At 35.1% G+C, this 72,089-nt stretch overlaps 1 protein-coding gene across 3 annotated transcripts; it reads left to right on the top strand.

Moving 5' to 3' along the window:
* Positions 1-6,497: 6,497 nt before the first annotated feature.
* On the top strand, positions 6,498-27,437 carry LOC131943567 (uncharacterized). Of its 3 annotated transcripts, none has more exons than XM_059303773.1 (3): positions 6,498-6,570; positions 11,516-11,626; positions 11,782-13,037. In XM_059303773.1, exons 2-3 carry the CDS (start codon positions 11,596-11,598, stop codon positions 12,684-12,686), a joined length of 936 nt encoding a protein of 311 aa, XP_059159756.1. In that variant the 5' UTR covers positions 6,498-6,570; positions 11,516-11,595; the 3' UTR covers positions 12,687-13,037. The 3 variants fall into 3 exon arrangements, 2 of the variants coding, with proteins under 2 accessions (XP_059159756.1, XP_059159757.1); XM_059303774.1 differs by lacking the exon at positions 6,498-6,570 and adding an exon at positions 8,605-8,644; XR_009386905.1 differs by lacking the exons at positions 6,498-6,570; positions 11,782-13,037 and adding an exon at positions 27,125-27,437 and having other exon boundaries at positions 11,555-11,626.
* The last annotated feature ends 44,652 nt before the right edge of the window (positions 27,438-72,089 follow it).

Below are 72,089 nucleotides of genomic sequence, written 5' to 3' on the forward strand. Positions count from 1 at the left end.
ATCTTAGGTCCCCTCTAGTATGGTCTTTTTTATCTAGATGGGTGACGAAAACTTTGAATAGCCGTTGCGTTGCTTCTACCCCTTAAGTAGGTAGGAAAGTGAGATGTCTGTTTCTTGCCTGCCAGTGAAGCAAATTGTTTCTTGAATTCTGCATTGCTGATGGTAGTGAGCCTTGTATAATAGTAATTTTAACTATTCTGTTGTAGGGGCCTTTGTGCACATCCATTTTTACTTTGAAAAAAAAGTTTGCCATGGCTCAGCCAAAGGAAAACAAACCTAGTATTACAATAGGCTAAAAGTACTTACATATTATGAAAAGTTCCCTCAGGAAGATCTTGGGGGTTAAATATAGACCTTCAATAAATGAATTTAAACACATGGGTTCACAAACATGAAGAAATCCAATTTAAATAAACAATGCACATATAGAAAAATTCACAGAAAGTCAAATGAAATGAAAGGTAGCTCTAAAAAATACTTAAAAAAAACTTTTAAAAAAACCACGTTTTTCTTGTGGACTAAAAAGTAGAAAATAACTATTTACATACATTTGATGACAAAAAACGTGGGTACGTTCACCATCAAATTTCCCGACCCATCTGCCCGACCCACGTTTTTTGTCATCAAATGTATGTAAATAGTTATTTTCTACTTTTTAGTCCACAAGAAAAACGTGTTTTTTTTAAAAGTTTTTTTTAAGTATTTTATTTTCTCCTTTTTAGTCCGTTGCTACACATGAAAAACGTGGTTTTTAAAAAAGTTTTTTATATAGTTCATTTTCTACTTTATCTAATGACTTGATTAAGTATGAATTGACTAAGTGTTTATAAATACACGGACTAAAAATATTGAGCGACCAGGATTCGAACCTGGGTTGTCGCGGCCACAACGCGAAGTACTAACCACTATACGATCACAGCCAGCGCGCTCACAGCGATTGGGGCCGAAGTAACTGTTTCAATAGGCCTCCAGTCTTGTCGGTATCTTTAGAAATCATGTCCTCAAATTTATGGTCCTTGGGGCGTAATTAAATTAAGCTAATTACGGTCTCTAATTGCTAGTTTTTATGATTGCATCTGAAATTGTTAGGCGAAAGTAGCGTGTATGCCAAATTTCAGATCTCTAGAGCAATCAGAAGTGGGCTAATTTTCGATGTCGATTTTAACAACAAACAAACAAATCCACAAACGCGAAGCTAAGTTAAGAAAAACGTGTTAAAAAGTGCCTTGAAATTACATTTGGAAAACATACAAGAAATATACACACAGAGATCTAATCACATTCCAGAAAAACACACTCATCACATGCAAACTTAACTAATGATTTTTAAAAAATATTTTATTCGACTTGAATTTTTAAGTCTTTAGATAATTAGAATAAATAATACAAATAACATCAAATTAAATATTCTATATATGTAGTAAAAAATATTTAAGGAATTTATAGTTCGCCATTATAGAATATAATGTCATAATTTAATAAAAAGACTGTATAATAATTTAAAATATTTATTTTTAATAAAAAATAAATTTAAAAATTACATGTTTTATTTACAGTACGTTGTGTTAATAACAACACTATATTTTGGGGGAAAAATGTTTTTAATTTAAAACATTGTTACCTGAATGCTAATTACGTGAATTAACTTCAAAAACGTTGAGAGCTAGTACATTCGCACGAGAATAAAAATAGTGCGTGTGATGGTGTGAAATTCTTGCTGAAATGTAAAGTAGTAACAAAATATGCAGTCGGGATTTTACTTGAGCACTATGGTAGGTAGCTACCTTCGTGTCAGAGACGGTCATGCATTAAGGACACGGTGAGGCACTACATTCGATAACTGAATCAGGCGCGTCTAACGGTGGTATGACCTGGAGCGTCCCGTGCTCTCTAACGAGCACTAAGGTTCATACATTTGTTTTAAAGAACACGCTACATCAAGGACACGGCGGGACACTACATGTGATGACTTATCCGAACCAGGGGATGGACACGGCACCCATGTGGCAGTATGAACGAAGGCTCATGAGAGTGCCCACTGACGTACTTATACCGGAGTTGTCGTCAAGATAATCTAACTCACTAAAACGTTTTGGTCTTATATATTCTGGTCATCGAGATGTTCTACCTCACTATTACACACGTGTATTGCAGATGATATACCTCACTTTTACATGTGTCTTTTCGAGATGATCTAACTCACTAAAACATTTTGGTCGTCGAGTTGATCTACCTCACTGTTACGATGATCTAAGGTACGGAGTGGCCTAGCTGTAGAGAGCTGGACTGGTAACCCGTAAGTCTTGAGTTCTAATCCGGGATCAGTACACCGTCCCGTAGTCCACCCAGATCTGATGGGTACCTAACTCACGTTAGGGTAAGTAAAGGTGGCTGGGCATAGTGCCGAGGTCACAAAAACATGTGAACTCTACTTTACTTGTCCCATAAACCATCTGACTTGAAAGGGAACTTCACTTTACTTTACGTAGAGATGATCTATCTCACTATTATGTGCTGACGGTAGTATGATCAACCCCCGCACCCTATAACTTCGATCTAAGACGTATAGCATCGCATTTGTTTACATTTACACAAATCAGTTCTAACCCCTCGGGCAGATGAGGTTTGTAAACTAGGAACAGCAACCTATCTAGGTGAGATAACTTCAAAATGAAACAGGAGTGTAGTCCCCTAGGCGATATAATTTCCAATTAGTTTTCCTTTAGGCCAGGGGTCGGCAACCTTTTGAAGCGAAAGAGCCATAAGTTACAATTTTTTTAATTTCCCAGGGTTTAAAGAGCCACTAACATTTTTTTTTTATTTCAAATATTTTTATTTAATTAAGATTATTAGTATTTGTGCTAGGAGCTGGAGAGCCGCATCTTGATATCAAAAGAGCCGCATGCGGCTCGCGAGCCGCAGGTTGCCGACCCCTGCTTTAGGCTACTCCTGCAACTTTTCTGATTCCAAGCTATAGATAACATCCTGTCCTTTAGGTGCTTAAATTTTCATTGAGCTATCAACCAATGATCTAGAAGACGTTGGTCATATTTATTTTATTGACCTATTGCCATCTGTTTATTTAAGTAATTGTTGAATCTAAGATGAGCATCTAAACTATATTTGTGACATGTATATGTGATAATATTGTGCTCTGTTCTCCATCAACGTAAATATTGTATTTACAATCTACTATTTATAAAACTTTTGGTTCAGTGTAATAATTACGTTAAAATTTCAAGTCGAATACTCACTATATAAATATAACCTGAGCGTTTTATTTGTGTTTTATCTCCCCAAGTCTGGAAATTGTGAGTGGAAAGCTGGGATGTAGTATCTCGAGATACACATCTATTCTATATATATATATAAAACGCAATGTATGTGTGTGTGTGTCTTTTATGCATTACCACACCTCTTATCACATCGCCGTGAAACTTTGGGAAGTTGTTGAGAATATTCCTGGGGAGGTTTCTGCGAAAAAAAAATTCAAATTCGCAGGGGTGGCGCCCAGGCAGGGCGCGATTTGTTTTTCTCAATATACGGTTTATAAAAATATAAAGTCGATTTTGGTTTGACATCGTTCATCCGATCGCCATCAAACTTTGGTGAGTTCATTAGAACTTTTTGGGGAAGGGTTCTGTAAAAAATAATTTTTAATTTCACAAGGGCGGCGCCACGGGAGGGTGCGATTTTTCTCTATATACTGTTTATAAGAATAATAAAAGTGAATTGCCGTGACAACGTTCACACGATCGCCATTAAATTTTGGGAAGAAGTTGAAGTTATTCCTGGTGAGGTTTGTGCGCTTAAAGCATTTTCAAATTCGCAGGGGTGGCGCCCGGCAGGGCGCGATTTGTTTTTTCTCTATATACGATATATAAAAATAAAAGTCGATTGCGGTCTCACAACGTTCATCCGATAGCCATCAAACTTTAGGGACTTGATTAGAACACTCCAGGGAAAGGGTTCTAAAAAAATCATTTTTAAAATTTGCAAGGATGGCGCCAAGGTATGGTGGGATTTTTCTCAATATACGGTATATAAAAATAAAAGACTATTGAGGTTCGACGCAATTTATCCCGGTGCCATAAATCTTTAGGGAGTTGATGAATACTCCCGAGAAGGTTTCTGGAGTTAGAGGGGGTAATAGGGGTATGTGGGTGGTTGTGGCGGGGGATTTAATTTTGCATGCCCCCCCCCACCCGACAGGATGCGATTTGGCGCCCTGGTCTTTCCCGTGAGCGCTATGGTGAATACGTTCGGTCTAAACAGTGTGATAGACAATGGATAGGATGGGGCGTTACAAACGCTTACTAAATTGAATCAGGCGTGTCCTCTGGCGCCCTGGTAGGGTGCGATTAGGCTGCAAATAAAAATGTCTGTTTCGGCCCCAAAGGCTCACATGGGCCACTGAGGGCCATGTAATACGTTTTATTTTGATAATCAGAAAAATTAACCAAGGTTAGATTATTAACTGGGATGTTTCTTTTTGTCCGTAAAAAATCTAAACAGTTTCGTCACTTTGCGAATGATGCAATTAGCATCTAATCTTAGATAATCAAAACAGAAATTGAGATCGAGCATCTAAGATTAGACCATTACTAACGCTAACATATTGCATCAGTCTCACTGATGTTTAAAACACGTCACCTTTTTTTTTACTTGTTAAATAACAAATCCTGTTCATTTGTGTCACTTTAGAGAATGACGCAATCTGCATCATTATTAACAAGATGCTATTTAAGGAGCCAGGGGTCGTACACTATGCTGTAGTGTAATAGAGGGGAAGGGGGGGGGGGCTCCTGAGAATGGGCCTCTACGTCTCTGACACATGGGCGGTCACCGAAGTGTGTTCTACCATATTATTTCGGTGAGTGATTAATGTACTCTCAAGGTTTTCATGCGGTAGTGTAGGTAAACCCGTGTCCTGATATTTATGATCCAAGCGCATGCATTATTACATTTAAATAACTGATTTTTATAAAAGAAGGTCACGCGTCTAAGAACATATGATTGGTAACACGTTTGTGAAATACTTCTAATATATTTCGTCAACATTTCTTCTATCCCCGCGGCAACGGCCGGGGGTCGGGTACGCTAGTATTTTATACAATCGTCGAGATGCCACTTATCTATTTGTATAATTTAGCCCTTATTCGGTATCTTACTTCTTCATTAGGTTTTTAGTTAGTAGATGGATACAATTTTATCTAAATTGTATTTATATGTTGTTAACTTAATGATTTTTTTTATATTTTATTCGACTAAATTTTCAAGTCTCTATATGTAGTAAACATGTTTTAAGAAATGTATAGTTTTCAACAATAAATTATTATGTAATAAAATAAATTGTAAAATAATTGTAATGATTGGAATATAAAGGCTATTATTACTGAGTAGAATTTCGTATTTATTACAACTACTACTACTTGACTTGCCTATTTTTATTTTATTCGCGGAATACATGCTTGGGGAATATAATGACATTAATCATTTGGAAATTGAAGAAAGAAAAAAGCAAAAAAAAAATTATTAGCATGTTTTGTACCATGACAGTAGTCTTCTTTTTTTATGGCCGGGGTTAAAAGTCACTCCAAAGAAAAAGTGTGACTTTTCACCCCATTGCCTGTGACATTTTACCCAAGCAGGGAGTTTGACATACACAATTATCCACAATTTCAAATCAATTTCTCAAAAGTAAAAACAATCAATCCAGACTGACATTTTCCATGAGAAAAGAAACGTTGCACGAAAACACACAAATAATAAAAGATGCAAGCGTATTTACAGGATTCCGTTGATTAAATTTCCCACTTGTCAATGAAAACAAATGCATGAGGTTCTGAACTCAGTTCCGGTTCAAAGAGTTACAACAGGAAGTGAAATACAAACAGGGTAAACGACTTAAAAACCATATTTTTTTTGGATAAGGGAATGAAAAAGTATGTTCTTCAAGGTAAAAACTTGCTGTGACTTTTCGCCCCTGTAACTTTTCGCCCACTCCTCCCCTATACATACACACACACACACATATATATATATATATATATATATATATATATATATATATATATATATATATATATATATATATCGTATATGTTATTTGTATAGGTATATAATTATTTAGAATCAATTTAAAAGTGTTTACAACTACATAAAATAACAATATAATGTCAATAATAATTGCCGTAAAAGCTAATTTAACGACTTGCAGGTGGGAGTTTATTAATAGTAGCCCACATAATATAAAAAAAGTGAATTTTCTTTTCATAATACGAATTGTTATATGTTCTATAAATAAATAAAAAGAATGGAGGTTTAAACTAAATCATAAATGTAATCTTAAAAATTATTTTAAAACTTTATTTATTTTAATAACTTATTTTAGTTATATTGTTTAATCTTTCGCATTTTGTGCGAATGTTCATAAGGTACTAGCCAAACAGAAATGTCAAAGACATATTAAAAAACATCTGCGAAACCTCAGATTACCGGAACTTACGTGTAACAAAAATAACATCGCCATTTCAATTGAACATAGCCCTATGCGAACTGTTGCAGAAGGTACGTACTTTTTATTTCTCTACCTAGTTTTATTAATATAGTTGAATCGATTTTAAATGTATGCTGACTTTAAAATAAATAGGCCATATTCAAATAGATAAACTGAAATTTGATTTGTTTTTAATTATTTAAGTCATACATAAAATGTCAATTATTAAATATGAGGTAAAAAGAATTTGGATTTATTAGCTAAGCAGTTGGCCAAAGTAGGTAGTGTTTTTTGTACTGAATTTTCTTGACGTTTTGTGTGTATTTATTTCGTGGAAAAAATGCTGTTACTATGGGCTGGGTTAAAAGTGTGTTTAGTTGTTAAAATGGAAAGGGAAATTCTAACTCCAATTTAATAATGGTATTTTCTTTAACTAGTAAAAACATTAACATCAAGATATATTACGTCATAGTATGGTTGTATGTGTTATAAGAATATAAGTATGCAACTTATTTAAATAACGTAACAGATATAAAATAAATGCTTGTATAATTTTTCCCATAGAAATAATACGATTCAAACTAATACATTTTATATTGATTAAATAAAGAAAATTAAACGCAAATCATAAACTTCGACCCATCTGGAATTCAACATTGATACATTTTTTTTTACTTTTTAAATCCGCATACAAAAATGTTGATTTAATATTTTGCTTCATAAAAGTGGGTCAAAATACGGGACCAAAGAAAATACTTTGGAAAATTGAACTATATTCAAATTAAGTTTATATACAGCACCCCTCTCACCACACACTCTAAAAGTTTCTCTGGTTGCCTTCCCCTTCTATCTGTGAACCCCCCACCCAGCGCTAAATGCCTCGTTAAAATCTACTTCTATAATATAATCATTTTATTTAGCAAACGAAATTATGTGAATTTGAAATAGTTTGTATGACTAGACTTAGATCTAGAATCTGCTTCAAATTAAACTTTTAAAAGTTTATACAGCATGTAGTTGATATTATTGTAGTAGAAGGCTTTAATAAATTACTTAGGCCTACCTACTTTGTGTTGTTTTATAGTTTATAGTAATATGTATCTTACTGGACTTGGAGCTTAATTAAATTCAGATTCATATCTAGTAATTAGTCTACTAAGTTTATGTAGCCTAGTAGTAGAATCTAGATCATATCAGCCAAAACAACAAATAGCCACATTATTATTATTAGGTTAATCATTAGGCTAATTTTTTTTTTTAAATCCGCTGTTTTAAAAATCAACAAATCGAGCTAGAAACATTATAAGTGAGATGTTTTAGAGTAATAAATTTGATTAGTGCTTTCCCCTGATAAGCCATGTGTGCTATAAATGACATAACATGACATGGAGGTGAGAAATGTTGAGGGGGGATCAGTGGGACTGATTTCCCCTTTGTTCTCCCTCCTGGGCCATGAGGGTCATAAATTATATAAGAGATGCTATCTCTAGTTCGTTGAGGTCTAAGAACAGTAATCCTTGTGGGGGCTGGGCATCATAGAGATTAAGAAATTTTGAGGGTGGAACATCATTATAAATGTGTCTGATCACTTCCCTGCTGGATATTTATATCATCCAGAAAACAACAATATAAGGATCTTAAATTTCCAAAAGTTCAAGTTTTTCATAGTATTGTTTATTTTCCGCGGGTGCTGTTCTTTACATACAGTGAAAACATTTTGAGATACGTCCAGCGCTGACGAACAGCTGATTGTGTTTACTGTTGGTGTACACCACCGTGGCGGCGGAAGTAGATATCACGTGATTTAGGTCACGTGTTTGCAAGGACTCTATAGGCTTGTCAATCGGGAAAACATTACGGGACTTTTACTTATTCTAAATATACCACATGTGTTTGTTTCTCCCTAGACACACATTTTCACATTGACCAAAAAAAAAAAACAAATGAATACGCAAAGAAAAAATAAATACATTGGAACGTATTCGGACACAGACAATATAAGAAGTTATTAATCAAAAGATTTAGAAATAATATATAAATTCGGGAAAACCGCAGATTAACGTACCTTACGTGGTACTAATAATAACCCTCTGTGACCGATCGCCATTTTAAATCATCATAGGCCTAAGCGAACGGTTGCTGGCTGTATGTAATTATTATATATCTTTCAAGTTCTATTAATTTAATTAGTTTTGTTAAAATATTTCCTAACTTTAAAATAAATAGACCATTTTAAATACGTTAAACTTAAACAATATTTCTTTGATTTGTTTTTAATAAATTAAGTCACACAAAAATTATCCATCTATTATTCATTTGTCGTACTAGTTAACATTTTAACATATCGTCTTAATATTTAGCTAGCAGTTGCCCGTACTCAGTTAAACTGCTGTTTGAATCGGGTGGGTGTCGGGTGGCCGTAGTTACTGATTTTTGCGACGATGAAAAATGTAACTCGTTCATTAATGTTTTTTTTTTTTTTTTTGCGAAAAGAAACGTAGTTTACATGGTGTGGATTAAAAGTGTGTGCAGTTTTTTGAGGAGATAAGGACGTTCTGACGCCAATTTATTACAGACGGTTTTTTAACCACTAAAATTACTAAAAATACTAACATCAATATATACATATATAGATCTAAATATTAAACAATTTAACATCGGTTAAAACACATTTTAAAATTAACGGAAATAATCAAATTGAATTTACCAAGAAAAAATGAATATGGTCTATATATGAAACGTTTTCGAAAACAACATTCAGTCACATATTAATAATATTGTAATGTTGAAATTTTCAGGGTGGGGGGGCGGTAAACATTTTTTCTGGGGGGGGGGGGGAGCGGACACTAGTAAAAGGTAAAAGTGTACCTTTATTATATAAAATCCATCTCGTTCGGGGGAGAGGGGGGGGGGGGGGCGGTAGACTTTCCTTGGAGGGGGGGGGAGGCTTCGTCATTGTACAGTGTCATTAGTGGGTCAGGTGATAGTCCTAGATCTAGCAGCAATCTAGCTAAATCAAACTGTCCTTTAGTAAATTCTTTGAACATGTATCTTAGCATGCGTGATAGCAGATTTAATTCTATATTATTTATCATATGTGAACTTAAAAAAACATTTCAATTTGCATTTAGGGTGAGGGGGGGAAGAGAGAAGTAAACACACAGACGATTTTGTGAACTTGTGTTCATTCTATGACATATGCTTTTGGTCTACTGAACTCAAATTGACCTCGCCGACCGTGGGCCGTGGTGGGATTTTCCACTCACAGGATAGTAAACGTAAGCAAGCAATCACGCCAGTAACGATGTTTGGAAATTTAAAGAAACAAGAATCAAACGTCATATTAAAATTTAAAAAAGACAATAGTATCGGCACACTGTAGACTCAACCACACTAGATGTGTTTGAGAAGGAAAAAAGTAAGCCTTTTCAATCAAGATAGCAAATCCAACCTGCGAGACGCATAGTCACTTAGTAATGGGCCACGTTCTGCTAGATGCGTAGTCACTTCAGAATAATAAACAAAAATCAATGGCTGAATATATCAATATAAGCCAGAAATTAACGTTAAACAGCAGCGTTTGCAAGAAATATTTGCTATATATTATATTAACAGCAGTGTTTCTTCCAGACTTTTTTCTGGGGGGGGGGGGGGGGCACTTGAAATTTTCGGGGGGGGGGGGGGGGGCGGTAGACTTTCTTCGGGGAGACGACGACGACACTGTTAAAAGTATATATTTTCTATATAAATTATATAAATTTCGTTTCCTTCGAGGGGGGGGGGGGTGGCGGTAGAATTTCTCCGGGGGGGGGGGGGGACGACGACACTGTTAAAAGTATATATTTTCTATATAAATTATATAAATTTCGTTTCGTTCGAGGGGGGGGGGGGGTGGCGGTAGAATTTTTTTTTTGGGGGGGGGGGGGGGAGGGTTAAAGCCCCCGCCCCCCCCTCCCCCGAAGAGATGCCTGGAAGAAACTCTGAGTAACAGATTTTGATATTTTGAAGTCTAGATCTAGATCTAGACTTTATTCTAGACCCAGACCTAGATCTAGAATCTACTAGTAGTAGATACTATAGGTCTAGATAGAATTAGACTAGATTAGAGATAATCTAGTGGTAGGGATCCTAGAACTAGATCTAGATCTTGTCATAGTGCTCTACTCTACTAGGACTACTAGAATCTAGAATTTACACTTTGAAAGACAATGTAACTAATCTAATTTCTAATTTAGATTAATCGAGATCTGCTTTCTATAAGAGAGTGACTATTAGTAGTTTTACTTCTTTTGTCTTCGATGAGGATTTGAACTCGAGACTTTTGGGTTAGCAGCCTAGTGCTCAGTTTGTGGCTAAATTTCTTTCATTAATTGATATAATGATTAACTACTTACTTGTAAAAGTAAAGGGAGTTATATTTCTTAACACAATCTTAAGTTAATTGCATGTCTTTATTTACTTTATAATACTTTTAAAGAAGTTTAAAGGGTATCTGTGCTTATCTAACCTAATTGTATGCTTTCGGTTGTTGAAGTTATTTTACAGCAACTGTGTGTTCAAATGCCGTGTTTAAGGACAACATTAAAGCGGTTAAGTTATGTTAATATTGTAAGCTATATTTAATTCTTTGAATAAAAAAAATGTTGATATATTTTGTTACACAATTCAATTTTTTTTTAATTTGAGCTCAATTTTGGTGATATAGCTTTTATTTTAAAAAATCAGCAACTCTTGTGATTTTGTTTTATCACCACACTTTTATTAATAATAATGTAAAATGTATTATCATTTTTTCCCTTATATATATAATATATATGTATGTATATATATATATATATATATATATATATATATATATATATATATATATATATATATATATAATTATATATATATATATATATATATATATATATATATATATATATGATGTTAAAATTAGGTGTATTTTTTCAGAGTGTGATTACATGGTTTCATAGCCTTTAGTTTATTCTAACAACATTTTTTTGATAACAGGAAGGCGTGTGTAATGTATTCTAGGTTCAACCTGAGTCTCCACAGATCTTGCATGTTGTGAAAGTCAAAATAAGAATAAAATGAGTGACCAACCAGGTGTGTTTTGTCCAGGTAAGATATACTAAACCAAAGGGGAAATAAAATGTAAGAGAAAATATGTATAACCTAGTTTAAACATCTAGATAACTTCTGTATAACTTATTAAAACACACGTTTTTAAATCTAACATTCTCGTCGCTGGAAAAATGTTTTATTTTTTCCTGTAGGAAACCATGAAGTTGAGATGTGCTATGGAGGAGAAGCTGATCTACACAAACATGTTACTGGCTGTAAGAAGAATCCAGGTCACAAAGGTTTTATACCTCTTAAAGATTTTAACACAAAATGTCTCCCCTCACGTTACCATGACGACGAGCTCATGTCTGAGACAATCAAAACATTGGCAGCCCTAACTGTCCAGGTAAAGACTAAATTCACCAGTCTAGAGAGACCAGCATTTATAAGAGACACTCAATCTCCATATCCATTTTATAACTACAGAGGAAGTCACTTGATCAGGTTAGGGACGGGGAGGGTGAGTTGGGTGAACAAGTACACAGAAAGGGACGAAACTTGTTATTGTGCCAAGTGTCAAGTCTCTGCCACACCCAGCAAAGTGTGGGGGAAGGTTCATGTGTTGACATCAACACACGTGGTGTTTGATGACAGTGAGGCGAGAAAGACCAGGTGTGTTATAGGTTATGATGACAATAAAAGTCCTGGGGTTAGTCTTGATGGCTGGTGGGTGGGGGGTGGGACAGACATTGAAAGGGACAGGTGTGTGTTGAGATATGTGACATGTGACTTAAAGTTGGTTGATGAACTGGACAAGATGTGCCAGCGCTTTGGTGATTTATGTAAGGAAGTAAGGGACAAATACGGGAGATTTGTTCATGTGGACAAATTGACCATTATAGTGTCACATCCTCATGGCTGTCCTAAACAGGTCTCTGTAGGACAATGGACACACAGACAAGAGAGGGATGGCTGGACCAGGTACTGGTACACAACATGTACATGTCCAGGCTCCAGTGGAGCGTGTGTCTACAGGATGGGATATGTCTATTTGTGTGACCATCCCCACAGTGGATGGGACTCTGAAGGAAATCATAGTGGGGAGTTTTGGATGTAAATATTAGTTCTCTCCCCTTGTCTACACAATGTAACAAACAAAATGGCGGAACTTTTCCCGTCGTTAAACTGTTTGTATTAAGACTTGCATGTCTTATCAACATTGTATTACATATAATGACTAAAATAAATATTTTGATTTTTTTTAATAGGCGTAACCGAATTAATTTACATGTACATTGATGGATTTTAGAGTTGTTTTTTTTGTTTCAAATGTTTAAATAAGTTGCTTTTAACTTTTAGCGGCAAATTACTGTCATATACCTATAGGTCAGCTATTACCTGTAAATTACATGTAACCTACCTATCAAATGTCATATTCATACTGTTTCTATTTGTTTACACAATGTCCACACAAAACAACATAAAATGGTAATAGAAAATGTCTTTCTACTGTTGCTATTTAAATCTTTGTCATCTGTTGATGTTTAAGTTGTTGGTAAACAGCGCATGTTGTGATGTTGAAATTCGCGCAAGATTGACATGGGTTGTAAGTTTAAACTTTACAACAAAGTCCATTTGTTTATGCCCAATACACCTGTTAGACTAATTTATATGAGATAATTAGAATAATGTGGAATTCTAATCATTTAAAAAAAATTGACACATCGCATACTATATTTAGATACTTTGTCGCTTCTAGACCTGCTCAAATAGAAAATAAAAAGTAGTTTGATGCTGTCATTGACTGACGTTTATGAAAACATTATTGTCATTATAATTGACTAGGAATCCTTGAGCAAACTGACTGTGATATTATAAAACAACTTTTGTAAAAGTTGATAGATCGGCAGTGATCAACAACTAGTGTGGCTTTAAAACATTGAATCAAAGTTTTCAAACATGAAAACTGTAAAGCAGGGCGTTAATAAGCAACTGGAGAAATGGGAAGACATGGTCGAGTAAAAGAGAAGACGCATTTCATCCCCAAGGACACGAGTTTGATTCCCATGTTCGATTACCTTTCTTGATGCACAGATCTGATGTGTACCTGGACATGTTTGGAGAAAAATAATTCGGCTGGGTGTTCCGTGTGGACTCAATGACGTAATAAGTTATGAGCTCTACTTTCACTGCCGAATTGACCGCATGATAGGCAACTTAAAAGAAGTTTGTCAATCTAAATATAGTATATAACACAATGTTTAACACAAAAGTTACACCAATCCTGCTTATGTTCGAATATTGATACATTTTCCGTTATAGCGTGAAGTTGAATTAGGGACAATATCGGCTTTATGACTTTGCTCGCTGTTAAAAATTTGGTTAAAACGATAAAACAAATGTATGAAATAATTATCCTTCGATAAAGGTAAGCCATAGCCTAAATATTGCGACCTCTAAATTGGAATTAACTACTTTGTGGTCTAAGGGAAGTAACAATGAAATAAAGATTGAATGACAAGTATTGACATAGCTGTTTCCCTGTTTGATTAAATTTAATTGTTTACTTTTTTGTGTTACACAATAAAAAATTATTATCCACCAGCTAGCTGACAAAATACATGTTTAAAATATTTGAATGATAGTCCACACTCTAGGTTCTGATAAAGTCAATTTTAGCATCAAGATCTGTTGGTTGCACTTATTTCTTTAAACTCACTTTCATATGTTTTAGCTTACAGCAGTTCCTGTAATGTAAGCAGTCCTTTTGTTGTTAGGAGAAAAAGGTTTATAGCAGAGCGAATTAAATTGACAACAAGATAAGTACAAGTTACTGTTACAGAGTATACTGTACACGTTCTTCAACAGCGACAGTTGTAGATTTGTTTTATTGAACGTTTACGGCAAAATATTAAAAAATTGAAAAGTTCTTGATGAAACATTTTTGTGAGAATCAAAATGTGCCTGTCTAACTCAGATACAAGTTGGCGTCATCTGTTCAGCAGAATCTGTCATATTGCAGCATCTCCAGCAGTAGATAGAGCGCTCAACTGTTACCCGTGTCATCCTCTACCTAGGTGGTGACTGTGAGCCCCAAACATTAACCATGCGGTGTGTCACCAGCAGTAGATTGGGCCATCCTTGCGGTGAATCATATAAGTGTAAAATTTCGTTTGTCAAAATGAAACGGTACTTACATTATTGTTATTTTAGAAATCTTAAATTGTGTAAATTACCCCATTTGATTATTTTAAAAATTAAAGTAATCCAAGTATAAGATCTTATCCGATAATAAAAAATGTTGTCTACATAAATGAAAAGTAGTCGAGATATAGTATTACCAAGGATATAATGTAAATACTTAAATGTATAAGAAATCGATCAAATGTCATTGCATTAAAGAAACTCTGAAAAATGGTTGTTTATAAAATCAACATTTAAACATTAAACATTTGTATCAAAATTGTGAGTGTTTTTAAGTAAACGATGCCCGAATATATTTAAGGATTAATAATATAATCACCGCAGCTAAAAAAATTAAAGTTAATTTTGAAATTATACTTAAACAACTTTAAAGGATTTCAGATGCTGTGTTTAGTTTAGGTTTTGACTTGTCAGCCGTTTGGCCTTTTCTATGACCTGATTAGTTGTAAAACTGTCATATTAAAGGTTGCACTTGTTTACTTAATGCGTCTATTTTTAACACATCAGTTTATACACGCTTGTTGTGTGTGTGTGTGTTTAAATTATTACGCCCACTGCGATTGGACCCGTAAAATATCTGTATGTCTTGAGAATAGAACACAAAATCCATGTGCCAGCTCTAGCAGCTCGAGTATATCACGGTCGCCTGAGCTGTTGTCCATCTCTGGTTCTCCATCTAGTCGATACTCGACTTTTATGTTAACCAATCACATCCAGCTAGCAATTAATTGATTCTCTTAATGATTTATCTAAATAAGTCATACTAAATCATTATACATCTATTAAAAGGAATTTAAAAAAAATAATATCAACACATAAAATCATAAAAATAAACATAAACGAGAAACCTTTGCAGAAATGAAGCTTACGTGGTTATATACTTTTGACCAGCTTGCCTGTTAATAAATATTTCTTTGTGTCTGTCTTTTATCTTTTATCTTTTTCTTCACAATTACACCGTTCATCCAATCGCCATGAAACTTTTTGAGAATTCTCCTGGGAAGGTTTCTGCAATAAAATAAAACTTTTGGATGGCCACACCCATGTAGCAGGGTGCCAGTAGTTGCCAGAGTTACCCAGTGGCTATCTCAGCACTTGTGATATGTTGATTGGGCGTCCTGCATGGGTGGACAGGGGTACTACTTGACTCAAGGGTCCTACAACACCAGGCGCATTCGCTGTAATCACAGTGGTCGGGTTACTAGGAGCACCGTCACAGGTGAGCACTATGGCACTGTCACACGTAAGCACTATGGCACATTCATACGTGAGCACTATGGCATCCTCACACGTGAGAACTATGGCACCTTCATACGTGAGCACTATGGCACCCTCACACTTGAGCAGTATATCACCCTCACACGTGAGCACTATGGAAGCTACGTTCGTGTCACAGAAGGGCGTGCATTAGAGAAACTGAAGCCAACTAGTCTTTTTATTAACCAAAAATTCACACGTTTAACATTATCCAATTATTCTGATTCTTAAAATTTTAAGACCAGACAAATAAATAAACAGTAAACATCTGAGTTGATCACATTTAAATACGTTGTTAATATCTATCTCATTGAAGAGAAAAAAAGATAAAATGGTAATGTATAGCCTACATATTGTGTTGAAAAGAAAGGTATTATACATTAGGTACTATTTCTCGTTAATTCAATTATTTATAGCCTGTCATAACTAATTGTTTTATAAGTATTTTGTTTTTATGCACAACATTATTTATTACTAAATAAGACAACTTTATGAAACGATATGCAATTGAGCAGGAAGTTCTATTGTATGTGTTAATCATAAGTAATTAAATAAAACACAATGTGGTGATAATGCTAATTAAATGGAACAACGCTTGATTAAAACAAAAGACACAACTATGTACCCGAATGTTTTATTTGTATTTTACATTTATTATGCTTAAAGTTTTCACGCCATCACACGCAATCTTTTCTTGTCGCACGATTTTATGGTTTCCTTGGTTTCCTGTTAGTGGAATTCCCAGTAATTATAGTAAAAATAATTACTTTTTAAAATAATTTAATCCTTGTAAAATAAAAATAAGTAACTAAATATTTACATATTCGTTGTATTATTTATTTTTATATATCAAGTGAAATAAAAGATTAAGTTTTTGATTGAAATTCGTTAATTATTTGGTTATATTCTACTTTAAAATACAATATTCGTCTTACCTCTAATTTACTTAATAAAAAATATCTTTCATTTTAAACTTACTGCAGTGCAGGTAATTTCAAATTATCTAGAGACTTGAATTTCAAGTCAAAATAAAATAAATATAGAATTATTTGTTAACAAGGAGTGAAGTGCTTATATTCGCCAACATATCCTCTCATAATCTGTTTCGCTTCTATTTATAGGCATAAATCCTACATACTTTTAGAATTTTTGAACGGAACGGTAGTTATTAATTTTGTTTTACTGTAGGTTTGTTTAATTAAATATTTTGATATTTTGTACTGATTGTTGCAAGTGCATCGTAACAGAATCGATGTTATTTCGGATATCTGGTATTTGGTTCCAACATTGACATAATGACTTTTTTTGTCGTTGTTAGTAATGCAAATGGCATTCATATTATATTTGTAACAAATTATTTCTTACACAGGTTAAGGGTCAGGGGATCAAGTTACGGGACATGATCATCGACAGGGTTAGGATTGTGTTAGGTTTATTATTTAAGGTTGCTAGGTTTAAAGGTTAGTGCTAGAGTAGTATAAGAAAACAATAACAGTAATTTTAAAACAATTATTACGTTTTTACTTTCTCGTATATACGAAGTATACAGAAAGTCTTGTAATCGTGTAAAAAAATCGACATTTTTAGAAATCTCGACGTTTTAAACCTTACTGATAAACATAGTTTTGAAATCTTGTCCGTATGTCTGTGTGTATGTGTGTCTGTCTGTCTGTCTGTGTGTAAAGACGATAACTTGAGTACCGTTACAGCTATGTTGATGAAATTTCATATATAAGTAATTTGTCAAAATCGTAGATCCCTATCAACTTTTGGGCGATTTCTGATAACCGGAAGTGGTATTTTTCTACTTTGAATTTTTTAAAAGCCTATAACTTGAGTATTATTTCAGATAGATACATGAAATTTCACATGTAAGTAAAAGATCTAATTGTTTACCCTTTGTCAAATTTTGAGTAATTTCCGTTGACCAAAAGTACTAATTTACGCTATTTCCGATTTCTCAAAAAACGTATGTAAATTTATAAAGTACTAATAATATTGCGCACTATTATGCACATTTCATTTAGCGTTAACTTGGTGTGCAATTCTTGTTTCTACGAGATTTTATTCTATTTTAAAAACTTTAGGTAGGCCTATATATTCCAACCCCTGTTGTTTTATATAAGAATATTCAAGAAAGTTTAGGGGAGATCACTCCCGGTTTATTTAAAGGATGTAATTAGATCGTAGTGGCGGTTTCATGTTTACTCTTCACCTTATAGACTAGTTGTGCTTATGATTATATTTTTTTTACATTTGAAAATAATATGCCAATATGTTTAATTTAATCAAACATGTTTTAGATTTATGACTCTTCGGTTAAAAGAAATGATATTAGTATTTTTTTTCCTCCCACAATTTTTGCCGATGCATTGGGTTCGTGTTGACGTTATCATTAGGGTTGATAATTCCTTTAGGATAGGATTACGGATCAGTTGAGCAATTAAAATAAAAGTTTTGTCAATGCCGGATAAGCAGTTGAAAGATTACTTTACTACTTGTGAGTGTAAGATACTAGTGTCAATGTAGATCTAGTTATGGCCTCATCGTTGTAGCTATAAAATGTAAGATATGAAAATTGCATTTGTTTATTGAAATAATTGTTAAATATATTGCTGTGAGAGTTAAATCATTTATTAAAGTTACATAAGATAATACGTAAATATAATTGCAACTAACTCTCTTTTGAAAAAGAAACTGAAGAAGTAATAAGAAGTATAAAAACATGTATACATTTTTATTATTTTCATCTGTCCAATGGAATGATATATGTGTATGATGGAAAATATGTTAAAATACCCGTTGAACTGTCATAGCAACATAGTTTTCTGATCGTTATCTTGATCAAAAACACAACCACTAGCCTACAAGTAATCCGTACAATTATCTAGTTCGTTAGTTTAATTTTAATCGATACCTACACAGCTATATTAGATTAAGCTAAAACGTAGTACGACCATGTAATTTCTGAAACTGTTATCAGTAAATCTCTAGTCAGTGGTGTGGCTAGTTCGGTTGTCGCCCGGTGCAGTAACTCATAGTTTCTACCCCCTCCCTCCCGCACCAAAGGAAACAATTATATTAGATTATAGTATATATATATATATATATATATATATATATATATATATATATGATATATATATATATATATATATATGTATATATATATATATATTTGTGTGTGTGTTAGCTTTAAAGGGTTCACAGTTAATACTAAACATGCTTATCTATAGTCGATTATTAATATAGCTGAACGTAGCACTATTTTCTCTGGTACAAACCGGACTGTCATAACTCACAGCACAAAGATTGAACATGGACGAAAGGAACAGTGTGCCAAGTACACACAACATTCACCCCCACTCATCCTCCTTAACTCATTCACAGCAGCTGTTGATAAGCCATCATCGAAGTATTAAAGCTAGAATGTCCCTTACAGATTTCCAGAACTTAGTACGACCATGGACAATGAAGTGATAGTCTGGTCAGACCCATGCTCGGCCGAAATCGAGAATAACGAGTAGTCTAGTTTTCTCCTTCAAATCATTTCATGTGTTTTATTGTATGGCTAAAAGCGATATCGATCAAATTAAATATGAATTCCTGTCAGTCTGTTTTAACTTTACTGTAGAAACACAAATTGCAATGAGTTTAATCGTTCACTTCGTGGTTTACTTATACCGAATAATTTAAATATTAAACTGGCATAGTGTTGTCTCCATTGATAATCATACTTTATCTGCAGTAGCGAAGTTCCCTTTTCGAACCGGAAAGTAGATTTCACCAATTTCTGTGATCTGGCAGATAAAGGGATAGTACACCCCAGAGCTGGGTGGACTCAAAGATGTTTTATTGAGTTTAACATGGATTTAAATTCGAAACGTGTACGTGAGTCCCTTTATCCACCATAGTGTTTAATCCATCGTTTAACCGTTTTTAATATGTAATAAATATCGTAACATTATTTAAAATGTACGGTTTATTGTTTTAATAATGACACAATATTTTGGGGAAAAATGTTTTAAATTTAAAACATTGTTACTTAAATGATGATTATTGGGATTAACTTCACAAAAGTTAAGAACTAGTCCACGTGCACGACAATAAAATGTTGCGTGTGATGGTATGACATATTCTTGCTTAAAATGTAAAGTAGTAACAAAATATTCACTCGGGATTTCACATGAGCACTATGTCGGAGATTTTCATACAGTAGAGACACGGTAGGACACTAACTTCTATAACTAAACCGAATCAGGCGCTTCATAGGTACACCGTAGTAATATGACATGGGGCGTCCCAGGCTTCCCTATCAGCACTAAGGTGCATACATACGTTTTAAAGAGCACCCTATATTATCGACACGGTGATGACTTGACAAAACCGAACAGGGGGAAGATCTCTGCCCTCTGCGATAGTGTAACCACTGGCCCCCTGCGACGACATTGCTAGCTGGGTGGTCGTCGACATGATCTACCTCACTATTACATTCATGGCGGCGAGATAAGTCTACCTCGCTATTACATTAGGGTCATTGGGATGATCTACCTCACTATTACACTCCGTCGTCGACTTAATCTACCTCACTATTATATTCAAGCGGCAGTATGGTCAACCCTCGCACCAAAAACTGGAATCCAAGACAAATAAAGCTGGATTTGTTGACATTTACACAACTCAATTAAACCTACAACCTCCCTGCACCGGGTAGATGATGCTTGTAAGCTGGGGACTGCAACCAATTATCGAGATGACGATAGAATTACTAACTCAGGAATCCTTTAGGCAGCTCCTGTGACACTTCTGGTTCCAAGAGATACAGGTAAAATCATGTGTCTAGGGTGCTTGGATTTTCATTAAGGTATTATCCATTGATCTAGTAGAAATTGGTCACAGAGGCGTAGCGGGGGGGGGGGGGGTGCGTACCGCACCCGGTGACACCATGTAAGGGGGTGACACCAAGTCAAACAATAGCAAAATATATAGAGAAAACTTTGATGGTGGGGGGTGCAAATCAAAAGTTTGAGGGGGGGGGGGGTGGGTGCAAAGCGAAGGTTTAAGGTGGAGGGGGGGGGTGCAATCGAAAGTTTGAGAAGTGGGGGTTGGGTGGAAATCGAAAATTTGTCCCCGGAGGGTGACACCATTATGTGCCGCACCGGGTGACACCCGACCTCGCTACGCCACTGATTGGTCATATTTATTTCATGTACGTATTCTATTTTAAATAAGTCGGTCTCTGTTAAGTACCTCATCTATATTTGTGACATCTATACATTTTATAATATTGTGCTCTGTTCTACACCAACTTTGTTCTCTTATTTACAATCTCACACTGTGAAAGGAAAGCAGGGATAGAGTATCTAAAGATCCACACATTTTATACAATTGCCGAGATTTCATTTATCAACTCGTATATTTCAGCCCTTGTTCTGCATCTTGCTTCTTCATTAGGTTTCACGCTAGGTAAATACAACTTAATCTAACTTGTATTTGTATGCTTTTTACCTAATGATATTTTAAAATATTTTTTTCGACTTGAATTTCAAAGTCTCTAGAATCTAGACTCACAGACATAGAGTAATGATGCTATTATTATTATTGTTATCTCTCTCTACTCTACAAACAAAACTTTGGTAAAATCACAATATAGATCTAGCGTAAATTATTCCATGATTTTTGTTGAGTTTCGTAAACATTCGTTACCGTAAACCATAGTTTATTTTACCGTTGAATTAAAGATAATCATGTGCATTAAATTAATGTTTTAGGCCTAACTAAATTTAAAGTTTAATTGACAGAAAATTAGTAACAATTAGTAAATCTAAATGCTATTAATAAAGTCGAGTGTAGTAATTAATGCTTTTTTTAAGAAACAGAAAAAAAAAATTCGCAGAAGATTTGCAACATACTAGATCTAGATCTAGTAAATTAAGAGGATTAGATTTACTAAAGTTAAAAGTAGTAAAAAGAACTAAAACAACGTTTAGTAGCAGCAACAATTAGCATATACACTTAAAATAGCTAGAAATACAAAATAATTAGCAAAACTATTTAAAATGCAACTAAAATCAACCCATGCACATTTTTAAGCTTTATTTATTAAAAATAATATGGCGGAAAAAAATGATGGTTTACGGTATTTTCAGTGATTTCCGGAACGGCTTGGCAGACTACACCATGGTTTAACTGTTTTTTACCGCTGTACAATTCCAGAATAATAAAGGATGCTATATTGTGATTTTACCAAAATTTCTTTTTATACTAGATCTACCACTTATTCAACACTTGAGTCTATGCCTAAAGTCTAGATATAAGGGGTGTGGGGAAATTGCGAGACGCGAAAAGCGAAATGGCGAGGCGGGAAAATGCGAGAAGGGCGCGAAAACGGTCGGTCACGTGACTTTTTTGTCTCGCATTTTACCACAAGCCGATACTTACGCTGGGTGGTGTTGAAATGCGAAGATTTCTGCGAAAAATTTACCGCACCCGATTTTCAGTGGTATTAGCTCAAGACTTCAAAGACGTTTCGTTTACATTGTTAAAACTTCCAATTTTTCCGTCGCTAGACATACTGATGATTTGTCAACTCCCCCCATCTTTTGTGTCGACTTAGAATACCACCTTGTTCGAAATCGACGGAAATACCGCCGACGATAGATCAACTTCTGTCTTTTGTGTGGAACGCCGAGGCCGCCTGGTTTACCGTCTTTGAAGATCGCCGTCCCGAATCCGCTGCCGCCGCAAACATATTTTCTATTGTTGCATAGAAATTTTGTATTATAGCCGCCGCCTACGATTTTTTTCTAGCTTTTTTTACCATATAAATCTAAGTACAAGGAAATGCCTACATCATTTGGATACAACAAAATAAAGTGACGTCACCGATATTATCAGTTGCTCGTGCTATATCGTAAGCTATGGGCCTACTTCAAATATTTTTAAAACCAAGTTGAACTTATCTGAATTTTTTGGTTTTGGTGGTGGTGTTATTTGGGGTCTTCCATAAATGACGTCACACTCGTAGGGGGGGGGGGGGTCTGTAATTTTATGACGATGTGTGATGAGGCGGAGGAGGGGGGGTTAGATGTGAAGTCACACTATAAAAAAGCAATGTTAGAAAAAGAATTTTAGACGTTTTTTCGCGTTTTAGAAAACTGTTTTAATACATTGTAATAGGAATTGGTTAAAATACTCCATTTTTACCGAAATTAGACAAGATTTTGGGAAATTATAAAAAACGGAAAACAGATGTTGAGCGTGCGGATGATGATGATGAGAACATGGGTGCCAGTGTTGTTTGTGGGATAAACGAGGAGGTCAACTGTGATGAGAATGTGAAATGTTGTGAATGTAGATTGGAAGAAGTAGCAAAAGAAAAATGTATAAATGGGAGTCTAATGAACTGGGTTGGGTGTACTATGTGTGAAAGATGGTGTCACGAGGTATGTTTGAGGACTGTTTCAGAAGATTTTGTTTGTAAATTTTGTTTGTAATTAAAATTACTTAATAAAAAAATTTATTGCACTTTTTAGAATTGATTATACTTTTACACTTTTTGCAAGTACAAAAATCCATAAATAGATGTTGCAAAATATCTGTCCTGCTGACAAGATTATACCAATTCACAATGACACAGCTCACGTTTGTATAAACATGAGCGGGCTAGATTTTTAAATGCCGACTGAGACGGGATTTTCCTCTCGCTAATAAGAGCGGGCGATGACAGTAGCACAGCAACGATGTTAGGATTTTTAAATAGATAGATCTAGATATAGATCTATCTATTTTCTTAGTATCTAGATAAGAAATAACAACATACAACACTCGTGTTAAAGGGTATGGCTAAATGCTTGTTTATTTTAAAACAAAAAAAAATAATTTAAATAAATAAAGATGGAAAAAAAAGGAAAAAACTTTTTTCGCAAAAAGTGTCTCGCTATTTACCCTTAATTCCGCAGGTATGTCTCGCATTACCTTCTCGCATTTTCCCGCCTCGCCATTTCGCTTTTCGCGTCTCGCAATTTCCCCACACCCAGATATAAGAGACAACTACATCTACGTTAATAAATTGTCTAGACTAGATTTAGATCTAGATCTGTTCATAGTGCTCTACTCTTGTTAGCTAGGCTTACTAATATCTAAAATTTACACATCGAAAGACTAAACTTTAAACATTATAACTAATCTAATTTCCAATCTAGATTAATCAAAATCTGTCTTCTATAAGAGTGACTATTCCTAGTTTTACTTCTTTTGACTTCGACACGTATTTGAACCCAAAACTTTTGTGTTAGCAGCCTAGCGCTCAGTTTGTGGCTAAATATGTTTCATTCATTGATAAATAATGAATAACTACTTGCATAAGTAAAGGATGTTACATTTCTTAACATAATCTTAAGATGATTACATAACTTTATTTACTTTGTATTACATTTAAAGTTTAAAGAGTTCCTGTGTTTATCTTACCTTAATTGTATTCATTCAGGTGTTGAAGTTTTGACGGCTGCTGTGTGTTCAAATGCCATTCCTTCCTAGCAAGAAAAGATATTGTGTTTAAGGATAGCGTGATAGTGGTTAAACATTGTAAATATTGTAAGCTATATTTAATTCTTTGAATTTTGATAAAAATGTTGATAAATGTTACATAATTCAATTTATTTTAATCTAAGCTTATGTTTTGGTGTTATATTTAAAATTTTAAACAAACGCAAGTAGGCCTACACAGCATGTTTGATAATATACATTTTATAACAAAAATCAGCAGCTCTTGTGAAATTTTTTTTGTATCACCAGACTCTTATTAATAATAATGTAAAAAGTTTATTGTATTATCATTATGTAATATATAAGTACTAGGCATACTGCCTAGCTTCGCTTAGGTTTACAAAAAAATTGTGGAATTGAGTGATTTATTAATAGGTGATTGGCTGCTATGTTAAATGCTTAGGGGCCTAAATTTATACATTGGAGTAATTTAATAGCACCCAGATATTGAAGGAATATTCGCAAACTTATTACTCGCACAATTATTAGAACTGCAAGGGGTTTCTCAATAGTATCAATCAAATACTACAATAAATTACTTTCACAATTAATGTTTACAATTTCAGTACAATGCAAAACTTAATTTATAACAAAAAAAATGTATTTAAAACAATGCTATACTCTATGATTTTTGTTTTCTTCTTGAAAAGAGAGTACAAAATTTTTAAAAATTATTGCATTAAAAAGTTACTTTCCCTGTTCATAGAACAAATGACCAAATCTAGTAGAATGAGAATTTCACTCGCGGTCACTTTTTAGCCCTCGTCGAGGGCTTTGAGTGAAACCGACAGTTTTCCCTAAAGTTTAAGCCATTTACCTAAGAGCATGCAAAAAATTAGCCAGATGTAAAGACGGTAAGTGCCCTCAAATCCGTTTTGAAATCACCCTCTGTTTTTCCCATAAAATACAAAGATTATATAGGGAAATACGACTGGTCAGTTTTGACCCATTTAACGAATTTTCCCGGACATGGCGAGTTTTTTTGGGACACCCCTAGGCGTTCTCCTACCACCTCACAAAATTTCAAGGGGGGTCGTCGGAGGAAATTTTTTTTTCGTAATAGAGCTCATATGAAGAGAATTTCACTCGCGGTCATTTTTTAGCCCTCGTCGAGGGCTTTGAGTGAAACCGACAGTTTTCCCTAAAGGTCAAGCCATTTACCTAAGAGCATGCAAAAAATTAGCCAGATGTAAAGACGGTAACTGCCCTCAAATCCGTTTTGAAATCACCCTCTGTTTTTCCCATAAAATACAAAGATTATATAGGGAAATACGACTGGTCAGTTTTGACCCATTTAACGAATTTTCCCGGACATGGCGAGTTTTTTGTGACACCCCAAGGCGTTCTCCTACCATCTCACAAAATTTCAAGGGGGGTCGTAGGAGGAAATTTTTTTTCTTAATATAGCCCATATAAGGCGCCGGTCAGTCGAGGTCAGTTTTGACCCCCTCTCCGTCGACTTTTCGGCAAACCGTCACCAGCCCTCGTGTTATATTGTCCCAAGGCACCATCGTGCCAAATTTGACGCGCCTGCGGCGCCGGGATTGCCCTATCGGGCACTTGACCACTTTGCTTTATATATATAGATTATAAAAATATGATATGAAACTTTGGTGGTTTATTTTCAGAGCATGATTACAAGGTTTCATAGCTTTCAGTTTATTCTAACAACATTTATTTAAGGCCAGAAAGGTGTGCAGTGTATTCAAGGCTCAAGCTGAATCATTTAAAAGTCTCCACATTGTAAGTGTTTGTAAGACAAATTTAGAAACTTACATTTTTTAATAGTTTTCTATTCCTTTTTTTAGAATTAGTACACATCTTAAGGTGTTAATATAATTTTTAAGATTATCACTGGTATATAATGTAACTTATTTTATACTACAGCAGCATTGGACAGGGGCAATTCCTACAGAAAGGGAAATAGAAAATAGGCAATCACCAAGTTAAGGTAAGAAAAAGTTGATTTAAATTCACTTTAAAATGGTCAGGTAATTTTTTTTACAATTCTGAAATCATATATGTTATTGCTTGTCAAGCTGTAGTGTAAAACATTTGTCTACTGTTAAAATAAATGTAATAATATTAAGTAATCATAGCTTTATTTAGAAACTTTAACAGTCTTTTTTCACATTGGCTGTTTAAAAAGATACATTATTAACATATTAGCCAAAGGGTGATGAAATATTAAAGACAGTGAGAAATCAAAATGTGGAAATATGTCTGTAAAGTTTACCTGATTTTCTATTATTTATTTGGTATTTGTGTCATTATGTGTTTCTGCAAGATAGACATTTAATGTCAACATTATTTCAGTTGTGGCAAGCTGTGAAATTCAGAATAAGCAAATAATGACTGACGAATCAGGTGTATTCCTTTCAGGTAAGATATACTGAAGCAAAAGGGAATTATAATGTAAACAATTAAATATCTGTGCTAGTTTAACATCTAGATGACTACAGGAAAGTTTATTTCAACATATTTTATTTTAACATCAAATCTAACATTTCATTTGCTAGGGAAATAATATAATGTTTGTTCCTGTAGGAAATCATGAAGCTGAGATGTGCTATGGAGGAGAAGCTGATCTACACAAACATGTGGCAGACTGTACGAAGAATCCAGGTCACAAAGATTTTATACCTCTTAAAGATTTCAACGCAAATTATCTCCCCTCACGTTACCACGGCGACGACCTCGTGTTTGAGACAATCAAAACAATGGCAGCCCTAACTGTCCAGGTAAAGACTAAATTCACCAGTCTAGAGAGGATAGAGTTTTACCCAGGCACTCAAGTTCCATATCCATGTTATAATGACAGAGGAAGTCACGTGATGAGGTTAGGGACGGGGAGGGTGTATAATGCGTACAAGTACACAGGGAGTGACAAAACTTGTCGTTGTGCCAAGTGTCAAGTCTCTGCTACACCCATCAAACATGGAACTTGTCGTTGTGCCAAGTGTCAAGTCTCTGCCACACCCAGCAAAGTGTGGGGGAAGGTTTGTGTGTTGACAGCCACACACGTGGTGTTTGATGACAGTGAGGCGAGACAGACCAGGTGTGTTTTAGGTTTTGATGACAATAAAAGTCCAGTGGTCAGTCTTGATGGCTGGGAGAAGGAGGGTGGGGCAGACATTGAGGGAGACTGGTGTGTGTTGAGTTATGTGACATGTGACTTAGAGTTGGTTGATGAACAGGACAAGATGTGTCGGCGCTTTTATGATCTATGTAAGGAAGTAAGGAAGAAATACGGGAGATTTGTTGATGTGGACAAATTGACCGTTATAGTGTCACATCCTCATGGCTGTCCTAAACAGGTCTCTGTAGGACAATGGACACACAAACGTGTGAGGGATGGCGCGTGCTCCAGGTACTGGTACACAACATGTACATGTCCAGGCTCCAGTGGTGCGTGTGTCTACAGGCTGGGATATGACTGGTTGTCGTATCACCATCCCCACAGTGGATCAAACTCTGAAGGAAATTATAGTGGGGAGTTGTGAGACTGATGTAACTGTTAGTTCTCTCTCCTTGTCTACACAATGTAAACAAACAAAATGGCGGAACCTTTCCCGTCTTTAAACTGTTTGTGTTAAGACCTGCATGTCTTTTCAACATTTTATTACATTTAAATGATTAAAACAAATGTTTTGATTGATGTAAACCGTTTAACCTAATTATTTTTCATGTACATTAATGGATTTTAGATTTTTTTTTTCAAATGTTTTAATTATTGTGCTTATAATTTGTGTCGGCAAATTGTTGTCATATATTTAACCTATCGGCTGGCTATTACCTGTAAATAAAATGTAACCTACCTACCAAATGTTATACTCATACTGTTTCTATTTGTTTACAAAATGTTCACACTAAACGACATTAAATGGTAAAAGAAAATGTCTTTCTTCTGTTGCTATTTAAATCTTTTTTGTCTGTTGATGTTTATGTTGTTGTTAAACAGCGCATGTTGTGATGTCGATGTTCGCGTCAGGTTCTCGTGGGTTTAAACTTTACAACAAAGTCAATTTTTTTAGGCCTAATACAACTGTAAAACTAGTATAAACATTGTTGTCATTCTACCTGACTAGAAATCTTTGAGCAAACGGATTGTGATATTATAAAACAACTTGTGTAAAAGTTTATATTTATAGATCGGCAGTCATAGAACAACTAGTGTGACTTTAAAACATTGAATCAAAGTTATCAAACATGAAAACTGTAAAGCAGGGCGTTAATAAGCAACTGGAGAAATGGGACGACATGGTCGAGTAAAAGAGTAGACGCATTTTGTCCCAAAGGACACGAGTTTGATTCCCATGTTCGATTACCTTTCTTGATGCACAGATCTGATGTGTACCTGGACATGTTTGGAGAAACATAATTCGTCTGGGTGTTCCGTGTGGACTGATCGATGGTATAGCATAAAGATGAATTAGGGACAATATCGGTTTCATGAGTTACATAATTTGAACGATAAAACAAGGGTATGAAATTGACATTCTTGGACAAAGCTACGCTATGAAATTCTGAATACTGCGATCTTTAAATTGGAATAAACTACTTTGTGGTCAAAGGGAAGTAACAATGAAAATAAGATTGAAAGACAAGTATTTACATGGTTGTCTCCCTGTTTAATTAAATTATTTTATTTTTTTTATTTTTGTATTACACAATAAAACATTTTTTTCCCCGCCAGCCAGCTTGCAAACTACAAGTTTAACATATTTGAATAATAGTCCATTCTCTATGGTAAGATTAATCATTTTTAGCATCAAGAGCAGTTGGTTGCAGTCATTACTTTAAAATCACTTTCCTATGTTTTAGCCTACATCAGTTCCTAAAATGTAAGCAGTTTCTTTGTTGTTAGGAGAAAAAGGTTTATAATAGAGCGAATTAAATTGAAAACAAAATAAGAATAACACAATGTTACCGCCACAGAGTATACTGTACATGGAACCATATATATATATCAAAATACGAACATAGAATACTCAATTCGGGCTTGTTCTAAATTTGAAAAATTAAAAATTCTTAGTTTTTATTTTAAATCAAACATAATACAGCAACAACACATCATGTGTAAGTGCTATTAATCTGTTTTGAAATTCTTTGTTTCAATGTTTGACATAATGTTTCCTAATTAGTAAGTCTGTCAAAAGAATATGAAGCAAGAAAGCTTTGTATGTGTAATGGTTTCTCGCCTTATGTTTATTTAAAGTTTTTTTGTATTTATATTATTAGTTTTTAATACATTTCCCTTTTTACTATTTCATTCTTTATTATGTATTTAAAAAATAATAATTAAGAGATGTAATTGCTTTTTAATTTGTTTAGTGCAAATTTATTTAAAGTTTCTTAAGAACACACGTATTTGACTATTTAAAAAAAGGAAAATAAGTCATGGAAGCGGTTTGAACGGTTGCCTATCTTACACACTACAACTTTACGATACAGTGTGTGTTAGCTACTGTAGTACATCACAACTGTAGTAGATCTGTTTACTTTTTTACAAGAAAATTATTCTTTAACTATAAAAAAAAAATTGATCATGGTCGGCTGTGGGCCCCTAGACGGCCTGCCCCCCCCCCCACCCCCCCCCCCCCCCCCCCCCGCATTGCGGGGTCTGGCGGCACTGTAGTTTCGCCCCTGCATGGAACAGATAAAGTAGAGTTCCACAACAGCGACAATTGTAGATTTGTTTTATTCAACGTTTACGGCAAAGCTGTCAAAAATTGGAACGTTCTTGATGAAACAGTTTTTTGAGTATCAAAATCTTCCTGTCTAACTCAGATACAAGTGTGTCACCAGCAGTATATTGGGCCATCTTTGCGGTGTGTCACCAGCAGTAGATTGGGCAATCATTGCAGTTTATAACATGTGTGTAAAATTTCGTTTCCTAAAATGAAACAGTACCTACTTTATCGGTATTTTAGAAATCTTAAATTGTGTAAAGTACCACATTCGAACATTTAAAAAAATTGTAAGTAATTAAAGTATAAAATCTTAATTTTAAAATATATGTCTATGTTCAGAGTTGTCATCCCCTGTTGTTTCATATACGAATATTCGAGAAAGTTTAGGGGAAATCACTTCAGGTTTTTTTTTTTCAAAACCCGATCTGGCCAGAAATGAGAATCCCAGTTCGTATTTTGTGTTTGTATATATATATATATATATATATATATATATATATATATATATATATATATATATATATATATATATATGCGTTTTTCCGTCTATGTGTCTGTCTTTTATCGTTTTATTAACAACTTTCATCCGATCTTCTTGATAGAAACGAAACACATTAAAATAACGAGCTCAGTTGTTCGGTTAATAGTTTTGCATTACACCTAATTCTGTGCATTGACTAGTCATGCATTACACCTGAACCTTGTTACGCATGATGAGTGAAATTATATGTTATTAACTAACCTCAACATTCGCGATAACGTTTTTTAACGCCAACCTCACGTCATTCTCAATTTAAATTATTTCTTTATTTTGTTTTTTATTGGAGAAGTGTTTAAAATCTCTTCTCGTGAAGATATGTTCGACATAAAAGAAACTAACGCTCGGAAGGCATTCATTTTCACGTTTTATGTGTGAATGGTGCATACTACACCAAAACAGTGTGTGATACTCTGTCCAAGCACTATGTCGTTAAAGCATTTCAAAACGTCTTGTTTCCAAAAAAAAAAAAACTTGATTTCAGCTTTTAATTAAATAAACCGGGAGTGATCTCCTCTAAACTTTCTCGAATATTCTAATATAACACTACGTGGGATGTCAACTCGGAATATAGACACCATTTGCTTTTTTTCTCTAGATACCATATATTAAAAGCAAAGGCGATTGTGGTTTCACATCGCTCATCTGATCGCCATCAAACTTTGGGGAGTTGATTAGAACACTCCAGGGAAGGGTTCTGCAAAAAATTCTTTTTTAATTTCGCAAGGGCGGCGCCTCAGGAATGTGCGACTTTTCTCTACAAGCGGTATATAAAATAATAAAAGTGAATTGCAGTGACACCGTACACATGATCTCCACAAAACTTTAGGAAGATATTGAGAATACTCCTGGAGAGGCTTCTGTGCAAACAAGATTTCAAATTCGCAGGTTCGGCGCCACGGAAGGGTGCGATTTTTCTCTTTATACGGTAAATAAAAAATAAAAGTCGAATGCGGTCTGACACTGTTCATCCGAGTGCTATGAAACTTTGGGGAGTTGATTAGAATACTCCCGGGAAGGTTTCTGTCAACAAAATAATTAAAATTTAATATGAGCGCCCGGGAGGGTGCGATTTTCGTCACCTTACCGTTTGGTGCCCAGAAATCCAAAGCGGCTATGTTAGCAGTTGGCATCTGTTAATCGTGCGTCCTGTATTGTGGGTAAGGGGATACTACGATATTCAGCGTTAAAACTTCAACAGGCGCAACTGCCCAAAGTGCCAAGGGTTCCCCTGCGAGCAGTATGAAGCCTCTGCGGTAGTGTACTTGGGGACTCCTGAGAGCGACCATCTACTTCCCTCACACACGGGCGGTCACCGAAGTGTGTTCTACCTCATTATTTCGGTGAGTGATTAACGTACACTCAAGGTTTTCATGCGGGTAGTGTAGGTAAACCCGTGTCCCGATATTTATGATCCAAGCGCATGCATTGTTGACATTTAAATAACACAGTTCTAGAAAATAAGGTCACGCGTCTAAGAACATAGGATTGGTATAGTATTCATGAAACCCTTCTTATATATTTCGTCAGACTTTCTTCTATCCCCGCGGCAACAGGTACCTATGCTAATTATTAATAGTGTATACATGTTTATATTTTAGTAATGTAAATCACCCTACAACACACCCCCCCCCCCTCCCCCCAGTTCACTCACATATCCAAATCTCATTCAACTTATAATGTTATGTTTCAGAAATAACAAAACCCCTCCGACAAGAAAACAACCTCCCACAAAACCTACCCATTGATATGTAAATAATATGTACATTTAAGAATGAAAGTTTCAGAAATAGATAAATATTGAAAAGCTGCAATAGTCTTCATAAGTCGCATAATGAACACAGTAAAATATCACTAACTGCCACCAGAATTACAGGCTGGTCACGCTGAAAAACTTTACAAATCTGTCTTATTATTAACCTAAAATTTACACGTTTAACATTGATCCAATTTTCTGGATTCTTACATTTTTAAGTCCAGATAAATAAAAAATTAGAATTAACAGTTAACAGCAGAGATCATCAACTTTAGATACGTTGTTAATCTTTATCACATTGAGGAGAATAAAAGGGAAAATGGTAATATATAGCCTACATATTGTATTAGAAAGAAAAGCGTAACAATTTAGATAATATTTCTCGTTATTTCATTTATTTATACCCTGTCCTAACTAATTGTTTTGTAAGTTTTTTTTTATTTTCAATGAACACACTTATTTACTATTAACAAAGACTACTCTATGAAATACTCTGCAATTGAGCCGGATGTTCCGTTGTATGTGGTAATCATAAATAATTAAATGAAACACAATGTCGTGGTGACAATACTAATTGAATGGAAACAAAGCTTGATTAAAACAAAAGACACAACTATGTACCAGAATATTTTATTTGTACTTAACATTTACGCTTAAAGTTTTCACGCCATCACACGCAATATTTTCTTGTCGCGTAATTTTTTTTCCTATTCTATATAATAGTTTCGCTGTCTGTCTGTCTATCTGACAAGAACGCTCTGTCTGACAAGAACGCTCTGTCTGACAAGAACGCTCTAGAGAAAACACAAGGAAAATAAAAACTTGCACAGTGAAACGAAAGACGAAGTATGACGTCGACACATTTAGCGTAGAGTTGAAAATAATCTCAGGGCGGAAAGTGCACACAGTAATATAATGACGTCATTGATTATTGCGTAAACATTGAATAAAAAGGAAATGTTGTCTAATCTAAATGGTTTGCGTGAAGAGTTTCTTGCATACAATTCTTCGGGTAGGGGCGAAGCCCCACCCCACGCGTAAGAACGTCTGAGCCCCCCCCCCTCCCCAACTCAAAAGAAATTTCCTCATCGATACTCTATAATAAAATTACCGCCTAATTAATGTGTCTAATCTAAAAAGTGGTTTTCTTGCAATGGGACGGTAGACATGTTTTTTTTTTTGGGGGGGAGGGGGGGGGGGGGTGGAGGGGTATGGGGGGGGTGTGGGGGGAAGGGTGTGGGGGGTGTGTGGGGGTGGGGGGGGGGTGGTGTGTGGGGGGTGGGTTGGTTTCAGTGTTTCTTTCAGACTTTTTCCTCCCCGGAGAGGGGTGGGGGTACTTGAAATTTTCGGGGGCGGGGGTAGAATTTTCTGGGAGGGGGCGGACACTGGAAAAAGTATATAATTATATTTCGTTGAATGGGACGGTAGACATGTTTTTTTTGGGGGTGGGGGGTGGTGGAGGGGGGGGGGGGGGTGTGGGGGTGGGGGGGGGGGTGTGTGGGGGGGTGGGGGGTGGTGTGTGGGGGGTGGGTTGGTTTCAGTGTTTCTTTCAGACTTTTTCCTCCCCGGAGAGGGGTGGGGGTACTTGAAATTTTCGGGGGCGGGGGTAGAATTTTCTGGGAGGGGGCGGACACTGGAAAAAGTATATAATTATAGTTCGTTGAATGGGACGGTAGACATGTTTTTTTTTGGGGGGGGGGGGGGGTGGGGGTGGGGGGCGGTGTGTGGAGGGGGTGGTGTGTGGGGGTGAGGGGTGGGGGTGGGTGTGGTGGGGGGTGGGGGTGGTGTGTGGGGGTGGGGGGGTGGGGTGGGGGTGGTGTGTGGGTGAGTGGGTTGGTTTTAGTTTAGAGAAAAGAGACAGCACTATCAGCCTAGCGCCCGTTGTACCCTTCCTCAACGGGCCATTTTTCTCGTCTATAATAATAGTTTCGCTGTCTGTCTGACAAGAACGCTCTGTCTGACAAAAAACACAAGGAAATTAAAAACATGCATAGTATTTCGAAAAACGAAGTATGACGTCGACACATTTAGCACAGAGTAGAAAATAATCTCAAACCGGAGAGTAAACATTGAATAAAAAGGAAATTTTGTCTTATCTAAGTGGTTTGCGTGAAGAGTTTCTTTCATACAATTCTTCGGGTAGGGGCGAAGCCCCACCCCCGCGTAAGAACGTCTGAGCCCCCCCCCCCTCCCTAACTCAAAAGAAATTTCTTCATCGATACTCTATAATAAAATTACCGCCTAATTAATGTGTCTAATCTAAAAAGTGGTTTTCTTGCAATTTCTTTAATGCAATTCTTCGGGTAGTGGCTAAGCGCGACACTGCAATTCTTCGGGTAGTGGCTAAGCGCGACACCAGTGTTTCTTTCAGACTTTTTCCTCCCCGGAGAGGGGTGGGGGTACTTGAAATTTTCGGGGGCGGGGGTAGAATTTTCTGGGAGGGGGCGGACACTGGAAAAAGTATATAATTATATTTCGTTGAATGGGACGGTAGACATGTTTTGGGGGGTGGGGGGGCGGTGTGTGGGGGGTGGTGTGTGGGGGTGGGGGTGGGGGGGTGGTGTGTGGGGGGTGGTGTGTGGGGGGTGGGTTGGTTTTAGTTTAGAGAAAAGAGACAGCACTATCAGCCTAGCGCCCGTTGTACCCTTCCTCAACGGGCCATTTTTCTCGTGGTTTTATGTTTGTGGAATTCCTAGTAATTATAGTAGAAATGATTACTTTTTAAGATAATTTAATTCTTGTAAAATTAAAACAAGCAACAGTAATTAGCTACATATTTGTTGTACTATTTTTTTTACATATCTGTAACAACATAAATTCTTTGTTGTTGTGGGTTAGTTTTCACACAGGAATACAAGCAATAGTGGCAACTTCAAATGATGACTTTATTTACACTATATACAGTGAGAATGATAAATCCATAGTTATTCATGGTAAATCCATATTAGAAGATACTCAACAAGTACAGTCACAGTCACGACTCCAAGTCATGGAGACATCTTACATTCACTGCCACAGTTCAAGTCCCCAGTCCTAGCACACAACCCCCGTTCACCTTTTGCTCTCCCTTTTATCCGGTCCATTCTCTCCCCTTACGTACATGAGCGATCTCACCCAAAACATGAAAAAACACATGACGATCGCTCAGACAGTCCTTCCGCTAGCCAGGTACTCTTCATTCATGCAAAACACAATATAATAAAGATACATAATAATACAGTCTGTGACACGTCCCCCCCCCCCCTTCGAATAAAATTTTGTGTAACAAAATTTATAAATACAATATTAGTAGGGCAGGATCATGTGCCAGACAACAAAATTTATAAATACAGTATTGGTAGAGCAGGATCATGTGCCAGACAACAAAAAATTGTGTACAATTCAAAGTAGAGTAAAATATATTCATTTTAGACTAAGCACTTGTAGTCATAAATTTATAGTACATACAAATACAACAGTATGTAGTGACTATATCAGTGATAATTAAAATATGTCAGTGTTTTGAACAAAAACTTTAAATGTACAAGCATTATATGTAATATTTAATGCCTCAATATACATTCACATAGGAGAAAAAAACATTTCAATTACCCAGTAACTGTAAAAAAAAACTACATCAGTTGGGATAAATAATATACCAAACTAATCTGGTACATGACCTTATTACCAAAACATAATACATAGTTGAAATTATCAAAGACTTAATTCAACTCATAATTTAAATACTTATATCCTATGTGGTAAAAAAAAACTTCCTTATCATCAAGGTATGTTATTACCACGCATGAGTAATATACTTTGTTGTCTCCCCTAGTCGACCCATTTCAGTCATATCTAGGTCACAACACAACAACATTCTTGCCTTCCACAGGTAATGACTAATACACAATTCAATTCATCATTGAGACTTCCGTCTTATTGTTATGCGAAGTAAATAGTCTTTAACTCTTACTTTATACATTATTCCCTGTTAATTAATAGTATAGAATAGGTTTAACATAATACAGTTTACATTCTTTTGAAATAGTACACAATTTATATTTACTGATACAAATTGTTTGATATCCATATTTTACAGTTACAGACTGTATAATATTAATAAACTGTTAAATTATAATTTAATCTTAGCATCCTTGTTTAACTCTATAGCATGAGTAATCGTTCTCGTGCAGTTGACGATGACCCGTATGCCATCTCTCCCTCAAATTGTAGCTTTTAGCTGTGCTACCATAATCATTTCCTAGATTTCGTGTAACTTGTGTTACTTCATTTGTTTTAATATTCTCCTCTGGTTTCTGAACAACGTCAGTAGTTATCTTGCTTTGTGTACGTTCGTTTGGTTCATCAACCAACTCAATATAAATATTATGGCATTGCTTTGGCCTCTCATAATATGTGTTTCGTCGGTAACTTCCATTAGTATACCTATTCACACTTTTGTTATTCTGATTTGAACTTGATACATTATTCCTTAAATTACTGTATTTCTCACATGACTTTCTGTGTACATAATTGTTTCTTCTCTGATTTGCCAACCTATGCCAACATTGATTTTGGTAATGACCTGTTTTTCCGCAGTAAAAACATCTAGATTTTGGCTTCTTATAAACATGGTGACTGTATTCATAGTTTGCTAAATTTCTTTTTCTTTCATTCTGTGCATTAATGACATTAATGACATTCTTATTAACATGTTGACTGTATTCATAGTTTGCTAAATTTCTTTTACTTTCATTCTGTGCATCAATGACATTGTAGTTTCTAGTTACTGTTTCATCTTTCTTAACTTCCTTGTGCTTCTTTATTGATTCTAGTTCACACATAAATTTCTGGGTTAATTTCTCCATTTCTTTGTTAAATTTATTCTTGAGTTCTAGTATATCTTCTTTATAGTTTGACTCCAATTTTCGAAGTAAATCTTCAATAGGTACGTTCTCTTCATTGTGGCTTATTAAGTTCACTGATTCATTAATCATCATTAGTTTATCATGATTCCTGCCATTCTCCGATGGACTTATTAAATCATCACTGCCATTCACTGATGGGCTTATTAAATCATTTTGACTACCATTCTCTGATGGACTTACGATACAACTTTCAATAATATTCTCGTGTACCTGCGTTTGAGTCAATAAAGAGTCAATCTTAAGACATTCTAATGTATCTGTCACCTTTAAATCATTATTAAGTTCACCCTCTGTTTTATCCTTGAGTTTCAATTCTTCCTGGACTATGTTACTTAGTTCTTCATTCCAAAGGTTGCCAATATTTACTTCTTCAAGTTCTGCTTTAAATTCTGTCTGTTCACTTTCTAATTTTGGTTCATTTGTGTCTGTTATAGCTTTCATTTCTAATAGGTTTTTTTTATATGCTAGTTCATGTAGGCCAACTTGTTTTTCCAAAGTTTCAGCCCTTTTATCTGCTCTCTGTTTTTTTTTTTTTTTCTTTCCTTTTGGTTGTACAGTCTCTTCTACTTTATCTCCATCTGACATTTTTTCTTCTTCTTGCATTTCTGTAATACCTCTTGATTTATTACGGTCTATTTCTATCTCATCATCTAATTCTCTAATTGCTTTTCCATGAGCTAGTCGGGGTCGTCCTGTTTCTTCGTCCCATGCTTCTAATGCTTTTTCTATGTCTCTGTCAAATCGAGTGTTTGCCCAGGCTATCTGCTTCTTCATCTTCTTAATGCCTTGCGCCCTCGCTAGTGCTAGATATTCTTCAAAACATAACATTTTGATATATTTTCTATTTATGACATAAAATATAAATTCATTAGTTGACAATAGATAAATGTTAATTAATTTACAATACCCTTTCTTGGTTTCTGGCTTGTTTTAGTTGATTACAGACATCTGGTAATCCAAGAAAAGTTCATAGTACATATATACGTCCAAAAATAGTTCACTTTGTTGATTCCAAAAAGTTGAAAAAATTCAAAATAGTTCTAGTAGCCTGTTACAGAGTAGAAATTTGTCCAGTTTTAGATAAGACATCTTTAGGAACAGTTTACAATTAATAAACTAGATCTGCTAATCCACAGTAGAAGAACTTGAACAGCTAATCCATATAGAAAAAACTTGAACAGCTAAATCCAAATAGAAAAAAACACACGATATGTATCCGACATTGGTAAGACAATGTCGAAAATAATGTGATAATAATTATCACGTTGATTACTTGACTTGACTGTAGATAACTATTAATAATTTCATGTACTTGCTTGATATACCAGCGTTGTTCACTGGCAAACAGTGGAAGACCACTTCAAAAACGTTGAAAACTGCTTACAATAATAATGTGACAATTCTTTGATCACTTGTGGTAACACTGTAACTTCGCTGAAGATTTCTGACTTCAATCTAATCCATCAATGTAACAACATCAGTGTAACAACTTGAGTATACGTCCACTTCAGCCAACAAAGTAACAAATGTTGACCATCTCTGACAATAATGTATCAGCTTCTTCAATCACCTGACTCCAATGTATCAACACGTCTGATAATAATGTAGCAACACTTCTTCAATTGCTTCTGACAATGTAACAGTAGTAGTAGACGCTCACAATGTAGCAACTGTTGTTGCCCCCACTTCTGACACCATATGTAACAACATGAATTCTTTGTTGTTGTGGGTTAGTTTTCACACAGGAATACAAGCAATAGTGGCAACTTCAAATGATGACTTTATTTACACTATATACAGTGAGAATGATAAATCCATAGTTATTCATGGTAAATCCATATTAGAAGATACTCAACAAGTACAGTCACAGTCACGACTCCAAGTCATGGAGACATCTTACATTCACTGCCACAGTTCAAGTCCCCAGTCCTAGCACACAACACCCGTTCACCTTTTGCTCTCCCTTTTTATACGGTCCATTCTCTCCCCTTACGTACATGAGCGATCTCACCCAAAACATGAAAAAACACATGACGATCGCTCAGACAGTCCTTCCGCTAGCCAGGTACTCTTCATTCATGCAAAACACAATATAATAAAGATACATAATAATACAGTCTGTGACAATATCAAATAAAATTAAAAGATAAAGTTTCTGATCATAATTCGTTAATTATTTAGTTATATTCGACTTTAAAACACACTATTCTTCTTACCTCTGATTTACTTAATAAAAAATATTTTTTATTTACAATTTGTAAAATTATTATTAAATTATCTAGAAACTTGAATTTCAAGTCAAAATAAAATAAATATTGAATTATTTTTAACACAGAGTGAAGTGCTTATACTCATCAACATGTCCTCTCCTATATTGTCACTATTTTTTCGCCTAGATTCATAGACATAAAATCTACATATTTTTATAATTTTTGAACGGATCGGTAGTTTTTATTTTTTTAATTTAGGTTTGTTTCATTTAATATGCTGATATTTTTTTACTTTAGGTTTGTTCATTTAATATGCTGATATTTGTTACAGATCGTTACAAGTGCATCGTAACAGAATCGATATTATGGCGGCTATCAAATATAGCTGTTTGGCACCTACCCTGCTATAATTAAGTTTTTTGTTGTTGTTATTAGTGCAAATGGCAGTCATATTATATTTTTTTAACAAATTATATTTTACACAGGCTGAGGGTCAGGGGTTAGGGTTACGGGACGTGATCATTGACAGGTTTAGGGTTGTGTTAGGTTTATTAGTTAATGTTGCTAGGTTTAAATGTTAGGGCTATGGTAGTCTCAGAAAATAGTAACAGTAATTTCAAACAAATATAAAGTATTTAAAAGGATGTAAAGAGATTGTAAGGGCGGTTTAAGGTTTACTCTCCATATTATATACTAGTTGTGCTAATTTTTATATTTTTTTCTAAATTTTTGAAAATAATATGCCAATAGGTTTAATTTGAAAAACATGTTTTAGATTTATGGCTCTCCGATTAAAAGATAATGTTAGTATTTTTTTCTCCCAAAATTTTTACTAGTGCAAAAATCTAAATATAACGCACTGCATTCGTGTTTACGTTATCATAAGGGTTAAAATTTCCTTTAGGACAGGATTAAGGATCAGTTAAGCAACTGCATAAAACTTGTGTCAATGCTGGATAAGCAGTTGAAAGATTATATTACTACTCAGGTTAAAACATTACGGTATAATCACATAGGGTGGATATGACAGCTATTTAACACAACTTTGGTCTTTTAAACACAAGCAGTCGTTTGATCCGTGATGGTGGAAATACAGTTTTAAACAGCTGTTAGTGTTATGTTAAACCACCGTTTACCCGCAATAACAGTTAGATTATAATAAAATCAATATGTATCATTTTGTTTTAGTGAAGGTCAAGTTACCATTAAACCACTATAACAGCAACGTTAATAAAACAGTGACAATTAAATCACATTGATTTCCTGATGTTGGTACACCTACGATCTACCTCACTATCATATTCAAGCGGCAGTATGGTCAACCCTCGCACCAAAAACTGGAATCCCAGACATATAGAGCTGGATTTGTTGACATTTACGCAACTCAATTCAACCTCACTCCCCTACTGCCCCGAGAAGATGAGGCTTGAAGGCTGGGGATTGCAACCAAGTATCGAGATGATGATAGAATTACCAACTCAGGTATCCTTTAGGCGGCTCCTGTGATACTTCTGGTTCCAAGTTGTACAGATTATATCATGTGTATTGGGTTTAGGAATTTCATTGAGCTATCTTTCTAATAAAATAAATTATCTAGATCTTAAAATATATTCAAAACTAAAATAAAACAACAATTATTTAATGACCTCTCTAATTGACTCATTGAAACAATTCTCATTCAACTATTATATTCTTAATCTATCTGATTTTGTGTTATAAATATGTAATATTATTTCTTTATTCCACATTTTTAGTACTGTGTTATTGCTATGTCGTTACTATGCAATTGCTTTTTTTAAATGTTGTTATTAAATTGTTGTTTATATTAAAACAGCCAATGTGAAAAAGGCCTACTATTGTTACCGTAATTGAATAAATGACTAGTTGAAAATGATAATATTTATTTCATTTACGATTCTGTTTTAAATAAGTGGTGAAACTCGGATGAGTACCTCATCTATATTTGTGATATCTGTATATATTATAATAATTTGCTCTGTTCTACAACAATGTTGTTCTTTCATTTACAATCTCATATTGTAAGGGGAAACAGGGATAGAGTATCTGAAGACCCACAAATTGTATACAATCCCAGAGATATTTTAAAATATTTTATTCGACTTGAATTTTCAAGTCTCTAGATAATTTAATAATTCCAGAGTTGAATAAAATATAAATTTTGCTATAATAAAGTGAAAATGTTTTAAGAAATGTATAATTTACAATAATCCTAATATATAAAAGGCCATGTGCGCACTTCTCTCTCTTTCTCTCTCTCTGTCCGCAAAATATATTCGCCGGATATCACATCAGAATCTGCAGCGATATATGAAGAACCTTTTGTTAAAAATAATATGTTAGATGTTTTAAATGTATAACCACAATTTAATTTAAAGAAGAAAAAAAATAAAGGCTTATTCAGATGTAGAAAAACAATTTTAATTATGCAACCGGAAAAGTGTTTATACTTGGGACAAGAACGCATTTATTGTTTACACTAAAAGAGCACGAAACTAATGACGTCATCTGCCGAGTTTAGAATAAAAAGAAATGAACTATTTCATTCAAATATGATTTAGATCTTCGTATGCTATAAAATTTATACAATACAATTTTGCTCGGGCTAAACTTAAAAAAAAAATTCTATTAGGATTCTAGATCTAGATTTTCTCGATCTATATATTCTAGATCATCTAGATCTAGAGATTCTAGATCATCTATATCTAGATATTCTAGATCTAGATCTAGATGATCTAGATCTACGGAAAAAACTAGTCTTACACAGATGTAGACCCTACCTAGATCTAGAATCTATTCGAATAATACATTTCTATACTAAAGTATTTCAGGCCTTAATTACTTTATTGAAATCTTTGTTTATCTATGCAATTAGCTAATCTCTATAATATATAAAGCAAAGTTGTCAGGTGCCCGATAGGGCACTTCCCGGCGCCGCAGGCGCTTCAAATTTGGCAGGATCTTGCCTTGGGGCGACAGAACACGGGGGGCCGAAATATAATACATAAAACAAACTAGGTTTTAATCAAGATAATAAAAAGATCAGCTGTAAAAACAAGCTTTAAAAAGTTCCTTAAAATATATGTTGTATCACTTCGTAAACAAAAACTTGCCTAAATCACTTGATCATTTAAACCATAATGTTGCTGTAATTGATTGTAAATGATCTAGAGTTCCACAACAGTAGTTGAACTATGTAAAGAAAACAAACTATTTTGATTAGTAATTCAAATATTTGAGTACTGTGTTGTTATCATATCTACTTGATATATCTTGGTAGTTTTGAATCATGTGTAATATTTTGACTGTAAATGTTGTGTCATAATGGCGATTGGATGTGAATGCTGTAAATCTGATTGTTTTGCAATATTTGTGTGAGAAGAGTCACCTAACAGATATTCGCTAAATTTGTATGAACGTTTTCTTTTTTCTTTAATATTATATTTGGGATACAAATGCAGTTTAGCACAAAATAAAATGCTTAAGAAATGTTTATGTAAAAATAAAATTAAAAATAAAAGCATTAATAGAAAAATAAAGTTAATCTTCCGAGTTTAGAGTAAAATAAAGAATGAACTATTTCATTCAAATAAGATTTAGAGCTACGCACGCTATGAAAAGTATAAAATACGATTTTCCCTATTTAGATTCTAGATCTAGAGATTCTAGATCTAGATTAGATCTACGGAAAAACTAGACTTGGACGATACTCTAGAATCTATTCCCATAATAAATTTCTATTTTAAACTAGACTCTATATCAGGTGTTAATTATTTGATATAAATCTTTGTTTAGCTATGGAATCGGCTAACTTGGGAAAAATTTACTTTGAAAGAATAGGGCTATTCGTGTAAGTTATTTCTTAAGTAGGTCTTTAATTCTTCATTAATCATGACATAAGGTGCCTAAATAGCTGAGATGAGAGTGGTACGGGCTCGAGACATACCAATACAATCTTTTTTTTTCAATTTTTTTTAATATGTTGATGATAAAGTTGCCTATCGGGACTTGGCGTGAAAAGGGGCAGGTGAAGTAGATTTCATCTGATTCAGTCGTTTTAGCATATGAAGGGATAGTGTAATCAGACCCATACTCAGCCGAAATAGTTGTTTTTAAAAGACAAAAACAACATAACTACCATTAAACGGGGTTTTAAAGAAATCTTTTAAGTCTCTTAATTTTAAGTCTCTTACTCAGATAATGCATTTAATATGGTATGATTACCGATGAAGAAATGAACTATTTTATTTAAATCTATAGATCTATACATAAAAACCTAATAAAAATAAATCACTTTAAAAACAAGAAGAACACCATTTAATAGACGAGTTTTTAAGGGAATCATTTAAGTCCCTTAATCGGTGTGTGCCTGTGTTATGTTAAATGGGTCGGATTTTTACCTAATTAGTTTTTTCTTTGCTTGGTCACTAATATTGTTCAGCGTGTAGTAAAGCACATTGCGTTTTACCAATTACTATTTTATAGATTATTTTCTCAAACAAGTACAACATTTTAAAATATATAGGCCTATAATTCACTTGAAACGGGTACCGATGGCTAGTTTTATTATAGATTCCTAACCAGTCTTAATAGCTGTCTTTATAATAACGTGTCTTCAGTATGTCGAATATTAATTATGGGTCCGATGAAAACAATAGTTTGCTTTACTATTAGCTTCTTTAATGTTAATTAGCAAATTAATCTCTAATCCTATGACAGCGGTGTGTATTTGTTTTTGAAATAGTATCAGTGTGGAAATTAATCCTTACGGTGATGTGTTGTTGATTGTAACGCAATATTTTGAGTTTTCTCATTAAAGCTTAGGGTAATGGCCGGCTGCTGAACGCTTGGCGACTGTTTCCTCGCCGGTTTAGAAACGATTGTGGACCGGCATAGTTAGAGTTTAATTTCTAACAAAATATAAAAAAAAAAAAACTTCTCACATTTCCGTCACTAAATCAGTTCCATTGGCCGATGAATAATACATGGGACTGTGTCCAAGGCTATCATGTTGTACTGTTATAAAGTGGGGGAAAAGGGTTACCTTGACATTTAGCTAAGCTCAGATAGATGAAAGACAATAGCTTTGAATATACTTGATGTCACTGCACTAAAAATCGCCACTTTTACAAATGACATTCCTTGCATAGTGCATGTAAATTATTTATAACGGCTTTTTGACATTTTCCTCTTGTTCTTTTGATGAGGCATTTTTTTATTAACGGTAGCTTTTTTCAAATAATCTCTCTTAAATTTGTATGCCCCATGTAGGCCGTTAATTCCGATTTCAGCCTGATTTTTTCTGGGTTTTCTTCCATAGCCTTTGTCTATCCAAGAGCAAACCTCAAGTTGTTTTTTGAGCTTTCTATTTATATTTAATAAATCGTATATGATAATTAATTAGCTTCGTGGAATGAATTCCAGCTAATGCATTTAACTAATAGATTTCTCACTCAAGCGTTAATAAATATGCATAACTCTCTTAAAACAAAATGAAATAAAAAAAAAGTTTCGTGACTTGACAGAAAAACTTTGAACCTAAATTCGTAAGGTAGTAATAATAACACAACAGAGCTATAACAGAGATGTAATTATTTCCTCAAAACAGTTTACATAAAACATTCGCATCTTAAAAATTAGCGTACTTGTTAATGATTAATTGCAAATGCAGAGAATTGGGCTTTTTTCAAAAGATGTTTCTCAAACAAAATGTTTTTGTACAAATATTGCTTTCTTTAAAATGGATTTCTATTACTTTAAGAACGTTAAAAACGCAACAGTGTATCTGTTGATAGTAATAACACATTGATTGTATACATGTTTGTAGATTATTCTAAAATCCAACAGTTTACAAGTGTGTATATTTAATTTGTTTGTTTGTCTGTTCCGCTAGATCAGAGGATCTATACTATGTATAGAATTGTAAAAACGTATTTATGTATGTATAGAGTAATGTTGTTCTTTACCACTGTTAAACACAATTGTAAGTAAAGACGTTGTTACATTTAATGACATATGCTTTGGTAAAAACACCACTTTGAGAAAAACTATTTCATTTTTACGAAAATTAAAAACTTTCACTGGCTTAATGAGCACACTTGATTTTTTTACCTATTTTTATTACAAATATTGGCGGCTACCATAGAAGACCATGTTACCGATATTCAAAAGTTAAACGCAAAAGTTAAAGTCAAATTTATCTGTCAGCTACATATTTAACAATATGTCTGTTTGCTATTTTATTAAGTTTTTTAAGAATTTTAAATAGGATACCTTGCTAGTTTTTCTAATTTGAATATTCAATAAATGTATTAAATCTACCAATAGGCCAAATCAAAATTAATTAGAAACATAAAACAATCATCCATTTATGGATGACACCCGAAACCGACATTAATCCAATGATAATTTGTAGTCTAGTTGGATCTCATACTTACATTTAAAATATCGTTCATTTAATTAATATAGTATTGTTTACATGAACATAAAGTACCACTTTTGGTTTACTAAACTCGCAAAATGTGTGTGGAAACATATGAATATGATTTAAAACATATTTACGTAATTACTTCGGTCTAAGTAAAACGGTATTCATAACTTATTACCGTAATCACACATATCTACAAACAAACATACATATGTGATTACAGTACTGTTTTACTCCATATTATAAATGCGTAAAACAACGTTTTTAGTACAATTACAATACATACCAAAAAAATTGTTTAATTTTTTATCAAAAATATAAAAAGCAAAATAAATTATGCAAAAATCATATATATCGCATAAACATTCACAGCAAAGCACTTCTGAGTTTATGTGTACAGGCGTACACTTTTGTAAAATTAGAAATAACGCGGCATAATAGTTTAATATTGCAATAAAATGTCCGACTAACGAAAGGCCAGTTTAAGATAGAATGTGTCAGTTTAACACAGTCAATTCAGATTCTCAAGTATATAACTTGTCAATAAACACAGTAATCTCAAATATCAAAAGAAAATAACGCGTAAATTGACACAGTAATCTTAGATATCAAAAGAAAATAATGCGTAAATTGACACAGTTATCTCAGATATCAAACGAAAATAATGCGTAAATTGACACAGTTATCTCAGATATCAAAAGAAAATAACGTGTAAATTGACACAGCAATCTCAGATGTAAAACAACGCGTAAATTGACACAGTAATTTTTAGATTTTCAAAGAAACACAGTAATTTAAGATGTCAAAAGAAAATAACGCGTAAATTGACACAGTGTAATCAGATGTCTTAAGAAAATACCGCGAAAATTAACACAATTATCCCGGATGTCTAAAGAAAAGAACACGTAAATTGACACAGAGAAATCAAATGTCTAAAGAAAGAAACGGTTAAATTTACACAGTAATTTAAGATGTTGAATGAAAAGAAGATGCAACAAGTATTCTGCCTGAACAGAGAGGCTAAAATAAAACAAATTATACAAAATTGACCACCCTAATCAATAGTACTATTATGCTTAATTGCTGCAAAAAAAAATCTTGTAATTCACATAGATGTGCCGGCCGAAATTTTTTAAAACAAATATCATCGTTTAAAACTTTAAGTGAAAAAAGTGTCCAAAAAGACTCCACTTTGCTTAAAATGGCCAGAGGGGGAACGACCGCTCTCCATGCTCCCCTCGCCCCCTCCCCTGCGTACGCTACTGTGTATGTAGCTTTACGCAATAAAAAAACAACTTTCAAATAACGCTCATTAAAGTTTAGTTATGGTAGGCTATTCATTCGATAATTAAGAGACTCACCTGTTTTTACTATAGTCTAAGAAAAGTCGGTGTTATAGTCTAACAAAAGTCGGACTTTTAAATCTATATTTAAAGTATAACTTTTCTTTTTGTTCACCTCAAAAGATGTGTTATATATACACCGTGAACTGTTCTACTCCTGTCATCGGCAGATACGTCCGTTTGGTCAGGTAAATAGTAAAATATTTTTTTAATTTCATTTTTTATTGTGTGTTTTGATATAATTATACGCTGTTAGTCACATTTTTATTATTTAAAAACTACTGTTTCTTTTAACAAAATTTTTAAAAACGTGTTATTTCACAGATATTACTCAAGCATGATTATTATCTGTGAACTTCAAGTCATGGGTTATATATACGAACCAAACGACGGACGGTTTGTGACCAACAAGAACACACTACACCAACTGCCTCCAATCTTTAACACAACAACACGTAGCTCTATTGAATGTGCAGCTGAATGTTTGAAGCCAAGACAAGACCAGATCTGTATGGGTTTTAACTGGATCTCCTCTACCAAACAATGTCAGCTTATGGACTTCTCCACCAGGAACACAAGTCTAAGTTCCTTGTTGGTCTACAACACAGATGCGACATTTACAGCTCTGGAACAGATTATTGGTTGACTGAGAAGGGCAAATCGCTTGGAAATAATTAAGGCATACATTAGTTTCACCCAGAGGCGCAGCAATCTATTCCGGCGCCCGGCGGTCTCTCGTTTTTGCGCCCCCTCCCTCCCATTTTATATATCTGATTTCTCCTGTCTGTGAAAAAAGCACCACCCCCCCCCCCCCCAGTTGGAAAGGTTTCTGGTGCTTCTTACCAGTTACTATCACTTGACATTTTCTATTTCGGCGCCACAAATTTTATATAGAAAACAGTTACATCACCGTATTAGATCTTGTAGTCGTTTATTTTTGTAATTTTGACTGTATATAATTCAAAGCTACAGCCTAAAAATATCTTTTCAATAAATTTCTCTAACCCTTTTGGCGTACTCGTAGGGTCGACTCTCGGGGCGGCCTACCCATCCGCCCTACCCTAGCTACGCCACTGGTTTCACCCCTACGTATTAGAATAATTAACTGTTTAAATGTATTACAAAGTAGTGGCATTGTTGCAAAGATAATTATACTTTTAAACATAAAATATATCACCAATCTTGCATAAATGTAGGTATTTTCTAATTCAATCAAACATACAGTTTACTATAAAAAATCCAAAACAGCTTACAATAACAATTTACAGTTGGGATTGCGACTAAAGTGTAGCCTAAGACTTAAACATTTTATTAGTGTTAGTTAAAATGTTTGTAAAGATAATGTAAATTGATAGACTTGAATGTAGTTTGTTTCTTGTCAATACACCTTGGTTTTACAATACATTTTCTCTTAGAAGCAGCATTAGCCTGTTATTGAAAGTCTTTATTTCCTTGAAATGGTAAAAATGGTTAAAAATAATGGATTTGTCCTGACTGCTAGTCACTGAGTCTCCAGCTCGGGCAGATACAAATCAGCTGTGATGGGGACCTTACTTCATTTATGAAATTTAAAGACTGCTACCAATTGAACTGAACTGACCACGTTTATTAAACTCTACTGTGCATTTTGAACGGCTTTGTGGGAATTATATATATATATATATATATATATATATATATATATATATATATATATATATATATATATATATATATATATATATATATATATATATATATATATATATATATATATATATTCCGGGGCAAGGAGGAAAGGGGTTGGGCGAAGTCTAAAGAAACAAACTCTGATTAGAGCAAGTACGTTCTACTGACTTCATCACGGATTCGAATTGCAAAAATACTAGCCAAAACGTAATAGATTAGTCATATCTAACAGACTTTAAATTAACTTTTTTTCCAAAATACATTATCTATCAAAATCTACAAGACACTCCTTAAGTAACCATGACCTTTAGTTAGCCAATAGCCACCACTGATCCATGTGACATTGAGTGATCGGAAGTTAATTATGAATGTAGCTGCCATTCACCGGGACGAGTTTTCAACTTTCAAAACAAAACCTCTCATCAATAATTCATAGCAAAACTGTTTGGTTTTTAAAGTGTCAGAAGTAACGTGATGTCTTTCTATTGTACCATTCACGTCTTGTTTTTTTTCAATTAATGAAAATTTGTTTTAGAGGCTGTGCACTGTTCTAATTAAATAAATGTTACGTGACTGATCAATAACACTGAATAATAAAAATCAAAGTACACTTTAATTGAAACGGTTATATTTTCGCGGACAAATAGTATTTATTTTTATCTTACTATGGTGAATGAAAGTATTGTTTAGTCAGCGGATATGGCGACTTTGTCCCGATTTCATACCGGTACCTATTAAAGCTGGATTGGCTCAGAAAATACCCTTGATAGGAATTAGAAGGAAAACAATCAAATTATCGATTCAGTATTCGTGACCTCTTCAAGACTTCATACAATGTATAGTCAAGCACACATTTGCCTTAGCTTTAAAAATATAAAATAGCATTGTCTTGTTCCCACTGCCTTGCATAATTTTGTTTTTAATTGTATACTTTTGTTCCACTGATTTATCTTGAGCACTCTCTATTTGTTCTATCTGTAGTAGAAGCGATGTGTTTTTAGAACTGAATACAACATCAAATTAAAAGGGTACCGGGTGGCTGAGCAGTTCAGCGTTAGAATGCTAAGTCAAAAGTCTCGAGACTTGATAACGTAGGACGTCCCTTAGCTCTGCTGGGTAGCTGACCCACATTAATGGACGCCAGCGAGAAAAGTCTCAAAGGAAATTGAGAGATCCATAAATTAATTTAAAAATCATGCACGGCGTAGTTACAATTAATATGGTTATAAAATCCTGCCTGTCTAGTTTTTTTTCGGACTTTACTAAAGATTTGATGTATTTGATGTTTTTAATATTTTCGGTAACTAAATAAAAATAAAAAAAGCAAAAACAATTTGGTTTTCACGTGTAACGGCGACATAAACAATGGCATCCTCCTATTCGATAGGCTGCCATCAATTTTATTGTACACACTGTAAGCTAAAAAAAGAAAAACTAGGTCATGATGTTTAAATTTGCATTGTTATTTAAAAACTTGATCTGCAAAGTTTTGTAAACAAATAGTTATCGATTACTAAGTTACTGTACAGCCAATCAATATTTATCTTGCGAAAGTGAAACATCCGGTTATAACTTAGGCTTGATGAAAATAAATAGAAATGTAGCCTTAAACTCAACAAATTATTTTCAAGTTCTCTGGATTTGCAACTTTTATAGCAATTTTTCTAAAAATAAAAAATTTCTAAATTATTATTTTTTTTTTTTTAATTTACGGTCTAAATCTAAAAAGTACGTTTTTATTCCATGTCAACAACATTATGGAAGGAATCTCGTCAACTCACTGGTGTCCATTAAGGAAACAAAAGGTGGCTGACTATGTTAAAGTTATTGAAACAGATGAAACTCATCTTCATGTGTTTTAAGCAACAACAAGGAAAAGATGCTGAATCTCTTCAAACTAGTTGACGCCTACATCATATTTTATAATAAGTAAAGAACAAAATGAACTTTCAGGTTTGTTATGTCAAAATGTATTTGTCATAGGAGTTGAACGTTTTCTGTTTAGACATTACACAAAATGAACAACGTTCAGAATGTTATGTTACATAATCAACTCTGGTGTGTTAGCACATGTGTCAGTTCACTAGCACAGCTATCTACACACTTTCAAATGGTCACTATACCTCTTTATCTATCTATATTCCCCAATCAGTTAATTTACACACACTACTTACATACTTTCATTTATTTAGAGAGTACATAAAACGCGCATTGTCGCCTACAATATCTACGCATACTTCGCAATATTTTAGTGAACATTATCTTGCACATTGGCGGGAAAACCCGATTCGCACCCACATCAATGCTAACTGGTGGTGAACGATAGACGAAACGAATGCAGACAAGTCAAAGGAAATCGAACATAGTAAACACGTCTTCCCACTAACACTGTCTATTGTTATCAATACATTTGAAGGTTGTAAATTCACTAGAATGGATTTTGGAAGGTAGACACGTTTTTTTGTGTCGTATAGTAGATTCGATATTAAATATATTTTCTATCTAGTTTAGTTTTGTAGGGCGAATTAGTAAACGAAAAACTAGTAAAACAGAAAAAAAAATAATTTGATGACGGATATAGATCTAGATCTAGATCTAGATCTAGATCTAGATCTTACAATTATATGAAACAAAAAACAAAGCAAATTTAGATTAGATCTACTCCTTTGATAGCAAGCGATGTCGATGATTACTAAATGGGCGCATCTTTTCTGCCACTCATTACGCAGTCGTTGCTAAAACGCTAAAACTGTATAATAATATTAACTTATGCCAGAGTTATCAAGTGAACTCTGACCCTCCTTTTGTTTCCCGACTACACTGTACAGTTTCTCTACTAGATCCTACTTAAGTGAAAGAGTGTTGGCCGAAATAAAATCAAGTCTCTTCGTAATTTGAGCTTGTTTATTAATACCAATAACCTTTTGGTTAATGTCAAGGTCAAAATTAGGGTCAGTACTAAATGAAAGTTGAGAGATTTTCAGTCGTGTCTAGCGTTATGCTTTATTTTTATACTTAAATACCAAATAAATGGGTTTAACCGAATAAAAACAAAGTTTTCAGTAAAATAGATTACAACAAGCTATCGTTGAACTATTGCGTCTATGTTAATAGCTATCAGCCCTAAAATTTCGCCAACAGTACGTAACATACATGAGTTGGGATTAAGGATGAGGAGGGGGGGGGGGGGGTGGGGCTCGCTCAGTTCAATCGTTAAAGAGGTATTTTTATTAAAATAGAAAGTCATAACTGTATTTTTTTTTCTGCAAATCTCCACCCCTTCACTTTGAGACGACGTTTTAAAAATGTTGAACGTAACTAGCATTTATATACATTAATCCTCCCCCCCTCTTTCTACCCCCCCCCCCCGCCACACACACGCACTATGGAACCAAATCCATGCAAGAAACTACATTAATCCTCCCCCCCCTTTCTACCACCCCCACACACACACGCACTTTGGAACCAAATCCATGCAAGAAACTACATTAATCCCCCCCCCCCCTCTTTCTACCACCCCCCCCACACACACACTTTGGAACCAAATCCATGCAAGAAACTACATTAATCCTCCCCCCTTTCTACCACCCCCCCCCCACACACACTTTGGAACCAAATCCATGCAAGAAACTACATTAATCCTCCCCCCCCTTTCTACCACCCCCCGCACACACACACACTTTGGAACCAAATCCATGCAAGAAACTACTCTAATCCTCCCCCCCCCATTTCTACCCCCCCACACAGAGACTTTGGAACCAAATCCATGCAAGAAACTACATTAATCCTCCCCCCCCCCCCTTTCTACCCCCCCCCCCCACACACACACTTTGGAACCAAATCCATGCAAGAAACTACATTAATCCTCCCCCCCCTTTCTACCCCCCCCCCCCACACACTTTGGAACCAAATCCATGCTAGAAACTACATTAATCCTCCACCCCCCCCTTTTCTACCACCCCCCCACACACACTTTGGAACCAAACCCATGCAAGAAGCCCAGGACATTATTCCCAATACCCTAATGCTTAAAATAGTTTATCATCCACGGATTTTATAACCATTCATTTTTCTGAACGCCTTCATACAGGTTCGAGCGTGCTGCGAGAATGTCACTTATCGCTGTCACGTGTATCCCTTCACGTGTTTCCGATTAGTGAATCTAGATCATTCTATTTTTACTCACGCTTATCGTACCACCCCGCTCACCCCCACCAATGGCTCACCTACGCGCATTGCTCATCTTGGCCTGGTTCATCCATGCGAGCACACCCCAGACTCACGACCTTCAGAACCCGCCGCAGCTGCCAGAGGTCAAGGACGAGTCAGGGAACCGCGCGGACAACAAAAGTGACGTCAACTTTAGGAAGATATCTGATACATCAACCTACAAGGCCCATGGAGAATCGGACGTTGGCGCCATTGGACCGTACTACAAACTTGCATACGGTATCGCTAAGGCCTCCATGGAAGGAGAGTTTCCATATGGTATGTATGTGTAGCAGAATGTAAACAATACTTTCAAAATTAAAAAAATTACTTATAGTTTCCATGTGGTATATGTAACATATTGTAAACAATACTTTCAAAATTAAAAAAAAATGTAATCAGATTAGAGATTCCATAAAGTATGTATGTGTAGCAGAATGGAAACGAAACTTTGAAAATAAAACAATTTTCTTAGAGTTTCGATATGGTAGTTTGATTAGAAGAAAGTAAACAATATATTCAGCGTAAAATAGCTTAGTTGCAGTAGACTTTCCATTTGGTATGGATGTATAACAGAACGTAACAAATACATACAAAATAAGAGTTAACCATATGCAAAGTATATATAACAAGCTTGTAAGCAAATGTATACACCATATGTAGACCACACGTGTAAACAAGGCAAAAGACGACAGTAGAAAAAAAAATGAAACGTTATAGCGTTAGGGTTAGCGTTAGCGTTTGGTTTCCAAATGTTAATTAATAAAGAGCCAGAAAATACTACCACCCAGTAATATGTCAAGTAACACTGCGCTTATAACCACAAACAAGTAAATACATAATCCTATATATATATATATATATATATATATATATATATATATATATATATATATATATATATATATATATACATATATAAATATATATATATATATATATATATATATATATATATATATATATATATATATATATATATATATATATATATATATATATATATATATATATATTTATTTATTTATTTATTTATTTATTTATTTATATATTATACATATACAATGCATGTTGCGGTTCATAAAATGCTTATACACTTACAATAGATTTACTTTATCACTAGAATTGTTAAATAAAACACTACACGGAACTGTCAAATATGAACAGGATTGGAAAAAGGTAAGATGTGTAACGTTTGAATCGTCTCAACAACATATTGACCTCGATACTAGTTTTCTATACAGCATACCTCTACAAATCTACAGCACCATACAGCATACATCTACACATGTATCTCATGAGACACCCACATCACCATACAGCATACATCTACACCTGTATCTCATGAGACACCTACGTCACCATACAGCATACATCTACACCTGTATCTCATGAGACACCCACATCACCATACAGCATACATCTACACCTGTATCTCATGAGACACATCTACAGCACCATACAGCATACATCTACACCTGTATCTCATGAGACACCCACATCACCATACAGCATACATCTACACCTGTATCTCATGAGACACATCTACAGCACCATACAGCATACATCTACACCTGTATCTCATGAGACACCCACATCACCATACAGCATACATCTACACCTGTATCTCATGAGACACTTATACAGCACCATACAGCATACTTCTACACCTTTATCTCATGTGACATCTACAGCACCATACAGCATACTTCTACACCTGTATCTCATGAGAGACCTACAGCACCATACAGCATACATCTACACCTGTATCTCATGAGACACACCTACAGCACCATACAGCATACATCTACACCTGTATCTCATGAGAGACCTACAGCACCATACAGCATACATCTACACCGTATACATCTACAGTTCTATTTAGCATACCTTTACATACGTATATCAGACGTCACACCAGAAGATTCATTCAGCATAAAACATATAAACTACAACACTTACTATTATTCCTCATGCAGGGTAGCTATCTCCTTAGTTCATCAACTCACATCTAGATGCCCTTTATACACGCTAGAGTAGTGGTCGGATCATTTCATACCAGTCTATAGATTTATGTTCTTTTACCACGCTCTTAAGTGACATAAAAATAGAACATGTTCACAATCCAGTGATGCTGATATTTTCTATATGAGTCTTTGTTGTCCAGCAGTAGAGAGCTTGACCCTAAACTCAAAGGTCTCGAGTTCAGATATCGGTCTGGACTCAAGACATGTATAGACAGCCCTGATGGGTATCTAACTAACAGTAGGGAAGGTCAAGTCGGCTGGGCATAGTGCTGACCACATTATCCCCTCACTTGCAGTGGTCAAGAGCAGTGTTTCTTTCAGGGGGGGGGAGCGGGTGGACGACTACATTTTCAGGGTGTGGGGGACACTATTTAAAAGTATATATTTTCTATATAAATTCCATTTCGTTCAAGGGGGGGGGGGGTGAGATCGAGACTTTTATCGGGGTGCGGGCGGAAACGGAGCGCCCCCACCACCACCCCCACCCCTTTCCGAAGAGATGCCTGGAAGATGTACTATACTACATCTGAACTATAAGCAAATAGGTTAGAAAAAGGGAATCTTAATTTTAAAATCTTCTTTGCAAGTGTAGTTGCCCAATAGAAACATACCTCAAATTCGTTATCTTACTAGATTAAAGCACATATTAATTTAAACCTTAACTAGTCAACAGTTAACTAACAAGTAATTTAACTACAACATGTTGTTTTATTTCATCACCGAATCAGCTGCTAGATACGTACATCGGCTACTTCATCACCGTGTTGTTTGGCGTGGTGCTAGTCATCATCTTCCCCATCGTCTGTCTCGGCTGCTGCATCTACATCTACTGCTGCTGTTGCTGCAAGAAGCCGGAGCCCAAGTCACCACGAGAGGGCGTCTACAGGAAAAAGTGCTGCCTGTACGTCACGTTGATTGTGCTTGCCGTCTTGATCCCTTTCGCCATGTAAGTATAAATTGGTAATGGGATTTAATGATATTTTGACGCTAAGAGGAACAGTTTATGACCATTCATTTTATAACCATTCGTTTTATATATATATATATATATATATATATATATATATATATATATATAATCACATGTCACATACTAAGTGTGTTATTAAATAGCATACTATTGTATTGAAAACTTAATTGAAATTCAATGTTCGGATAGTTGTAATAGGTAAAAAAAAAGCGCAATTGGTATTTGTTAAGTGTGTAAGGGTAAGTGGATAATGTGTGGGATATAAACGTATGTAGCTGAAACATAATAATAATCGTTTGCTATCATATCACATAACAGTAGCGTGGGGGGATAAAGTAAAAAAAAATAGTATCTTTTTTCGAAACGGACGGTCCATGGAGCAGATGAAATAGAGTTCACTAATTCCTTTGACCTCGAGATATGTTTGAATCTTACCCTAACGTGAGTCAAATCCCCTTCTAAATTAAATGCACTCATACAAACTCGCGCCAGAGATCTCGAGACGTTTTAGGTTCCAATCACCCGCTCTACCCATCGGCCATGTCTTCACATGGCTGGTGGGCTGGGGGTGGGATGGGTGACATATTAATACTGTTAAAACGATGCCCATGGTTTTTTTTTATATATCGTCAATAAAATATTTGACCATACAATTTATATTATCAGAATGTCTAGATTATATATATATATATATATATATATATATATATATATATATATATATATATATATATATATATATATATATTATTTTTAGTGGTCACAAGTTGTTATAAAATATGATTTAATCAATTTGTTTTTTCACGAATGGTGGTACATTTTAGCAATTGAAAAATCATTACTTAAGATAATCGTTTATTTTCTTTAAATCATTAGGCACTTAACCAAACTACCATCCCCATAAACTCTGTAAATACTACATCCCCATCCACATATATCGTACCTAATATTACACCACCACCCACATACAACGTACCTAATATTACATCACCACCCACATAAATCGTACCTAATATTACACCACCACCCACTCACCTTACCTAATATTACATCACCACCCACATACATCGTACCTAATATTACACCACCACCACACACACCTTACCTAACATTACATCACCACCCATATACATCCTACCTAATATTACATCACCACCCACATACATCGTAACTAATATTACATCACCACCCACATAAATCGTACCTAATATTACATCACCACCCACATAAGTCGTACCTAATATTACATCACCACCCACATACATCGTACCTAATATTACATCACCACATCATGCATCGTAACTAATATTACATCACAACCCACATAAATCGTACCTAATATTACATCACCACCCACATAAATCGTACCTAATATTACACCACCACCCACATACATCGTACCTAATATTACATAACCACCCACATACATCGTAACTAATATTACATCACCACCCACATACATCGTAACTAATATTACATCACCACCCACATACATCGTAACTAATATTACATCACCACCCACATACATCGTAACTAATATTACATCACCACCCACATACATCCTAACTAATATTACATCACCACCACACACACCTTACCTAATATTACATCACCACCCACATACATCGTAACTAATATTACATCACCACCCACATACATTGTAACTAATATTACATCACCACCCACATACATGCCTAATATTACACCACCACCCACACACACCTTACCTAATATTACATAAGCACCCACATACATCGTACCTAATATTACATAAGCACCCACATACATCGTACCTAATATTACATAACCACCCACATAAATCGTACTTAATATTACATCACCACCCACATAAATCGTACCTAATATTACATCACCACCCACATACATCGTACCTAATATTACATAACCACCCACATAAATCGTACCTAATATTACATCACCACCCACATACATCGTACCTAATATTACATCACCACCCACATACATCATACCTAATATTACATCACCACCCACATACATCGTACCTAATATTACATCACCACCCACATACATCGTACCTAATATTACATCACCACCCACATACATCGTACCTAATATTACATTACCACCCACATACATCGTACCTAATATTACATCACCACCCACATACATCCTACCTAATATTACATCCCTTATCTGAACAGTGTGGGAATCTGCCTCATGTTCGCCTCCAACGAGCATCTCAAGGGTTCTATTCACGAACTTGGAACCAGCGACTTCGAGTTACTGGATGACGTCACAACATACATCAGATCATCCGTTGACGTAAGCTCCTCTGTGTCTGTCATAATCCCTAAGGTCAAGCCCCCCCCCCCCCGAAGAGATGCCTGGAAGAAACTCTGATCCACTACGTTTGTATAGAACTACTCAAGTAATCCGAAGTGTTTGTATAGAACTACTCAAGTAATCCGAAGTGTTTGTATAGAACTACTCAAGTAATCTGAAGTGTTTGTATAGAACTACTCAAGTAATCCGAAGTGTTTGTATAGGACTACTCAAGTAATCCGCTGTGTTTGTATAGAACTACTCAAGTAATCCGCTATATTTGTATACAGCTGTTCTATTCATTCACTTTGGATATCTCTAGATATCGTCGCCCATGTTTACATCAGATGTCCTCGGTACGGTTGTCTAAATACAATGTAGAGGCCTATAAGTTTTAAAGTTGTATTGTCATATTTCAGCAAGCTGATCAGCTAGTCAACAAAGACTTCACATTCTCAAGGACTGTGTTGAACCGGGACCTACAGAGTAAGATATACTTGTGTGTGAGATTAAGCTAAATTTGACGTTTTGTGAAACTACTAACCATAGAGTAAGATATACTTGTGTGTTAGATTAAGCTAAATTTGACGTTCTGTGAAAATACTTACCATAGAGTAAGATATACTTGTGTGTAAGGTTAAGCTAAATTTGACGTTTTGTGAAACTATTAACCATAGAGTAAGATATACTTGTGTGTTAGATTAAGCTAAATTTGACGTTTTGTGAAACTACTTACCATAGAGTAAGATATACTTGTGTGTTAGATTAAGCTAGATTAAGCGATTGTTCTGGTTTTTTTTCACATTTTTTTTCATTACTTTAAGAACACATTTAAAAACAAGTCATTAATTATATATAATTATATATAAATAGATGCATTAAAATAAATAAATAAATAAATAAGTAAGTAGTTTTATACATATAGGAGGTCCGAGTGATCGGGTTGGTAAAAATGCTTATACACTTACAATAGATTTACTTTATCACTAGAATTGTTAAATAAAACACTACACGGAACTGTCAAATATGAACAGGATTGGAAAAAGGTAAGATGTGTAACGTTTGAATCGTCTCAACAACATATTGACCTCGATACTAGTTTTCTATACAGCATACCTCTACAAATCTACAGCACCATACAGCATACATCTACACATGTATCTCATGAGACACCCACATCACCATACAGCATACATCTACACCTGTATCTCATGAGACACCTACGTCACCATACAGCATACATCTACACCTGTATCTCATGAGACACCTACATCACCATACAGCATACATCTACACCTGTATCTCATGAGACACCTACATCACCATACAGCATACATCTACACCTGTATCTCAAGAGACACATCTACAGCACCATACAGCATACATCTACACCTGTATCTCATGAGACACCCACATCACCATACAGCATACATCTACACCTGTATCTCATGAGACACCTACATCACCATACAGCATACATCTACACCTGTATCTCATGAGACACACCTACAGCACCATACAGCATACATCTACACCTGTATCTCATGAGAGACCTACAGCACCATACAGCATACATCTACACCGTATACATCTACAGTTCTATTTAGCATACCTTTACATACGTATATCAGACGTCACACCAGAAGATTCATTCAGCATAAAACATATAAACTACAACACTTACTATTATTCCTCATGCAGGGTAGCTATCTCCTTAGTTCATCAACTCACATCTAGATGCCCTTTATACACGCTAGAGTAGTGGTCGGATCATTTCATACCAGTCTATAGATTTATGTTCTTTTACCACGCTCTTAAGTGACATAAAAATAGAACATGTTCACAATCCAGTGATGCTGATATTTTCTATATGAGTCTTTGTTGTCCAGCAGTAGAGAGCTTGACCCTAAACTCAAAGGTCTCGAGTTCAGATATCGGTCTGGACTCAAGACATGTATAGACAGCCCTGATGGGTATCTAACTAACAGTAGGGAAGGTCAAGTCGGCTGGGCATAGTGCTGACCACATTATCCCCTCACTTGCAGTGGTCAAGAGCAGTGTTTCTTTCAGGGGGGGGAAGCGGGTGGACGACTACATTTTCAGGGTGTGGGGGACACTATTTAAAAGTATATATTTTCTATATAAATTCCATTTCGTTCAAGGGGGGGGGGGGTGAGATCGAGACTTTTATCGGGGTGCGGGCGGAAACGGAGCGCCCCCACCACCACCCCCACCCCTTTCCGAAGAGATGCCTGGAAGATGTAATATACTACATCTGAACTATAAGCAAATAGGTTAGAAAAAGGGAATCTTAATTTTAAAATCTTCTTTGCAAGTGTAGGTGCCCAATAGAAACATACCTCAAATTCGTTATCTTACTAGATTAAAGCACATATTAATTTAAACCTTAACTAGTCAACAGTTAACTAACAAGTAATTTAACTACAACATGTTGTTTTATTTCATCACCGAATCAGCTGCTAGACACGTACATCGGCTACTTCATCACCGTGTTGTTTGGCGTGGTGCTAGTCATCATCTTCCCCATCGTCTGTCTCGGCTGCTGCATCTACATCTACTGCTGCTGTTGCTGCAAGAAGCCGGAGCCCAAGTCACCACGAGAGGGCGTCTACAGGAAAAAGTGCTGCCTGTACGTCACGTTGATTGTGCTTGCCGTCTTGATCCCTTTCGCCATGTAAGTATAAATTGGTAATGGGATTTAATGATATTTTGACGCTAAGAGGAACAGTTTATGACCATTCATTTTATAACCATTCGTTTTATATATATATATATATATATATATATATATATATATATATATATAATCACATGTCACATACTAAGTGTGTTATTAAATAGCATACTATTGTATTGAAAACTTAATTGAAATTCAATGTTCGGATAGTTGTAATAGGTAAAAAAAAAGCGCAATTGGTATTTGTTAAGTGTGTAAGGGTAAGTGGATAATGTGTGGGATATAAACGTATGTAGCTGAAACATAATAATAATCGTTTGCTATCATATCACATAACAGTAGCGTGGGGGGATAAAGTAAAAAAAAATAGTATCTTTTTTCGAAACGGACGGTCCATGGAGCAGATGAAATAGAGTTCACTAATTCCTTTGACCTCGAGATATGTTTGAATCTTACCCTAACGTGAGTCAAATCCCCTTCTAAATTAAATGCACTCATACAAACTCACGGCAGAGATCTCGAGACGTTTTAGGTTCCAATCACCCGCTCAACCCATCGGCCATGTCTTCACATGGCTGGTGGGCTGGGGGTGGGATGGGTGACATATTAATACTGTTAAAACGATGCCCATGGTTTTTTTTTATATATCGTCAATAAAATATTTGACCATACAATTTATATTATCAGAATGTCTAGATTATATATATATATATATATATATATATATATATATATATATATATATATATATATATATATATATATATATATTATTTTTAGTGGTCACAAGTTGTTATAAAATATGATTTAATCAATTTGTTTTTTCACGAATGGTGGTACATTTTAGCAATTGAAAAATCATTACTTAAGATAATCGTTTATTTTCTTTAAATCATTAGGCACTTAACCAAACTACCATCCCCATAAACTCTGTAGATACTACATCCGCATCCACATATATCGTACCTAATATTACACCACCACCCACATACATCGTACCTAATATTACATCACCACCCACATAAATCGTACCTAATATTACACCACCACCCACTCACCTTACCTAATATTACATCACCACCCACATACATCGTACCTAATATTACACCACCACCACACAGACCTTACCTAACATTACGTCACCACCCATATACATCCTACCTAATATTACATCACCACCCACATACATCGTAACTAATATTACATCACCACCCACATAAATCGTACCTAATATTACATCACCACCCACAAATCGTACCTAATATTACATCACCACCCACATACATCGTACCTAATATCACATCACCACATCATGCATCGTACCTAATATTACATCACCACCCACATAAATCGTACCTAATATTACATCACCACCCACATAAATCGTACCTAATATTACATCACCACCCACAAAAAACGTAACTAATATTACATCACCACCCACATACATCGTAACTAATATTACATCACCACCCACATACATCGAAACTAATATTACATCACCACCCACATACATCGTAACTAATATTACATCACCACCCACATACATCGTAACTAATATTACATCACCACCACACACACCTTACCTAATATTACATCACCACCCACATACATCGTAACTAATATTACATCACCACCCACATACATCGTAACTAATATTACATCACCACCCACATACATGCCTAATATTACACCACCACCCACACACACCTTACCTAATATTACATAAGCACCCACATACATCGTACCTAATATTACATAAGCACCCACATACATCGTACCTAATATTACATAACCACCCACATAAATCGTACTTAATATTACATCACCACCCACATAAATCGTACCTAATATTACATCACCACCCACATACATCGTACCTAATATTACATAACCACCCACATAAATCGTACCTAATATTACATCACCACCCACATACATCGTACCTAATATTACATCACCACCCACATACATCGTACCTAATATTACATCACCACCCACATACATCGTACCTAATATTACATCACCACCCACATACATCGTACCTAATATTACATCACCACCCACATACATCGTACCTAATATTACATCACCACCCACATACATCGTACCTAATATTACATTACCACCCACATACATCGTACCTAATATTACATCACCACCCACATACATCCTACCTAATATTACATCCCTTATCGGAACAGTGTGGGAGTCTGCCTCATGTTCGCCTCCAACGAGCATCTCAAGGGTTCTATTCACGAACTTGGAACCAGCGACTTCGAGTTACTGGATGACGTCACAACATACATCAGATCATCCGTTGACGTAAGCTCCTCTGTGTCTGTCATAATCCCTAAGGTCAAGCCCCCCCCCCCCCCCGAAGAGATGCCTGGAAGAAACTCTGATCCACTACGTTTGTATAGAACTACTCAAGTAATCCGAAGTGTTTGTATAGAACTACTCAAGTAATCCGAAGTGTTTGTATAGAACTACTCAAGTAATCTGAAGTGTTTGTATAGAACTACTCAAGTAATCCGAAGTGTTTGTATAGGACTACTCAAGTAATCCGCTGTGTTTGTATAGAACTACTCAAGTAATCCGCTATATTTGTATACAGCTGTTCTATTCATTCACTTTGGATATCTCTAGATATCGTCGCCCATGTTTACATCAGATGTCCTCGGTACGGTTGTCTAAATACAATGTAGAGGCCTATAAGTTTTAAAGTTGTATTGTCATATTTCAGCAAGCTGATCAGCTAGTCAACAAAGACTTCACATTCTCAAGGACTGTGTTGAACCGGGACCTACAGAGTAAGATATACTTGTGTGTGAGATTAAGCTAAATTTGACGTTTTGTGAAACTACTAACCATAGAGTAAGATATACTTGTGTGTTAGATTAAGCTAAATTTGACGTTCTGTGAAAATACTTACCATAGAGTAAGATATACTTGTGTGTAAGGTTAAGCTAAATTTGACGTTTTGTGAAACTATTAACCATAGAGTAAGATATACTTGTGTGTTAGATTAAGCTAAATTTGACGTTTTGTGAAACTACTTACCATAGAGTAAGATATACTTGTGTGTTAGATTAAGCTAGATTAAGCGATTGTTCTGGTTTTTTTTCACATTTTTTTTCATTACTTTAAGAACACATTTAAAAACAAGTCATTAATTATATATAATTATATATAAATAGATGCATTAAAATAAATAAATAAATAAATAAGTAAGTAGTTTTATACATATAGGAGGTCCGAGTGATCGGGTTGGTAAAAATGCTTATACACTTACAATAGATTTACTTTATCACTAGAATTGTTAAATAAAACACTACACGGAACTGTCAAATATGAACAGGATTGGAAAAAGGTAAGATGTGTAACGTTTGAATCGTCTCAACAACATATTGACCTCGATACTAGTTTTCTATACAGCATACCTCTACAAATCTACAGCACCATACAGCATACATCTACACCTGTATCTCATGAGACACCCACATCACCATACAGCATACATCTACACCTGTATCTCAAGAGACACATCTACAGCAACATACAGCATACATCTACACCTGTATCTCATGAGACACCCACATCACCATACATGCATACATCTACACCTGTATCTCATGAGACACCTACATCACCATACAGCATACATCTACACCTGTATCTCATGAGACACACCTACAGCACCATACAGCATACATCTACACCTGTATCTCATGAGACACTTATACAGCACCATACAGCATACTTCTACACCTTTATCTCATGTGACATCTACAGCACCATACAGCATACTTCTACACCTGTATCTCATGAGAGACCTACAGCACCATACAGCATACATCTACACCTGTATCTCATGAGACACACCTACAGCACCATACAGCATACATCTACACCTGTATCTCATGAGAGACCTACAGCACCATACAGCATACATCTACACCGTATACATCTACAGTTCTATTTAGCATACCTTTACATACGTATATCAGACGTCACACCAGAAGATTCATTCAGCATAAAACATATAAACTACAACACTTACTATTATTCCTCATGCAGGGTAGCTATCTCCTTAGTTCATCAACTCACATCTAGATGCCCTTTATACACGCTAGAGTAGTGGTCGGATCATTTCATACCAGTCTATAGATTTATGTTCTTTTACCACGCTCTTAAGTGACATAAAAATAGAACATGTTCACAATCCAGTGATGCTGATATTTTCTATATGAGTCTTTGTTGTCCAGCAGTAGAGAGCTTGACCCTAAACTCAAAGGTCTCGAGTTCAGATATCGGTCTGGACTCAAGACATGTATAGACAGCCCTGATGGGTATCTAACTAACAGTAGGGAAGGTCAAGTCGGCTGGGCATAGTGCTGACCACATTATCCCCTCACTTGCAGTGGTCAAGAGCAGTGTTTCTTTCAGGGGGGGGAAGCGGGTGGACGACTACATTTTCAGGGTGTGGGGGACACTATTTAAAAGTATATATTTTCTATATAAATTCCATTTCGTTCAAGGGGGGGGGGGGTGAGATCGAGACTTTTATCGGGGTGCGGGCGGAAACGGAGCGCCCCCACCACCACCCCCACCCCTTTCCGAAGAGATGCCTGGAAGATGTAATATACTACATCTGAACTATAAGCAAATAGGTTAGAAAAAGGGAATCTTAATTTTAAAATCTTCTTTGCAAGTGTAGGTGCCCAATAGAAACAAACCTCAAATTCGTTATCTTACTAGATTAAAGCACATATTAATTTAAACCTTAACTAGTCAACAGTTAACTAACAAGTAATTTAACTACAACATGTTGTTTTATTTCATCACCGAATCAGCTGCTAGACACGTACATCGGCTACTTCATCACCGTGTTGTTTGGCGTGGTGCTAGTCATCATCTTCCCCATCGTCTGTCTCGGCTGCTGCATCTACATCTACTGCTGCTGTTGCTGCAAGAAGCCGGAGCCCAAGTCACCACGAGAGGGCATCTACAGGAAAAAGTGCTGCCTGTACGTCACGTTGATTGTGCTTGCCGTCTTGATCCCTTTCGCAATGTAAGTATAAATTGGTAATGGGATTTAATGATATTTTGACGCTAAGAGGAACAGTTTATGACCATTCATTTTATAACCTAACCATTCGTTTTATATATATATATATATATATATATATATATATATATATATATATATATATATATATATATATATATATATATATATATATATATATATATATATATATATATATATATATATATATATATATATATATATATATATATATATATATATATATATATATATATATATATATATATATATATATATAAAATCACATGTCACATACTAAGTGTGTTATTAAACAGCATACTATTGTATTGAAAACTTAATTGAAATTCAATGTTCGGATAGTTGTAATAGGTAAAAAAAAAGCGCAATTGGTATTTGTTAAGTGTGTAAGGGTAAGTGGATAATGTGTGGGATATAAACGTATGTAGCTGAAACATAATAATAATCGTTTGCTATCATATCACATAACAGTAGCGTGGGGGGATAAAGTAAAAAAAATAGTATCTTTTTTCGAAACGGACGGTCCATGGAGTTGATGAAATAGAGTTCACTAATTCCTTTGACCTCGAGATATGTTTGAATCTTACCCTAACGTGAGTCAAATCCCCTTCTGAATTAAATGCACTCATACAAACTCGCGCCAGAGATCTCGAGACGTTTTAGGTTACAATCACCCGCTCTACCCATCGGCCATGTCTTCACATGGCTGGTGGGCTGAGGGTGGGATGGGTGACATATTAATACTGTTAAAACGATGCCCATGGTTTTTTTTTATATATCGTCAATAAAATATTTGACCATACAATTTATATTATCAGAATGTCTAGATTATATATATATATATATATATATATATATATATATATATATATATATATATATATATATATATATTATTTTTAGTGGTCACAAGTTGTTATAAAATATGATTTAATCAATTTGTTTTTTCACGAATGGTGGTACATTTTAGCAATTGAAAAATCATTACTTAAGATAATCGTTTATTTTCTTTAAATCATTAGGCACTTAACCAAACTACCATCCCCATAAACTCTGTAGATACTACATCCCCATCCACATATATCGTACCTAATAATACACCACCACCCACATACATCGTACCTAATATTACATCACCACCCACATAAATCGTACCTAATATTACACCACCACCCACTCACCTTACCTAATATTACATCACCACCCACATACATCGTACCTAATATTACACCACCACCACACACACCTTACCTAACATTACATCACCACCCATATACATCCTACCTAATATTACATCACCACCCACATACATCGTAACTAATATTACATCACCACCCACATAAATCGTACCTAATATTACATCACCACCCACATAAATCGTACCTAATATTACATCACCACCCACATACATCGTACCTAATATTACATCACCACATCATGCATCGTACCTAATATTACATCACCACCCACATAAATCGTACCTAATATTACATCACCACCCACATAAATCGTACCTAATATTACACCACCACCCACATACATCGTACCTAATATTACATCACCACCCACATACATCGTAACTAATATTACATCACCACCCACATACATCGTAACTAATATTACATCACCACCCACATACATCGTAACTAATATTACATCACCACCCACATACATCGTAACTAATATTACATCACCACCCACATACATCCTAACTAATATTACATCACCACCACACACACCTTACCTAATATTACATCACCACCCACATACATCGTAACTAATATTACATCACCACCCACATACATCGTAACTAATATTACATCACCACCCACATACATGCCTAATATTACACCACCACCCACACACACCTTACCTAATATTACATAAGCACCCACATACATCGTACCTAATATTACATAAGCACCCACATACATCGTACCTAATATTACATAACCACCCACATAAATCGTACTTAATATTACATCACCACCCACATAAATCGTACCTAATATTACATCACCACCCACATACATCGTACCTAATATTACATAACCACCCACATAAATCGTACCTAATATTACATCACCACCCACATACATCGTACCTAATATTACATCACCACCCACATACATCGTACCTAATATTACATCACCACCCACATACATCGTACCTAATATTACATCACCACCCACATACATCGTACCTAATATTACATCACCACCCACATACATCGTACCTAATATTACATTACCACCCACATACATCGTACCTAATATTACATCACCACCCACATACATCCTACCTAATATTACATCCCTTATCTGAACAGTGTGGGAATCTGCCTCATGTTCGCCTCCAACGAGCATCTCAAGGGTTCTATTCACGAACTTGGAACCAGCGACTTCGAGTTACTGGATGACGTCACAACATACATCAGATCATCCGTTGACGTAAGCTCCTCTGTGTCTGTCATAATCAATAAGGTCAAGCCCCCCCCCCCCCCCCCCCGAAGAGATGCCTGGAAGAAACTCTGATCCACTACGTTTGTATAGAACTACTCAAGTAATCCGAAGTGTTAGTATAGAACTACTCAAGTAATCCGAAGTGTTTGTATAGAACTACTCAAGTAATCTGAAGTGTTTGTATAGAACTACTCAAGTAATCCGAAGTGTTTGTATAGAACTACTCAAGTAATCCGCTGTGTTTGTATAGAACTACTCAAGTAATCCGCTATATTTGTATACAGCTGTTCTATTCATTCACTTTGGATATCTCTAGATATCGTCGCCCATGTTTACATCAGATGTCCTCGGTACGGTTGTCTAAATACAATGTAGAGGCCTATAAGTTTTAAAGTTGTATTGTCATATTTCAGCAAGCTGATCAGCTAGTCAACAAAGACTTCACATTCTCAAGGACTGTGTTGAACCGGGACCTACAGAGTAAGATATACTTGTGTGTGAGATTAAGCTAAATTTGACGTTTTGTGAAACTACTAACCATAGAGTAAGATATACTTGTGTGTTAGATTAAGCTAAATTTGACGTTCTGTGAAAATACTTACCATAGAGTAAGATATACTTGTGTGTTAGATTAAGCTAAATTTGACGTTTTGTGAAACTATTAACCATAGAGTAAGATATACTTGTGTGTTAGATTAAGCTAAATTTGACGTTTTGTGAAACTACTTACCATAGAGTAAGATATACTTGTGTGTTAGATTAAGCTAGATTAAGCGATTGTTCTGGTTTTTTTTCACATTTTTTTTCATTACTTTAAGAACACATTTAAAAACAAGTCATTAATTATATATAATGATATATAAATAGATGCATTAAAATAAATAAATAAATAAATAAGTAAGTAGTTTTATACATATAGGAGGTCCGAGTGATCGGGTTGGTAAAAATGCTTATACACTTACAATAGATTTACTTTATCACTAGAATTGTTAAATAAAACACTACACGGAACTGTCAAATATGAACAGGATTGGAAAAAGGTAAGATGTGTAACGTTTGAATCGTCTCAACAACATATTGACCTCGATACTAGTTTTCTATACAGCATACCTCTACAAATCTACAGCACCATACAGCATACATCTACACATGTATCTCATGAGACACATCTACAGCACCATACAGCATACATCTACACCTGTATCTCATGAGACACCTACGTCACCATACAGCATACATCTACACCTGTATCTCATGAGACACACCTACAGCACCATACAACATACATCTACACCTGTATCTCATGAGACACTTATACAGCACCATACAGCATACTTCTACACCTTTATCTCATGTGACATCTACAGCACCATACAGCATACTTCTACACCTGTATCTCATGAGAGACCTACAGCACCATACAGCATACATCTACACCTGTATCTCATGAGACACACCTACAGCACCATACAGCATATATCTACACCTGTATCTCATGAGAGACCTACAGCACCATACAGCATACATCTACACCGTATACATCTACAGTTCTATTTAGCATACCTTTACATACGTATATCAGACGTCACACCAGAAGATTCATTCAGCATAAAACATATAAACTACAACACTTACTATTATTCCTCATGCAGGGTAGCTATCTCCTTAGTTCATCAACTCACATCTAGATGCCCTTTATACACGCTAGAGTAGTGGTCGGATCATTTCATACCAGTCTATAGATTTATGTTCTTTTACCACGCTCTTAAGTGACATAAAAATAGAACATGTTCACAATCCAGTGATGCTGATATTTTCTATATGAGTCTTTGTTGTCCAGCAGTAGAGAGCTTGACCCTAAACTCAAAGGTCTCGAGTTCAGATATCGGTCTGGTCTCAAGACATGTATAGACAGCCCTGATGGGTATCTAACTAACAGTAGGGAAGGTCAAGTCGGCTGGGCATAGTGCTGACCACATTATCCCCTCACTTGCAGTGGTCAAGAGCAGTGTTTCTTTCAGGGGGGGGGGGGAGCGGGTGGACGACTACATTTTCAGGGTGTGGGGGACACTATTTAAAAGTATAAATTTTCTATATAAATTCCATTTCGTTCAAGGGGGGGGGGTGAGATCGAGACTTTTATCGGGGTGCGGGCGGAAACGGAGCGCCCCCACCACCACCCCCACCCCTTTCCGAAGAGATGCCTGGAAGATGTACTATACTACATCTGAACTATAAGCAAATAGGTTAGAAAAAGGGAATCTTAATTTTAAAATCTTCTTTGCAAGTGTAGGTGCCCAATAGAAACATACCTCAAATTCGTTATCTTACTAGATTAAAGCACATATTAATTTAAACCTTAACTAGTCAACAGTTAACTAACAAGTAATTTAACTACAACATGTTGTTTTATTTCATCACCGAATCAGCTGCTAGACACGTACATCGGCTACTTCATCACCGTGTTGTTTGGCGTGGTGCTAGTCATCATCTTCCCCATCGTCTGTCTCGGCTGCTGCATCTACATCTACTGCTGCTGTTGCTGCAAGAAGCCGGAGCCCAAGTCACCACGAGAGGGCGTCTACAGGAAAAAGTGCTGCCTGTACGTCACGTTGATTGTGCTTGCCGTCTTGATCCCTTTCGCCATGTAAGTATAAATTGGTAATGGGATTTAATGATATTTTGACGCTAAGAGGAACAGTTTATGACCATTCATTTTATAACCATTCGTTTTATATATATATATATATATATATATATATATATATATATATATATATATATATATATATATATATATATATATATATATAATCACATGTCACATACTAAGTGTGTTATTAAATAGCATACTATTGTATTGAAAACTTAATTGAAATTCAATGTTCGGATAGTTGTAAAAGGTAAAAAAAAAGCGCAATTGGTATTTGTTAAGTGTGTAAGGGTAAGTGTATAATGTGTGGGATATAAACGTATGTAGCTGAAACATAATAATAATCGTTTGCTATCATATCACATAACAGTAGCGTGGGGGGATAAAGTAAAAAAAAATAGTATCTTTTTTCGAAACGGACGGTCCATGGAGTTGATGAAATAGAGTTCACTAATTCCTTTGACCTCGAGATATGTTTGAATCTTACCCTAACGTGAGTCAAATCCCCTTCTGAATTAAATGCACTCATACAAACTC

Source organism: Physella acuta, unplaced genomic scaffold (assembly GCF_028476545.2).
Source record: "Physella acuta isolate Inbredline_101_S28 unplaced genomic scaffold, ASM2847654v3 ptg000462l, whole genome shotgun sequence".
Classification (NCBI taxonomy): domain Eukaryota; kingdom Metazoa; phylum Mollusca; class Gastropoda; family Physidae; genus Physella; species Physella acuta.

Bases quoted from the DNA above. Each gene is read 5' to 3' on its own strand.
- LOC131943567 (XM_059303773.1), top strand. From the start codon at position 11,596: ATGAGTGACCAACCAGGTGTGTTTTGTCCAG. The intron at 11,627-11,781 runs GTAAGATATACT...TTTTTCCTGTAG, and splicing joins ACCAGGTGTGTTTTGTCCAG to GAAACCATGAAGTTGAGATG.